Below are 72,089 nucleotides of genomic sequence, written 5' to 3' on the forward strand. Positions count from 1 at the left end.
TCACTCACAGCCAGGCAGCCTGCCTTAGCAGGCGTCCTGAAGGATGAATCATAGTTTAATTGTCTTTGGGCACTTGCACATCTGCTTAGGATCGTCAACAGGGCAGGAGCTGAGCTGCATGAATAAATGTGAAGAAGCCTTTAGTTTACACGGTTCCATGCTGTCAACAGCAGAACGAGAAGTCCGTTCAGAAGGATGGGCTGAGCCAGCTCGCCTGCCCACACAGAAGGAAGGCTTCCCAGTGTGCTACTTGGAATGTAGGGAGAACAGCATTTCTCTACAATTTGGGGCTTCTCCAGGGATTTCAGAGTAAGGATTTCCAAATCATCTCATGAGACCTGAGTATCTGAGTTCTTAGGTGGAAAACAGGAGAGGGAATTGGAAGTTATTGCACAATTGCAGGTGGGTTTTAAGAATTTTGGTAGTTTTAAAAATTACTACAAACTTCTGTGGACAATTACTGTTGAATCCAATTCCTTTATTTTCTTCCATTTCCAAAGTATACTCTTATTTTTATCTCATAGGATTTCATTTGTTCCCCAAAGCAATAAAGAACAGACAAGAGTGAGTAGTATTCTGGGTGTCATCTATAGGGAGAAAATTGGTTACATAAACTTGATTTAACAGTTGAAGAGGCTTTAGAACTTTGCAAGGCCTCTGGACTGAGGTTGGCTTATTTCTCAGTCAATGCTTCGTGGCTTTGAGGTTGAGATTTGAGGCCTGACCACAGTCTTCCTACTACTCTTAACTAGAAGTTTGTAGTATGCATTTTCATGCAAGCAAGAGCTGACTCTACTGCATAAAGTGAAAATTGTTGGTTACATCCAAACCCTTGGATCATTTTTCTGATAGATAATGGGCCTTACCTGCTCACTGCAAGAATTCCTACAGCAGTGGGTCACGGCTTGCCACATTTTAGAATCAGAGAGCAGTAAAGAGGCAGGAATGCCTTTGCCTGCCACCAGAACTTCCAATTCTATTGGTCTGGGATGGCTCACAGGCAGGAAATAATGTTTAATGCTCCCACGTGATTCTATTGTAAAGCTAGGGTTGAGGATCTGTGTTCTGTGTTAGGTGACTGCCCAGAGCAGAGAGATAAAACAACGCCCCATCCTCTCCATATTTTCTGATTTGTTTCCTATTTTGGCAAAGAGTGAAGATGGCAGAGGAGAGAAAATATTGTCATGATCTGTGGCCTGAGAGTTCATTTTTTTCCCCAAACAATAATTTTGGGGAAAAAAATTTCCCCCAAAAATAATTTTGTGTGCCTGTTCCTAGCCCTATGAAGATAACAAAAAAATACAAAAATTAATAAGGAAGCAGTGTTTGCTGAGTGAAATAAGTCGGGGCATTTAGAGACCTGGGTTAAGAATCTTGACTCTTAAACTCTCAAACTTTGTGATATAGGGCCAGGAATTTGACTTTTCTTCAACCTTGGTTTATTCCTCTTATAAAAAGTGAATAATGATGTATATCTCGTAGTGTTATTATGAGAGTTAAAATGATGATAAATATAACATCTAGCACCTATGCACTCAATAACAACTATTCTAATATGGTTGAGTTGGCAACAAAAACTGTTACTGAGAATCCATGAAATTTTATTAAGAAGTGAATTTTATGGTTCAGTAATAATTTCCAAAATAATTCATTCAGTAATTTATTTACAAAATCTTTATTGAGTCAGTATTATGTACTAGCAAATGTGCTGGGGATATGGGACCAGGCACAGTCTCTAGACTGATGGGGCTTACAGTCTAGTGGGTAAGTTAGAATAGAGAAGAAGGAAAGGGAAATAATGGTGTCAAGACTTTTACCTGAAAAGGTTGAATTCTTTTCTATTTGACTAAGAAACGCATCTACTGAGAACACCTATTTTGTAGGCAAGCTGAACGGTTAGATACCCAAGTTATGTTATTACTGTGTAACTAACCATCCCAAAACTTAGTGGCTTATAACAAACATTTTGCATTATCTCTCATGGTTCTAGGGGTTGATGGGGACTCACTCAGCTGGGCTGTCCTCAGGATTTCTCACACACTTGCAGGCAAGTGGTGGCTGGGGCTAGAGTCATTGGAAGTCTCTGCTGGGTTCACTGACATGGCTTGCATGTGCTGCTTGCTGCTGGCTGGGAGCATGGGTGGGGCTGTCAACCAAGATGCCCGCATGAATCTTGGGCTTCTCACAACACAATGAGTGTTCCAAGAATGGGCGCATTCAGAGAGACCTAGGTGGAAGCATCATGGATTATTATGACCTTCAGCTTTGGAAACCACAGCATCTCACTTCTATCACTTAACACATTAACAGATGGCCCCAGATTGAAGGGGTAAGGGATACCCAGGGCATGGATTCAAAGAGGGGTAGTTCACTGGGGAGGGAGCGGTAGGTATCCTTGGATCTGTGGAGATGAGCTACCACAGAAATCCTGCAGATAGCTGGAATAGTGGCTGTGGAGTAGGGATGAGTGATTGTGAGACAGGATTCAGATTTGGAAGACATCAGGGTAGAGGTTACAGTTAGAGCAAATGGAAGACCAGTTTTAGAGGAGTGGAGACTCTTAAAGTTATTCAATGGAAGAAAAAACTGAACCAAAAATAGGTCTCGTAGGGGAAGAATGAAGAAAGTCTAAACTCAGGGGTGTTAATGTAGGGAAGTGTTTCATCAAGAAGCATGCTATCAAATTTAAATATCTCAGAGTCTGAGAAGAAAGAGATCTAGAAATGTATGTGATTTAACAAAAAGGAGATCAATGAGTCAGAGCATAGTATAATATGTGCTAGGAGTTTGAGTTTATAGTATAAGATTATGAGTTAGATTGTTCCAGAAGGACTTCATGAATGGAAGGAGGCCTTAGCTGGCATTTGAAGGGTGTATCTGGGAATACATCCCGGAAAATACATTGTGGTTGTGTGTTTGGGCTGGTTGCATAGGGAGCCAACCGTTCACCAAACCCGTCCTCATCTTGCTGGATATCCCACTGGACTACATTAGATGTTATATGACTCTGAGCTCTGATATGTGCCTATAACAACCGTCCACGTGTGATTCTCCATGTTCTCTCTCCTTTTGAAGTGACCCTAGAAGTCATATGTTAAGGATGGCAGAGCTGAAAGATGGAAGAATCCTGAATCCCTGAACCACCCATTGTAGGAGAGCCACCTGCCAAGTAGGAACACCTGTTTTGGGTTTTAAGTAAGCAATAAATAAACTTTTGTATTAAGCCACTGACAGTTTGGTTAATCTGTTCCAATGACTAGCAATAGCTAGAAGTGACAGACTCCTTTAAAGGGCAAGAAACAGACTGATGAGGCTAGGGAGGAGGGCTGGGAATGGGAATAATTGGAGAAAAAATGGAAAAAGTTGGTGGTGGCCAGATTATGGAGGACTTCTTACAACATTACCTCTTACATTTGTATTTTCAAATTTGAAAAACATGTCATATTATCTTTTTCTTACATAGCCTTATGAGGCAGATATTAATATTACATTTTAAAGATGATGAAATTTAGGCTTAAAGCCAGTGATTGTATCCTAAAGTTATGCAAGCACAGAGCTAAGGTTTGAATGTGGGTTGACAGAGTTGGAGGCTACTACTCTCTCCAGTAAATGACAACTAACTCGTATGGCCAATTGAAAGTTGGAAAGTACTACAAACAGTCTATGTGTTCAAGGCAGAGTCTAAGGATTATTATTTTGGTAGCAGCTTTTAGGATGAATGAGCACTGATTCTAATTAATGGGCTTTGGAGGCAGCAAGGAGCAAAGTGATAAGCTTGAATTAAGGTGGTGGCAGATGAGAAGGAAAGGAAGGGTCAAAGTAAAGTTTTATGAAGAAAAAATTTACAGGGACTGGATCCTGGGTGTGAGATACAAGAGTGAGGCAGGATTAGATGCTACCTACTGTTAAGGTTCAAGTATGTCTGGGCATGTTTAGCAAAATGGTAGGGAAGGCCCCAGAAGAGTTAATTTGCATGGGGACTTCATTTATCTTGAAAAGAGGACTTTTGTACCTGTCTGGGGGAATGGAAGAGAGGTGCTTATTCAATTCCCAGGGCCCTGGTCTAGATCTGAGACAGGCAGAGAGAGGCACAGAAGGCAAAAGCAGATGAAAATGGTTTCATAAAAGATTTTGTGAAATGTGGGGCAAAAGACTGTTTCGGAGCTCAAGGAACAAACATGTTATGACATGGTGCTGGAATAACAGGCCCTCTAGCCTTTTTCTCATAGGACCTGCATGGCTCTGACCCAATGCGCCTTGAAGGGGATGTGCATTTTTTTTTGGAATCGAGTGCACTCTGCACATTTGGGAGCCTGGGGATAGCACAGGGGCAAGAATGGCATTTGGGAATTGTATCCCTCAGAAGGTGCCAGTGGGGCAGCAGCACCTGTGCTCCTATGGAGTAAGCAGGCAAGGGCTTCTCATCTGCATAAGTGGGACACTCACAGGGGGCTCAGGAACACCTGGTTGGGGTGAGGGGCCTTGCAGCACGTGGGGACAATGGGTGAGCAAAATTTGAATTATTGCTATTGATGTAGTTATTTGCCTCTAACAATTGGTGAGCCCTGGGGAAATTCTGGATCCCACTGGGACCCATGCTGAGAATATTAATGTATAATTTAATGAGGAGACACCTTCCACACACAAGATGGGATCATTTAAGGATTGAGACCTGAACAACAAAAACCGGCTTATTTATACAAATGTAACCTAATCCTAACCCTTTTTAAGCTTCTTATTGTGCTCTTTTACTTGATGGGACTTGGTCTGGCAGCATCCTTGGTGTTTAAGAGGTTATATTTTCAGAAAAAAAGAATTTTTTTTTTACTTGAATGTTTCAAAATGCTTTCATGGTATGTGAAGAAAGCCACTTGATTAAAGTGTCTGTAGTTTACATTAAATCCCTTCTTTCCAAAGAATGTAAAGTTCTGGCACAAACTAAAAGGGTTAAACTACACCTGGCCCTTTCACTGTGTCATTGCGAATATTGTGAGTAAAGTCCAAAATATGAGTCTTCATGTGAATATTTGGTAATTTCTCCCTGTCCCGCCCCTGCACCCGGCACCCCGCCCCATGCATCTCACGCTGTAAATATGTTACTCATTTATCAAGTACTGTGTGGTGGGCAAGCAAATTGGCACTTTTGACACCCCCTCCAGTAGTAGAGGGAGAAAACCTGTAGAGACTAAACCTTTGCTCATTCATCTGTTCATTGTACCACCCTTCTCTTACAAAACCCACTAACTAGAAGCCTCCTGGTATTGGTTCTGCGTCTGTTTGCTCCTTCTTCCGTGTTTTTGAGATGCAGAGCTGCCTGTTTAAACACACAAAACCCATCCACACGTTGAGTTTAGATGAGACCATCCTAAGCCACAGGCTATTATTTTTCCTGCTTTGAGTATCACTACCTCACTCGCATTTGTTATCCTTAAAGAAATGGCTCCCAAGGGCGAGGGAGCAGCACTGTATCTTCCTTCCCCCCTTCTCAGCAGCCCTGCTTATTTGATAGATTGCTCCATTAAAACAAATCTATTTACTTAAAGACGGACTGCCAGACTTCCATAAACACTTGTGAGAGAAAGACAGTCCGGTTCGTTGTTCTCTGCCCAGCCATTATCCACGGTGTTTCAAGCCTTCTGTATTTTGGCCTGGAGGACAGAGACTTGGAGGTCGGTGTGGCCACATTTTCTGCAGGAGCTGTTTCTGGCACTTCGGGTGTTGCTCATTCCCTTAGCTGCAGCAGGGGAGCCAGTGTCACTTGTAGGCAAGAATACAAAGCAAACTGAAATGCTAAAGAAATAAGTTGGCAGAGCTTGTTCCACAGGCCCAATCCAACAACAACCTAGTAACCATTTAACTTTTGCCCATTTGTTTTATTTGTTGCATCATATGCTTTAAGGCAAAGTTAGCACAAACAACTCATTCATCCAGTATTTATTGAATGTCTATGATGTGCCAGGTACATCATAGGCATTGAGGCAATGAGGATATAGCATCGAACTAAATCAGACAATAATCACTGCTCTTCTGAAGCAAACATTCTAGTGGGAAAAGAAAACAATTATTAATATTGTATATTAAGTGAAAATTATGCAGTTAAACATAAAATTATAGGGCTTCACGTATTTCATAAATCTATTTGAAATAACATACAGTGTCATATCACTTTACAGTTTGTAAATAGTTTTTTATATATCAGGTGAAATGAAGGAGGTACTTTCATATGTTTCAACTTTGTTATCATTTCAGTAGCTCTGTGAGGTGGGCATTGTTTACCTTGTTTACTAATGGTGAAGCTAAGCTCAGAGTTGGTTGTATAAGCCCAGCTTTGCAGAGTCACCTCAAGCTCAGACACTCTGCCAGAGAAACTAGAACAAAACCTCAAACCATGGGTCCAATGAGCTGTATGTTTTTGAAATAATACTGGTAAAAATGTAAAGACTTTTACAAGGTTAATAGCGGTCTGACAGTCATGTGGAGGGAGACTCAAGGAGATTCATAAATTATGCTACTGTCACTTGCATCCGTCCATACTTTGCCTCTTAGGGTGTTACATACTCAAGAAATCTCCGGGAGGGGTGTGTGGTACAAGCAGTGGGAAACTAAGCGCCACACTCTGCTGCTTTGCAGTGAGATGCTGGAAAAAGACTACTGCATTTAGAGTTTCCATACCTGAGTCTCAGTTGAATCTGTGATGTGGGCTGGAGATTCCAATTATTGGGAATGTATCTGGGGCATTCTGGGGCCCATGAACTCCAGAAACAAAAAACCCCAAACTCCCTTCAGAGGCAAAGTCCTGCACTGAGGAGAAACTGCTGGGAATAGAATCCAACCTGACAATAGGAATAACAACACCAACAGAATGAGAAATTCCGGTGAGAATGGGAGAGGGAGCAGAGAAGGAACATCTCAGAAAGCCAGGATGTATTTATCTCCTTAAAAACAACAAAAGAGGTAATTCTAGAGCTATGGGCCTAGAAAAGTGATCTAGACACATCCTTCTCTCCTAAAAGTGGAGAAAAACTCATCTTTCTGAAAAATGAGCAACAGAAAAAGGATCGTGGGTGAATCGCATACAAAGTTATGCAAAAAGGAAAATAAAAAGCAGAAAATGTCTCTATTCAATGAAGAATTTAGAGAAATATGCCGAAATAGAAGACAATTATAACCAGATGTTTCAAAATAAGCTAAAAAATTTAAGAAAGTGATAGAAACTATGAAAGAACAACAGAAATAAGAATTAGAAAAAACTCGGAAATGAGAATTGGGCAAAAGGATCATTTCAATGACAACAGAATTTATAAAAAAAAAAAAACTTTTTAAAAAATTAGAAACGATAAAACTGGGAAGAAAGTAAAAGTTAATTAACACAATGAATATTGTCTTAAATAGAAGAGGGAAAAAAGAAAAAAATTTTAAAAATCAAGAAATGAAGGAAAGAAAGTGTTTGAGAGAAAGTGATACATAAAAGAACAAAGAACATCCAATATACATGCTATAGGAACCCCCAAAGGAGAAAAGCAAATAAATGAAGCACAAGAAATACTAAAATCTGTAATATGAGGAAACTTTCCTGAAATAAAAAAATGAAGTCAGGTCTCATATTAAAAGGAATGACTTGGGAAAACTGTTCCCCAGAAAACCAACACCAAGACATATTCTAGTAAACATTGGACCTAAAAGAGACAGAGAAAAAAGACACTTTGGGTATCCAGGCAAGAGGACAATTCACGTGTTAGGGAAAATAAATAAAATTTTCATCAGACCATCCAAGAGCAGTATGTTAGCCCGAGAACAACAGAATAATAATTACAATACTTAAGAAAATGTCAGCTAAGGAGTTTATATCCAGCCAAACTTACCTTCACATACACAGTTCAGACATGCTTTATGACCATGCCCAAACTTAGGAAGTGGCAATCCTATGAGTTCTTCCTGAGAAATCTACAAGAGCCTGTGACTTAGACAACCCTGATTACTGTCAAGGTGTTGGTGGAAGGGCTGGTGGGCCTTGCTGGTGGAAATGCTCCACTAAAAGGAGGAAGCAAACTAGGAGAAGGAAGGATGGTATTCAGGATGTATGGGATCCAATGCAAAACAGGTGAAAGCAAGAATAATCTGAAAGATGCCTCTATAGAAAACTGTCTTCAATAGAAGCATGTTGGAGGGTATGGGAAACTTAGTCAGATGTTTAAACAAAGCATATGAAAAAAATAAGACAATTATTAATTCCAGGACAGACAAAAAGTTGTATAAGAAATTAAATATAATCATAGTATATTACCTGACTTAATGAATAATATGTACATAGTCAAAATACAGAAACTGAATATAGATATGACTCCAGATATATTAATAAGACAAATTATGTTTAGAGAATATTGAAGGGGAAAAGATAGTATAATTGAACTGTTATCCTAATCCACTGTAGTAAAAATCAATAGCTAATGAATCAAGTAATAGGATTATATTGTATATATTATTCAGGAATATGGAGGCAAAAAATGGAGGAAAAACAGTAAAAGAGTTTGAAGACATTGTTTCTGGGGGAAAAAGATAAGGAATGTAAGAGGGATAAGGGACTGTTGTTTTGGTTATAAGACTTTTAGTCCAATCTGATTTTTTTAGACAGGGTCTAGCTCTGTCGCCCAGGCTGGAGTGCAGTGGCATGATCTTGGCTCACTGCAACCCCCGCCTCCCGGGTTCAAGTGATTCTCCTGCCTCAGCCTCCTGAGTAGCTGGGATTACAGGCACACACCACCACGCCTGGCTAATTTTTGTACTTTTAGTAGAGATGTGGTTTCACCATGTTGGCCAGGCTGGTCTCAAATTTCTGGCCTCAAGTGATCCACCCGCCTCGTCCTCCCAAAGTGCTGTTATTACGGGCGTGAGCCACCGCACCGGGCCCCTCCCTATCTGACTTTTTGTCCGAAGTGCACGTATTCTTTGATAACAAATGAAAATGATAATTAAAATAGAAAAGCCTCCACTGAGCCCTGACTTTCAAACAAAACCAACTCCCTGCCCATCACATTCCCAAAGGCCTCACCCTGGCAGGTGACCAGCCGTCTCTCCATGGTCTCTTCCAGATTCCTCGAGGTCTGAACAAGAACCACTGACGCAGAACGTGAAAACTAGAAGCGTTCATTAGCGACCACCCTTTGTTTGACTGATGAGGAAATCAAGGCTGATGGTGAGTGGCTGGCCCCAATGTACTGCTCTCTTGTTGTGTTTGACTTAGATCTTTGGTCTCCTGCCCGGGATTGGTGTTCTTTCTGCTGTCACAAAGTGCTCCCTCCAGTGAGTGTATTCGATCCATGTGAACATCTCCCTTCAGGCCGCTGGTGGTCTCAGCGCCTGCTTTTCCCCTGTCCTCTTAGGCATGCTCTGATGTGAACTATTTTGGAGCTGCCTTTGGGCTGAGTTTGGCCGGATCCAGTGCACTTTAACCTGCCCTCTGCTGCCCTCTGCTGGCGACATCTGGGCTTTGCTGTTCACCCTTTTGGGCGTGGCCCCACCACTTCCTTTCTGTGAAGAACATTCTTTGCGTCTGGGCATGATTGTGCCCTCTGACCTGTGCCAATCCATGTTGACTAGTCCCGTCTGTTACCTGGGAGCTTGTTAGGAATGCAGAACCCTAGGCCCCACTCTATATTTATTGAATCAGAATCTGCATTTTAACTAGATCCCAAGTGATTCATATGCACATTAAAGTTTGAGAAGCACTGTTCTGGGTCAAACTCAGCTACATTCAGGAAACAGTCGAGATCAATCTTTTCTACTCAGTAATTATCTTGGATCACTCTAATACCTGTTCCAGTTCTGTCACTTGGTAATGATGATTTCTGGTCCAGATGCTTTTTTCTGCCTGGACGGCTGTCTGCAATAACAGAGAACAGGAAGTGCCATACTTGGAATTCTAAATTTTAAAAATCCACTAAATTAAAAGCTGAGATGGCAGGAAGGCATAGCACGTGTATTGTGCTACAATATTTCAATCCTCCTGCATCTTTTCCCCTTTACCTCCCACAATTAATAGGAATGTCATTTTGGCTTTGAAGATAGACTAAACTTATCCTATAAGTTTAAAAAAGATCTATTTTGGTTTTGGAGGGTCTTATTTTGTTGTGACATGGTCTTGCTCTGTCACCCAGGCATGTGCCACCACATCCAGATAAATTTTAAATTTTTAGTAGAGATGTGGTCTCCTCTCCCAATGTTGCTCAGGCTGACCTTGAACCCCTGCGCTCAAGTGATCCTCCCGCTTCAGCCTCCCAAAGTGTTGGGATTCCAGGCATGAGCCACAGCACCCAGTCTCTATTTTGTTTATAAATTATAAAATCTTTTTATATAACTGCACTGGGTATTTGGGAGACATTAGTCTGCAGGGTTTTCAGAATGCTAGAAACACAACATGTTACTTAATGAAGTATTCCCCCATGTTCTCTTGCACAACTTCATTCATTCTCAGGCATTTGACTGTCAAAGGTTTACTAAACACCCACCATAGACCAGACATGTGTTTGGTTCTGAGAATTCAGGGTAGACGTGGTTCCTACTTTCATTGATATTCCAGTCTAATGTGTAAGACAGCGATTAAGCAAATTATGATTTCATAACAACTGTATCAAGAGAAACTGATGAAAGTTTAAATTGGCTTCCATGAAAAAATGACATTTAAATGGAGACTTAAAGGATATTGGAGTTGGTGAGGGGTGAGTGGGAAAGAGCAATTTAAGTCAAGAAAGTCCTGAGAGGAGCAGGAGCTGAGTGGGAGCACCAGAAAAAGGAGTGTGGCCGAGCGCAAGCTGGAGACAGTCTGTGAGGGACATTGAGGCCAAATGGGGCAGGGTTTAGTGGCACCTGGAAGTTAGCTGGTGGTTGATCTTATTGTAAGAACAATGGGAGCCACTGGAGAGTTAAACACAGGGAAAATGATGTGATAGAATTTTTTCATTCTCACCAAACTTGCTATTGTTCATGCAGGTTGAAGCTGACCCTAAGTCTCTGGGCCATGGTATCACTTATGGGCATGCCAGACTTTGGGTTGAGTGTAGGCTCTGAAACCATATCCCCCTGTTCCCAGCCGACCAGAAAAGACAACTAATTCTCTTCCTTCTGCATGCCCCAAGAACACAGAACTGTAGACTGTGGCTACCCATGTTCCATCTACTTCCTGAAAGAGGTCCTCCCCTCCACTCTCTGCCATCCAGCCCCCTCTTGCTCCAAAACTTTAGTAAATGGGTTTAATGTAGTCTGAAGTTTTTCTACAGAGTATATTTATCACCATAGCAAATGATGCTCATTCTTTGAAAACAAGCCTCTGGTGTATAAACTATAAGGATAGTTTTATCCAGGCATAAAGCAGAGAGAGTGATACCAGTTCATGCCTGGATAGAATTATTGGAAAGGGGAGTTCAAAGACAGAATTCTGCTTTGACAAGAAGAATTTCAAAATATGACTTTGCCCCCCAAAAATTTTACTTCAGAAGGGGGAACTCACACTATTTGAGAAGGAGTAGGCAGGTTGTTTAGAAACTCTGAAAATGGATTAAGTGGGCATGTTTGCTTTTATGGCTTACAGCAGAGTAGAAGAAAAATAACACTAATCTATTATTAGAAATGCAATTTGCTTTTAAATCAATTATGCAGAGACTGTGAGAAAGAGGAGTCAAAATAAACTTAGTATAAGTCAGGAAGATTTTACTCTGTAACTAGGTTTTGTTTTTTTGGGTTCTATATTTGGCTATTACTGAAAAATTGTTTATTTAGTGAAATACATTAAAGTTTTCTTAACACGCATAACTACTTTTTACATAATTAGCCCTTCTGTAGCAGTATTTCACATCTGTCTTTGCTATAAGTCCCAAGGGCAGCTGAACCCAGGCTGCAATGGGACACATTGACTGGCCACCTGAGCTTGTGGCTTGGTCTAGCAAACAGGGTCCCCAGAGATATCCCAAGAAGTCTAGAGGACCAGTCTCAGAAAACAAACCAGTGTTGGTGTGTGTTTTGTAAAAAAGTTTCTCCAAACTTACATTTAGCACTTCTCTGATCACAGCACTACCTATTGCTTCGGATTGAAGCCAAGAATCTGCTTTTGCAATTTTAGTCTGCTTCCAATATGTCAAAAGATGCTGTAAAATTCTCAGACCTGGCTGATCATATACTGATTTATACATTTCTATTTCCACCTACATAAGCACATGCCATATAACTCACCAGAGGCTTCAGGAATAAAATCACACAATGACAGGTAGTAACTCTAAGAATCCTGCACAATCAGTGAGTGTCCGAGCTCTTCTAGAACTCTCGGTGAGCCATCAATAGAGCAGGTGCAGTTGGAGGATGATTTATTCTTCAACTGAAGTCGATTCAAGTCACTTTCTAGGGAAAAAAAGTGTTGCTTCTTAGGGAGCTGTCATTTCTCTCTACATTTCCTTTTCACTCACCAATCTTGCTTGAACCAGGCTCCCTTTTAACAGTGAATGTGGAAGTAAGAATGCAGAACCCCATTCTGAGGAACAAACAGCATTTAACAGGTGAACTTGTAGAAGGAAGACCAGTATCTGGGCACCATCAAACTTAGTAGGGCATTTCTAGTGGAACAGAAATGTTTTCTTTGCGGACAGATATCTAAGGGCTCTCACACTTTCATTTCTTGGGAAGATAATAAATGCAGTAAAATATGTTGTTTGCTTTAGATATTCTGGATGCCTTTTCCTGTGGGATTTCTTCATGTGCCTTTTTTGTGCTGTTTTGTGTTTCTGTGAACAAGAAAGAAATGTGTTTCTCTTATGGCTAGTGGCAAAAGTAAGCCAGGCTGGAGGTTTTTTCATTTACTGTAAACTGTAACTTCCTTACAGCAAGGTGCTTAGTATTGGGGGATGGAGTTTACAGAATGAATACAGTTGAGTGAGGTTAGAAAGAAAATCAGAGACAAAGAAAGTGGCTATATTGAGGATGTTTAAAATGTTCTATTTTCTGCAGAGCCACGTATAACAAACTGACCTCTGAGAGCCATATTCACAAGCTCATTAAAAGCCCAGAGCTAGAAAAAACCTCCAGATGTATGGCCTATTTCTCACTCCATCCTTGCCATGGTTGGGCTTAGGAACTTTGACTACCCTGGTGAAGAAGGAGAGAAAAAGAAGTGGGAGGGAGAGAATCATTTCAAATGAAAGGTTTAAATTTGAAGTGACTGGGTAAACTTAAGTGAAAATAAAGACTCTAAAGCTAAGCTAACATCGGTTTTGGAAACATAAAGCAGTGTAAATTTTTGCACATCCCACTCTCAGTACAGAATCTCTGAAACTTAAATCTGTTCAGGCACCAAGCAGAGCCCAGAGCAGTATTGTACGGTAGTTCTTCCCAAGAGCACTTCCGTGCATAGAACTTACAAGCCATCCTACTGAGTTTCCCAAAACGAAATCATCACTGGATGTTCCTTTGATACAAAAAAAAAATAATAATAATAATAAAAAAAAGAAGAAAGAGGAGGAGGAGGAGAAGGAGGAGGAGGAAGAGAAGAAGAAGTCATCATTCTTTTTCTGGCATTGGCCAGTTTTGTAATGTTAAAATTTGATATTTTTAAATGTATACAACATGCCTGGTCCTGTGTGCCTCTGGGGTAAAGATAAAAATATGGTACAGTCTTGCCCATGAAGACCTGACATTCTAGTCAGAGACATTAGATATATGCATGATGAATACATGATTAAGGAATAGGACAGCGTATCATGAAGTGATCATTGGGTAAAACTGAATAACAATGACATTTATTGCACACTTGCTATGCAACAGCTTCTGTATTAGTCACTCTATGTCTATTAACTCTTTTACCGTGACAACAATCCTGTGGGGTAGGGGTGATTATTATCCCCATTTTACAGAAGAGAAAGTGGAGACACGGAAAGTGAGTGCCATCTTGGGGCACTATGTCTTTGAACTAGTGTTCAAACCTGGCCTGAGATTTGCTGCCTCCCAGAGTTAAAAGGAGAGAGGAGAGCATGGGTCAAAGTTATTCGAGTGGCTTCTTAGGAGAAGCAGAGTTGGGCTGGGTCCAGAAATAAGAGTAGGCAGTTGTGAATTGCTAGAAGTGGAGGTTGGAAGGCCTTCCAGGTAGGAGAACAGCATGAACACAGGAGGGCTCCAGGCAGGATGAGTGGAAGGCTACTAAAGAGAAACTCTGACATGGAGGCCAGTGTGTTCCAGTGGAAAGAGAATAGGCTCCAGGGTTATGCCCATCTTAAGTTCCAGCCCAGTCACTTACTTGCTTCAACTTCCCTGAGCTTAAGTTTCTTCATCTATATATTGGAAGCAAATTAATAACCTCATCACAGAGTTGTGAGTAGTCAAGATATGATTCATATCATCTCTTAGCACAGAAACTATGACAATGTCGGTGCCCAATAAAAGGAAGCTATTATATTATTCTAAAAGATATGTTAGGAGAAGTGGGAAACTCATGCTGAACAGGGAGATGTGACCAGATTGTGGAAGGTCTTGTAAATCAGGTGGCAGTGAATAGGCATGTCATGGTAGCCACTTGGGAAGAGAAGTCACAAACTTCAGGCCTTTTATGACTTATAAATGAACAATGATCAATATGGTGGGCTGTGACAAGGGTTTTTTTTTTTTGAATAAAATAGAGCTAGAATTGAAATTTCACAGTGCTTCAGGGATAATACATTATTGTTTTATGATTCTCTTGATTCAGTTTGTATGTATTTTTGTAGGTGTATTTTATACATGTATGTGCAGGGTAACTATAAAAATTACTTCTTACTGTAGGTTGAGGTGAAAAAAGTTTAAAAACCACTAATTTAGATGGTGTCCTCCTCTACCAATTCCAGATGTCCTGATAAATAACAACTTGCCTACAAGAGCCAGAGAAATTTTGAAATGCATGACATTGTAGTAAGCACAGATTTTAAACCACAGTAAAGTGAGACTGCATAGAAAGTTTTTCTTGACTTTATCCTGTGGGGCTGCAGTGGCACAAAATGGTGCCCTGACATAGTTTTGATGTTTGTCCCCCCACCAAATCTCATGTTGAGATGTGATTCCCAATGTTGGAGGTAGGGCCCAGTGGAAGATGTTTGGGTCATGGGAGCGGTTACCTCATGAATGGCTTGGTGCCCTCCCCATGGTAATGAGTTCACACAAGAGCTGGTTGTTAAAAAAAAAAAAAAAAAAAAAGAGACTGGGACCTGCCTCCTCTCTCTCTTGCTTGTTCTCTTGCCATGTGACACAACTGCTCCCCTTTTGCCTTCTGCTATGAGTAAAAGCTCCCTGACACTTCACCAGAAGCCGAGGGTATGCTGGTGCTATGCTTGTGCAGCCTGCAGAACTGTGAGCCAAATAAACTTCCTTTCTTTAGAAATTAGCCAGTCTCAGGTTTTCCTTTATAGCAATGCAAAATAGACTAATACATGCTCCATACCAAACAACCTGAGGCAAGTGGAGTTCCTTTCGAAGAGGCATTCTTTACTGCTTTTGATCTCCAGAAGCCATGTAGTGAAAGTTGTTCCAGATCTGGCTAATAGCTTTTATAAATCTTCCAGAAAATTTGTGTCAGTTCCCCTCCCTAAAGAAAATAAACAAACATATAGAAAATAATCATTGTTAAAGAAACACTATTTTAAATTTTGCTAAATGAACGGAATTTCCCCCAGTCAAATTGCCCTTTTTCCCCCAGAGCAACAATACCCTCTCAGCTAATCATTTGATATGTTGGGTCTGTAGAATTTCCTCATTCTTAGGAGGCAAGAGCTGGTTCTTCTTGAATTGTTACCAATGGCAATGATTAAAAAAAGGTACAACGTGGGAAGTTGGAAGGGGGCACATAAAAGGTGTTTAGTAATTACTGGTTAACTATGTCAAACCTAAAAATAATCCTGTCCAAAATTGTTCCATAAGTAAGATTCCTCCTTGTTCCCAACCAGAGAGAATATAATTCTGTGCCCTCGGTCCCCAGTATCCTCCAAGCCCCTCTTTCTCACTCCGTATGGAAGCAGGCACAATTCATAACTGATCTCTCTAAGGAATGCAGTAATTTTGACCCAGTTTCTTACTGGTGCATCCCCAAAGTTGTATTTCTATTCCTAAAGGCTGTCTTCTAACTCGTCTTTCCCTCCAGGAAGATGTTGTGATGTTTTTTTCCTCATTTCATATTCTTACCTTCCTGCTCTCCTTATTCATTGAAAACCATCCACTCTTTCCTTCGGTGCAGTGATTTGAGAAATTGCCCCCATACAATCTGTTTTTGTTTCATAACATGTTCTTCCCCAAGCTTTCTGGTAATTATTTTGACCTTGGATCTTTCTGGAGGAGTATGGATTCCTATATTTCCCATGCCTCACTTCCACCTACCAAGTTGATTCTGTTCTTCTTTTGCTGCAGGCCAGGAAATTATCTCTTGACAATCTTTCTTCTTTGCATTACAACCTATGTAAAGCATCCCTACTTCTAGAAAACCTTTCTACTTTCTGAATGCCAAATCTTGTTTCCCTTTCTTTTGAGATATTTTTCAATGCTATTTTTCAATACAGACAAAATATGGACTGGATTCCCAAGACCCCAACTACACCCAACAGTAGAAGGAGAGAAAAGGACAATAGGACATGAGATGCTAAATTCAGTACTGACCTGGATCCCAAGAACTTTGAACATTTTCAACTATTCTATTTAGCTATTTGACAGTACTTGTGAGTTTCTTTTTTTAAAATTTTTTTATTATTATTACACTTTTAAGTTTTAGGGTACATGTGCATAATGTGCAGGTTTGTTACATATGTATACATGTGCCATGTTGGTGTGCTGCACCCATTAACTCGTCATTTAACATTAGGTATATCTCCTAATGCTATCCCTCCCCCCCCCCCCACCCCACAACAGGCCCCAGACTGTGATGTTCCCCTTCCTGTGTCCATGTGTTCTCATTGTTCAATTCCCACCTATGAGTGAGAACATGTGGTGTTTGGTTTTTTGTCCTTGCGATAGTTTGCTGAGAATGATGGTTTCCAGTTTCATCCATGTCCCTACAAAGGACATGAACTCAACATTTTTTATGGCTGCATAGTATTCCATGGTGTATATGTGCCACATTTTCTTAACCCAGTCTATCGTTGTGTGAGTTTCTTGATTATGAAATTATTTTGTGTGAGTGCTGGTATAAGGTGAAATGTTATTTGGTGAACTAATCTTCTAACTTCTCTACACATTGATTTGTTGCATATTCAAAATATGTTTTATTAACAAATTTTATTTTTAGAGCAGTTTTCAGAGGAAAACAGAGTTTTCTATAATATCCCCCCTCACTTTCCTCATTATTAACATCCTGCAAAACAGTAAGATGTTTGTTATAATCTATGAACCTACATCAACACATCCTTATCATCTCAAATCTCTAGTTTACATTAGGGCCCACTCTTGGGTTGCACTTTCTATGGGTTTTGACAAATATATAATGACATCTATCCACCATTGTAGTATTGTACAGAATAGCTTCACTGCCCTGAAAATCTTTTGTGCTCCACTTACTCATCCCCTGCCCCACCTGCCTAGCAACCACTAATCTTTTTCCTTCTCCATAGTTTTGTTTTTCCCAGAATGTTATAATAGTTAAAATTGTACCGTATGTAGTCTTTTCAGATTGGCTTCTTTAGCTTAGCAACATGCATTTAAGTTTCTTCTTTGTCTTTTCATGGCTTGGTAGCTCATTTTTTTAACACTGAATAATATTCCTTTGTCTTGATGTACCACAATTTATTTATCCGTTCACCCACTGAAAAACATCTTGGTTGCTTCCAAGTTTTAGCAATTATGAATATAGCTGCTATAAACATCCATATGCATTTTTTGTTTGTGTGTATGGATGAAAGTTTTCAATTTATTTGAGAAAATACCAGGGAGTGTGATTGCTGGATCATGTGCTAAAAGTATGCTTAGTTTTGTAAGAAACTGCCAAGTTATCTTTCAAAGTAGCTGTACCATTTTGTATCCTCACCAGTAATGAATAAGAGTTTCTGTTTTTCCACATGATTGCCAGCATTTTGTGTTGTCAGTGTTTTGGATTTTGGCAGTTATAACAGGTGCACAGTGGTACCTCATTGTTGTTTTAATTTGCAATTCCTTAATAATATATGATGTTGAGCATCTTTTCATTTGCTTACTAACCATTTGTGTATCTTCTTTGGTGAATTGGCTGTAAAAGTCTTTTGTCCATTTTTAAATTGAGTTGTTCATTTTGTTATTGGTGAGTTTTAAGAGTTCTTTGTATATTTTGGATAACACTCCTTTATCAAATGTGTCTTTTGCAAATATTTTCTCTCAGCCTGTGGCTTGTTTTATCATTCTCTTGACAGTGTCTTTTGCAGAGTGGAATTTTTAATTTTAATGAATTCTAGCTATCAATTATTTATTTCATGGGTTGTGCCTTTGGTATTGCATCTAAAATGACATCTCCATACACAAAGGTCATCTAGATTTTCTCCTATGTTATCTTCCAGAAGTGCTATAATTTTGCATTTTGCATGTGAATGTCCAGTTGTCCGAGCCATTTGTTGAAAATGCTATCTTTGCTCTATTGTATTGCCTTTGCTCTTTTCTCAAAGATCAGTTGACAAACTGATCTTTATGTGGGCCAATTTCTTGGCTTTTGGGGTCATTTTCTTGGCTTTATGTGGGCCTATATGCCAGCTTTCTATTCTGTTCCACTCATCTACCTGTATATTATTTCATTGGTAACACATTGTCATGATTACTGTAGTAATATAAACATGAAATATAAAGATATTAAGTCTGATGTTGGGCAGTGTCAATCCTCTTACTTTGTTCTCCTTCAATATTGAGTTGGTTATTGTGGGTCTTTCTCCTTTTCATACAAACTTTAGAATTAGTGTGTTAATATCCACAAAATAATTTGCTGAAATTTTGATTGGGATTGTGTTGAATTTATGGGTCAAGTTGAGAAGAACTAAAATTTTGACAATATGGAGTCTTCTTATACTTGAAGATAAAATATCTCTCTATTTTAAATTTTGTCTTGGGTATCTTTCATCAGAGTTTTTTGGTTTTCCTCACATAGATTTTGTATATATTTTGTTATATTTATACCTAAATATTTCATTTTTGGGGGTGCTAATGTGAATGGTAATGTATTTTTAATGTCAAATTCCACTCGTTTATTGCTGGTATATTGGAAAGTGATTGACTTTTGTATATTAATCTTGTATCCTACCATTTTGCTATAATCACTTATTCTAGGATTTTTTGTCAATTCATTAGATTTTCTACATAGAAAATTATATCATCTATAAATAAAGCCAGTTTATTTCTTCCTTCCTAAATTTGTATACCATTTTTTTCCTTTTCTCGTTTTATTGAATTATCCAGAACTTTCAACACAATGTTGAAAAGCAGTGGTGAGAAGGGACATTTTTGCTTGTTCTTGATCTTAGTGGGAAAGCTTTGAATTTCTTACTACTAGGTGTGATGATATCTATAGACATTTTGTAGATGCTCTTAATCAAGTTGAGAAAATTCGTCTCTATTCCAAGTTTGCTGACAGTTTTTATCATGAATGTTTGATTTTGTCAAATTATTTTTCTGTATCTAATAATATGATCATGTGATTTTTATTTTTTAGACTATTGATGTGCTAGATTATATTAAATGATTTTTGAATGTTGAACCAATCTTGTGTACCTAGGATAAAACTTATGTGGTTGTGGTATAGAAGTATTTTTATACATTATTGGATTTCATTTGCAAATATTTTGTTGAGGATTGTTGCTTTTATATTCATCAGTGATATTGGTCTATAGTTTTCTTTGCTTGTAATGTCTTTGTTTGGTTTTGGTGTTAGGGTAATTCTGGCCCCATCAAATGAGTTAGAAGGTAGTCCCTCTGCTTCTATCTTTTGAAAGAGTTTTTTTTTCTTCCGTTGGAGCTGGTATTTATGTTTGTTTTTCCCCCACTCCCAAATCTCTCCTGGATATCCGGTTTTATGTTGATTTTTTTTTTTTTGAGATTTTAAAGAATTTGTGTAATTTCTTCCTTAAATTTTTGTTAGAATTTACCAGTGAACCCACCTGGGCCTGGTGCTCTCTGTGTTGAAAGGTTATTAATTATTTATACAATTTCTTTAATAGATATAGACTTATTCAGATGCTCTATTTCTTCTTTTGTGAATTTTAACAGATTGCATTTTTCAATAAATTGGTCCATTTTATTTAGGTTGTAACATTTATGGGCATAGTAATTATTTTATTATCCTTTTAATGTCCATGGGATATTTACTGAGGTCCCTAATTTCATTTTCATTTATTGATTTGTGTGTTCTCTCTCTTTCTTTTTTTTGCTTAGCCTGGCTAGAGGCTTATTGATTTTTATTGATCTTTTCAAAGAACCAGCTTTTGGTTTTACTGATATTTTTCTATTGATTTCCTGCTTTCAATTTTATTGATTTCTAGTAATAATAATAATAATAATTTTCTTCTGCTTATTTTGGATTTAGTTTGTTTTTCTTTTTCTAGTTTTCTTATGTGGAGACTTAGATCATTGACTTTACATATTTCTTCTTTTCTAATGTAATCATTCAATGCTAATATAATCATTCAATGCTACAAATTTCTCTCTACACAGTGCTTTCACTGAATCCCCCCAGTTTTTTAAATTGTATTTTCTATTTTATTTAGCTTAAAATATTTTGTTTATTTTTTCTTTTTTTGACAGAGTCTCACTCTGTTGTCCAGGCTGGAGTGCAGTGGCATGATCTTGGCTCACTGCAACCTTTACCTCCTGGGGTTAAGCAATTCTCCTGCCTCAGCCTCCTGAGTAGCTGGGACTACAGGCACGCACCACTACACCTGGCTAATTTTTGTATTTTTGGTAGAGACAGGGTTTCATCATGTTCGCCAGGCTGGTCTTGAACTTCTGGCCTCAAGTAATCCACCTGCCTTGGCCTCCCAAAGTGTTGGGATTACAGGTGTGAGCCACTGTGCCCAGCCAAAATATTTTAAAATTTTTATTAAGATTTTTTCTTTGACCCATATTATTTAGAAGTGTGTTGTTTAATCTTCAAGTATTTTTAGATTTTCTAGACATTCTTCTGTTATTGATTTCTAGTTTAATTCCATTGTGGTTTGAGGTATTATATGATTCTATTATATTAAATTTGCTAAGGTTTGTTTTATGGCCCCAAATGTAATCTATCTTTTGGATGCTTCTCGTGAACTTGAAGAATGTATATTCTGCTACTGTTGGATGAAATAGTCTATAGATGTCTGCTATATCCAGTTAATTGATGATGCTAGTGAGTTCAACTATGTTCTTACTGGCTTTCTGCCTGTTGGACCTATCCATTTTTGATAGAGGGATATTAAAGTCTGCAACTATAATAGTGGATTAATCTATTTATCCTTGCAGTTCTGTCAGTTTTTGCCTCATGTATTTTGATGCTTTGTTGTTGGGTGCATACACATTAAAGATTGTTATGTCTTCTTGAGAGTATTGACCCTTTTTTTAAATCATTATATAATGTTCTTCTTTATTCCTGATAACTTGTTTGCTCTGAAATCTGCTCTGTCTGAAATAAATATCGTTACTACATTTTTCTTTTGATTAGTAAGATCATGGTATATCTTTTTCCATTCGTTTAATCTATATGTGTCTTTATATTTAAAGGGGATTTCAGCTGGACAACAAATAGTTCATATAGTTGGTCCTTGTTTTTTGATTCCTCTGACAATTTTCTTTCTTTCTTTCTTTCTTTTTTTTTAAGAGTCTATTTCTGCCTCTCAGGCTGGAGTGCAGTAGTATAATCACAGCTCACTGTAACCTCTAATTCCTGGGCTCAAGCCATCCTCCTGCCTCAACCTCCCAAGTAGCTAGGACTCCAGGCATGTACTACTATGCTCAGCCAATTTTTAAAGTTTTTTTGTAGAGACAGGGCTTTGGTATGTTACCCAGGCTAGTCTTGAGCTCCTGGTTTCAAGTGATTCTCCCACCACAGCCTCCCAAAGTGCTGGAATTACTGGCATGAGCCATTGCACCTGGCCAACAATCTGTATCTTTTAATTTGTGCATTAGGCCACTGACGTTTATGGTGATGATTGATATAGTTCAATTAACACCTGCTACATTTGTTACTGTTTTCTATTTGTTGCCCTTATTCTTTCTTCCCATTTTTTCCACTTCTTTTATGCATTTTGTGGTTTTAAAGGAGCATTTTATATGATTCAATCTTCTCTCCTTTCTTATCAATTATACTCATTTTTTAAAAGCTTTTTTTTTTTTAAAGTGGGTGCTCTAGAGTTTGCAATACATGTTTACAACTAATTCTACTTCACTTTCAGATAACACTATAACACTTCATGGGTACTGTGAGTACCTTACGATAACAAAGTATTCCTAATTCCTTCCTCAGCCCTGTTTCTTGTGTCTTCACTGCCATTCACTTACACACACACGCGCGCGCGCGCACGCACACACAGACATATATAATCAAATACATTGTTACTGTTATTTTGAACATGTTATTATCTGTTAGATCTATTAAGAATAAAAAAAGTAAATGTTTTTATTTTACCTTTATTTCTTCAGGTACTGGTTGCTGTGAAGGTTTCTGCTCTGCTAAGTTGTGATTCTCTGTATCTGCCTGTCTGTCTCCAGTTTTTGGGGTGGTGGTTTTCCCTGTGACCTCCCTTCTCTGATAGATCTAAGAAGAGTTGTTGATGTTCCTGTTTGTTTAGCTCTTCACTTTTTGGGTTGCAGTGAAGACTTGTTAGCTGCTTACATGCCAGATTAGAAACTGGAAGTCTGTGTATTTTCATAAAAGGGATACAATACATAAAGAGATACAATCTATTGGAATATTATACTGTAAAGTTAGAAAAAAGCTAGAATGAAGCTACCGCTTTCTCTTCTATTTTTGTGATTTTAAGCCAGGAAAAATGAGAGGATCTAATTCCCTTCAGAGAGATTTCTTACTCTCACTGTGGGTAGCTCTGGAGCCCTTCTATATGAATATGTTATCAGTATATTGTAATGTATTCAGTGTCCTCTGGGGGCCTGGCAGTGTGCTGGTACTCTGCACACATTCATGCCAACAAACTTGAAAGGTAGAGATTATTTATCAACATTTTTTTCTGATGGGGAGAGGCTCAGGTTAAATGGCCTCTCTAGTGCCAAAAAAACTGTAACCAAGGAGTAAAAATATAAGCTAGATAGCTTAATCTACAAAGTCAGAACCTTTTCTATTATTTATAGATAATTCACTACTTCTGTATTTTCAGTATTTAAAGTCTGCACTGTCCAATATTGTAGCCACCAGACACATGTGGCTACTGAGCACTAGAAATATGGCTAGTCCAAATTGAGATGTCGATTTCAAAGACTTAAAATGGATATATCTTGTTAATAATTTTATATATTGACTAAGTGTTGAAATGATGATAGTTTAGATATATTGGGTTAAAGAAAGTATATTATTAAAATTAATTTTACTTGTTTCTTTTTATGTTTTTAATGTGTCTACTACAAAATTTAAAATTACATTTTTAGCTTGCACTATATTTCTGACAGCTCAAATCTCAAGAGAAGGTGAGAGAATTGGTGAATTTTATTGTCCTGCACATGCCCTAATTAACAAGGGTGACTTTGTTAATTTGTGCTCTGTGTCCTAGGCTGCTGAATGTGGCATGGACCACTCCCTTGCAGTTGTATGTAATGTTCACTCTCTGCTTAGAGAATCTGAGCTTTTTAATTGTGCCTGCCAGAGGCTCATCCCTTCAGCTCAAGGTCAGCGAGATATTTTGGCTCACACCCAGATGTCCCACTTTCTTAGCTGGCTGTGTGCCAGGCTGTCTGTCTGCTGCTGTGTTGCACTGTCTCTAAGCCACCAAAGTCAGTGTTACCTTGTTCCCCTGCAGATCTTGTGAGACAGTCCATGGGGAGCTTTGGCCCTGAAAGACTTGGCTAAAGGCCTGTGAGTCTTTAGAAATGGTGCCAGAAGCCCTGTGGAGAGCAGCGTGATTCTGGCGAAAATGCAAATATCTTCTATATACAGACGTCTCATACACCTTACCCCACATTCCAACACCTCGTTGGCTTTACTTAAAGGGCACATCATAATTCTTGTTGTCTTACAAATTTTGAGTAAACTTTTCAGATGCCCAACCAAATCCTGGGTTATGAGCTCCTTTGAATGATGAATGAAGCAGAAAAGTAAAAATAATAGGTTATTTTACTTTCCATATTGGTTGTCTGTTTCAAATCTGTTTTTACTAAGCTGAAACCAAATGAAATTCTCATCATATGTACTTAATACACTTTCATTCATTCATTAATAAAGCATCATCTGGGCAATAGGCACTGCAGGTGACCCAAATAATACATACTCCCTTCCCTCAAAGTACTTTTGAAAGCCACATATGTAAATGGACACAATATAAGCTAAATGCCAAATTGCATTTAAGGGTCTCAACAGAGTGCTTTTTGTAGGTAAGAGGGGAAAGAACCTTTGACCAGGATGATCAGGGCAAACCATCAAGGAGAAGGTATAATTTGGGCTGAACGTTGAGGGATTAAGAGAGCCTACTCCAACAAAAGAAAGGATGTTAGGGTAATGGAAAGGGGTCAACAGTTAGGTGAGAATATGATGTTCTTGTTTGGGAGGAGCAGGAGATGAGGTCAGGAAGGTGGGAGATCACACTGAATATAATTATTCAATGCCAGGCTGAGGATTGTCAATCTATTTTTCTCCCTATAATAACGTTAGGGTAAACAAAATAAAATTATTTCAAGAAACATATACAATGAAATAATAAAACATAAATGAAAACTACCAGACAAGGGGAAATACAAATTAAAATAAGAAGACAAGAACAGATGACATTGCTAAGGAAAAACTATTTATAAGCCTCCTAGTGGCCAAAGCAAAAAGGAACATAAGATTGATAAAATTATTACTGTCCATGAGAAAAAAACTAATTCTATGAGAAAAGTGACACCAAATTTAAAAGAAATTTCTTATGTGGGTTTAATAATGTATAGAAAATTCTTTAATCATATAGATTTATTTAAATGTCCTTTTATAAAATAAGAGAGAAAATACTGTGTATAGTGGTGCTTTCTAAGTAGAATGTGCATACAGTCACCTGGGATCTCATTAAAATACAGATCCTCTTTTGATTACTATAGCCTTATAGTATGTATCAAGTTGGGTAATGTGATGTCTCCAGCTTTGTTCTTTTTGCTTAGGATTGCTTTGGCAATTCAAGCTCTTTTTTAGTTCCATATGAATTTTAAAGTAGTGATACGGTTTGGCTGTGTACCCACCCAAATCTCATCTTGAGTTGTAGCTCCCATAATCCGCATGTTTTGTGGGAGGGACCCAGTGGGTGATAATTGAATCATGGGGGCAGTTTTCCCCATACTGTTCTCATGGTAGTGAATAAGATCTGATGGTTTAATAAGGTGAAACCCCTTTCACTTCACTTTCATTCTTTCTTGTCTGCCACCATATAAGACATGCCTTTGCTTCTCCTTCACTTCTTCCATGATTGTGAAGCCTCCCTGCAATGTGGAACTGTGAGTTCATCAAACCTTTTTTTCTTTATAAATTACCCAGTCTTGGGTATGTTTTAACAGCAGCATGAAATTGGACTAATACAGTAAATTGGTACTACTGGAATGGGTTGCTGCTGTAAAGATACCCAAAAATGTGGAAGCAACTTTGGAACGGGGTAACAGGCAGAGGTTGGAACAGTTTGGAGGTCTCAAAAGAAGACAGGAAGATGTGGGAACATTTGGAACTTCCTAAAGACTTGTTGAATGGCTTTGATGAAAATGCTGATAATAATATGGACAATGAAATCCAGGCTGAGGTGGTCTCAGATGGAGATGAGGAACTTGTTGGGAACTAGAGTAAAGGTGACTTTTGCTATGTTTTAACAAAGAGACTGGCAGCATTTTGCCTCTGCCCTAGAGATTTGTGGAACTTTGAACTTCAGGGAGATTATTTAAGGTATCAGGCAGAAGAAATTTCTAAGCAGCAAAGCATTCAAGAGGTGATTTGGGTGTTGTTAAAAGCCTTCAGTTTTAAAAAGGGAACAGCATAAAAATTTGGGAAATTGCAGCCTGACAGTGAGATAGAAGAGAAAAACCAATTTTCTGAGGAGAAATTCAAGCCAGCTGCAGAAATTTGCATAAGTAACAAGAAGCCATATGTCAGTCAGCAAGAAAATGGGAAAAATGTCTCCAGGGCAAGTCAGAGACCTTTGTGGCAGCCCCACCCATTACAGGCCCAGAGGTCTAGGAGGGAAAAATGGTTTTATGGGCCAGGCCCAGGGCCCCCTGCTGTGTGCAGCCTAGGAACTTGGTGCCGTGTGTCCCAGCTGCTGAAGTCATGGCTAAAAGAGGCCAAGGTACAGCTTGGGCCATGGCTTCAGAAGGTGCAAGCCCCAAGCCTTGGCAGCTTCCATGTAGTGTTGAGCCTGTGGGTGCACAGAAGTCAAGAATTGAGGTTTGGGAACCTCCGCCTAGATTTCAGAGGATGTATGGAAATGCTTGGATGTCCAGTCAGAAGTTTGGTGAAGGGGTAGCGCCCTTATGGAGAACCTCTGCTAGGGGATTGTGGAAGGGAAATGTGGGGTTGAAGGCTTCACACAGTCTTCACTGGGGCACTGCCTAGCCGAGCTGTGATAAGAGGGCCATCATCCTCCAGACACCAGAATGGTAGATCCACTGACAGCTTGCACCATGCTCCTGGAAAAGCCGCAGACACTCAACACTAGCTCAGGAAAGCAGGTGGGAGGGAGGATGTACCATGCAAAGCCACAGGGGAAGAGCTGCCCAAGACCATGGGAACCCACCTCTTCTATCAGTGTGACCTGGATGTGAGACATGGAGTCAAAGGAGATCACTTTGGAACTTTAAGATTTGAATGGCCCGTTGGATTTTGGACTTGCCTGGGGCCTTTAGCCGCTTTGTTTTGGCCAATTTTTCCCATTTGGAAGGGTGTATTTACCCAATGCCTGTAACTCCGTTGTATCTAGGAAGTAACTAACTTGCTTTTGATTTTACAGGCTCATAGGTGGAAGGGACTTGCTTTGTCTAGGATGAGACTTTGGACTGCAGACTTCTGAGTTAATGCTGAAATGAGTTAAGCCTTTGGGGGACTGTTGGGAAGGCATGATTGGTTTTGAAATGTGAGGACATGAGATTTGGGAGGGGCCAGGGTGGAATGATATGATTTGGCTGTGTTCTCACCCAAATCTCATCTTGAATTGCAGCTCCCACAATTCCCACGTTTTGTGGGAGCGACCTGGTAGGAGATAATTGAATCTTGGCGGCAGTTTCCCCCATACTGTTCTCATGGTAGTAAAGAAGTCTCAGTGCACTTCCAGAGGGACTATCTGTTAACTAGCATGTTGGGTAAGTAGAGATCAGTTAGTGTGACTCCAAGAGAACCAAGGCCAGAATTAGGCTTTCAGAGAATTAGGCTGTATAGAATATATGAAGGTCTGGGTGGGCAGTGTTCCTGCAACAGTATTCCTTAACTGTCTTATCTTGGCTTTTGATGAAAGCTGGACAACAGCTAATTCTCCACTGTGTTATCTTGCCAGGCTTTAGAGGAAGCACAGCCCTGGGAATCTCCTGGGAATCTTCTTTATTCTGAGTAGGGTTCAGTGCATAGTAGCTGTAGACTGGGATAGTTCTGCATGGTCCAGCTCATTTGGAACAAGACAGTTTGAGGTGATGTTAAATCCATAAAACTTCTGGTCGTCACCAAGGAGCAAGGCTCACTGAGGATCAGCCTGAACTTCTATGCCTAACCAGTGACACGCAAGTGACAGAATAGGACAAAATATTTTCAGCATGTGAGATACAAAAGAATCAGTGCCCTGAACATATAAAGAATTCTTACAAATAGTTAAGAAGAAAACAAACCCAATTGCCAAAGGGATAAGGTATCTGGACAGGTAATTTACTCAAGAGGTTCTCAGGGAATGAAATACTGGATTAACAAAAAAATTAACGGACTTATAATATTCAAGGTTAACAAGGATCCAGGTCAACAGGCACACACACACTATGTGATTATGTAAACTGATAGTCTTTTTAAGGGTAATCTCACAAAAAATGTGTCTCAAGTACCCCCAGGTGCCAGCATTGCTTTATGGGCCGGGAATGTAGGAGTAAAAAAAATTCTTATTCTCATAAAGCTTAGCTTTTAGTGGAGGGAGATAGACAATAAACAGGTATGCTCTGGTTGATAAAAGCTGAGAATAAAATAAAGCAAGGTAAGAGATGAGAATGGGTGGGGTGCTATTTTATATAGAATGGTCAGGGGCAGCCTCAGATAAGGTAATATTTGACTATTTGCATCTGTTAGAAGAAAGATTTATATCTATATGCATAGGCATTAAAAGAGCTTCAACCTATTGTTTATTGAAAATAGCAAGTTACAGAAATGTGTCGGGTATGATCCCTTTATATTAAAAAGGTATGTGTGTATGTATTTAAAAAAATATACATATAATGCATTAAGGCAATACAATAAATTCATAGTGAGGCATGCACACACACACATATGCACACTCAACCCTGGTTGTCTCTGGGATTAAGTTTGCACAGGTAGTGGTAGGAAGGAGAGAGATAATGTACTTTGTGGGTAATTTCTTTTTTAAAGAAAGTAAAATAAGATACTGAAAAGGCACAGTAACATTTGGAAAATATTACAAAAATAGAATATGATGACGATAAAACATATTAAAACTTTTTTTAAAAAAACAAGGATTTGGAGGCCATGACCTTAAATAAAAAATATCAGCAGGCTTAAAAACAAGAGAGAGAATCAAGTAAATGGTGGCTTGTTACGGTGGAGGAAGGCACAGTTGGGAGCCACAATTTACATTGCAGTACCCCCGACCCTTGTGTGATGAGACCTTGGACCGCTTAACCATTCCGTGCTGTTTGCCTCACCTGTAAAATGGAGACAATTACTTCTGGGAGCAGTTGTGTGTAATAGATGAGTTGATTCATATGCAATGCAGTACATTGCTTGGCACATAGTTAACAGCTTACTAAATGTTAGCTGTTAAAAGCATTCTCAGTTCCACTAAGTGAGGGGCTCCAATGGCTCCACACAAGAAAAGCAGCCCACCTGCAGAAGGTGGGACCTCTTGACCTTTTCTTTAGCATCTCAACACTTCACAGATATCTGTCATGGTTGAAAAATGTATGTTGGGTAATTAGAGTACAAACTGACTGACTGGTGTGTGGTATAGAAGTCAGGGAACAAGTGTGGGACACAATGAAGCTCAGGTCCTGACTCAGCTACTTAATTGCTGTCACCTTTGTTAGTTAAAAAATAAATGGCTCTCCCGACTCCTGCTAGGGTGCTATTTGCACTTATGGAGAGAGGAAAAACAACAGTCAGACCCCCTTTGCTTTGCTGACATTTATTTGCCTTAAGCTGTGCAACTGATCCTCAGGAAGTCAAGGGGTTTAGTTGTTTTCCTGGATTTCTAGGAAAAGTAAGTTTGCACATCTCAAACTGAGTAATCAACTTTAAAACAAATGACTAGATATGTATTAGTTGCCACAAAGCAACTTTCAAATTCTGCCCATTGTACAACTTCCATTGTACCTGGCGAAGTGGGTGACACATTTAATTTTGCTGAGGACAAATGTTAAGGGACGCTACCTGAACTACCATTGAGGGAAAAGGAACGCAGAATTTCCTGGTATTCCACTGGATACCCCTTTTTCTTGCTGCTTCCTTAATACAGCCTCTCCCTTTTCCTTCCACAATGGTGTTGCCAAGTAAGCCAAAGTATGGAATGAGTTGTCCCAGGGCAGGTGATCATGCCAGGGTCACCGTGCATTAATAGCTTTGGGACAAAGCCAGGTATGTTCACAGGAAACCTAGGCAACCACTCTAAGTCCTGACCTACCAAAATTTTCTCATGGATTATGTAAATGATCATATACCACTTGTCAAGCCAGACTCGGCAGGGTTTCTCTTGCCCTTTAAACTTTCTCTTCATTTCTGTCTTCTTTCTGTTCATTTTTCCTCTCTCCTTTTTATTTAATTATTGCTTTCATTCTCTATGTCCTGTTCTGTGCATTTCCTATATTATTTCCCATCTTGTTTGCTATATAACACACTCACTAACATTGCGTTCATAATTTTCCGTTTATTTTCATATCACACATGTGTTCAAAATAGACATTGTCTCAGATGAAAAAAGTTGTCATATACCAAGCTAGAGCAGGCTTAGCTAGACTGCCATTTCTCCATGAAATCTTATTGACCATTCTTTTTAAACGCTTCATAGCTTTTTTGAGAAATAACCATCTTTGGGGAATGAACTGTAATTTATTGGGAGACGTTAGCTTTAGTAAATACTTAAGTACTCTCATGATAAAGGGACCAAGCAACATTTGTCTCTGTTCCTGCATGTTTAAGAATTTAAGCATAAAAGCCGTAGCAATGTTCCTGGTGGATTGTTGCCCCAAAGTTAATATGCTTCTGAAGATTCAGGACAGTTTCTGTGGAGTATATTGCCTAATAACTGTTGTGACCGGTGCTTATATATTTTGTTCTTGGCTCTTAAACTTGTGCTTGGGGTGTAGTGTTCAGTTTATTGAAGAAGGAACAAAAAAGCAGTGGCTTTATGAAACTCATTTATTCACTTTATCAGGATTGCTTCATTGTTTGTCAACTCAAAATATTAGTGGGGATTTAGGGAAATAATCTTGCTCTCTAATTAGATGAAATGGGAGGCTTATTGCTGCAGCCATAAATGATCTTTTAGGTGTTACTAATTCAACTAAATCTCAGATGTCCAATTTGTGCAGCCTGTTGATGATATTATTCAGTGAAAAATGGTTGGGGAGATTGGGAATGATTAAGAAAATTAGTCTTGCTCACAACTTAATGATAACACTTGAGGATAATGTAAAAACAATAGCAACTTTGAAAGTCAAGATGGGTCATCCAGCAATGAACTATTACCCAACTCAGTCGCCAAGATTTGGATCATTAAGTGCTCAGCTACATAAGGAAGAAATGAATTACTAATTTGTGTTGTTAAGGCTAATGTTCTTGTTTAGTGTTTAGACTGACCTATAAGTTCCTGCGCTGTCCTGAATGAAGCCTTGCAGGATGGAAATATGGCAAGGTTGCCAGCTGGGCTATACTCACAGGGGTCCCAGATTATCTCTGTCCGGGAAGCAGTGGTGGGAAACGGGTAAAAATATTCTCCACATGGGGTCTCCACTTCTCTGGCATCAATAATCCAAGCTACAAGTTCTTGCTATTCTTTATCTTTGTCCTTACTGTGCCTAAATTTATCTTTATCCATTCTCAGCCTTTTTTCAAGGAAAAGAAGTATTGTGAGGGCAATGAGGATCCACGTCTTTACATCCATTTCTTTGCTTTGCATAAAGTCCTCAGTATTTATTTTCCTTTAGGGATGCTGGCTTTCTTAGGTAGGGGATCTATTATAATAATTGATTTCAAGTCCACTAGGCTGAGATGGCTCCAGTGCCTTTGTAAGCAAACCAAAACCTAACTCAACCTAAATACTAAAATAAAACTTTAGTTTAACCAATCAGAAATTGCTAACCAACCTGTAACTAGAGATTTTCAGCCTAAATCAATCAGATATTTTCTTTGTCTTGCTTCCACAAACACCTTATACAAGTTTTCCCCTTGCACCCTCTCAGTGGAGTGCTGAACCACTTGTAGTCTGAGACTGCTGGGTTCATGAATTGCTGAATGCTCAAATAAACTTGTTAAAATTTTAATGTGCCTAAGTTTATCTATTAACAGGTCATTCTTATCAGGGGATTGAAAAGGAACTGAAAAATACAAAAGTGATGTACTTTTATAGAAGATAATGAAGATCAGAAATCTTAAGGCTGCCATACAGATCAGAGGTTTCACACGTTCCTTTGATTAGGCAAACTCACTCAAGGCAATTAACAAAAGAGTTCAGGCTAACACTTTGGGGTCCATTTAATCAGAGACTAGCCTAATGGGTCAATTCTGAGGCTCTACTAAGGCTCTAAGAGCCAAAGCAGCCTTTGGCTTTCTAATAGTGAAAAGGACAAAGTTTTAAAGCAGACATGTGTCTGCTAATAACCAGGGCTCAATCCTTAAAATTAATTCTGAAGCCTCCAGTTTTATACTTGGCAACTCCAAAATACTGAATTATTATTAAGCTATTATGATACTTTATGTATGCTTATTATTTTAGTGTCCATCAAAAGAAATATTTCATGTAGTGGCTTTAATAAAATTTATTTTCTTAATAAAAACATTGGCCATATCATGTGCTGGATAGTAGAGAAACTTCACCTACATTTTGAAGAAGATCGATCATGGATAATTAAACTTAAGCAAAAAGGGCCGCTTAGTTTTAACTGGCCAAATAGTGGCATCGAATCTCAGAGAGGACCAAAACAGGGTTTAAGAAGGCAGGTCTTATAGATTGAATCTTATTCAAATGACCTAAATGTCAAAAGTAGTATGATTATAAACCTACGAAAAAGTGAGAAAAATCCATTTCTAGGTTATATTGTTAAGTTAAAAAAAGAAAGGTACAACAAGTATATATAATATGCTACATTTTGTGTATGGCCAGCACAGAAAATGAGAATATATATTTGATTTGCATGTATTTGCATAAAGAAACCTTGGAAGGATAAACAATAAACTAATAAAAGTGGAGGAATGAAGTGGATGGAGACTTGGGTGGTAGCATGACTTCCCCGAGTATACCTTTACATTGCTTTGAGTTTGAAACAAGTAAATGTATTACTTACTCAAGAACAAAAATGAAAAGACAAAAACATGATGAGATATTTTGTTGGAAAAGTTAAACCTAGAGGGAATATTTGCAGAAGATGTAAAGTGTGACATTTCAACATAAGTACAACATTGTGATGTAGCAGAAAGGTCAATAAGCTGAGAGAGAGGAGACATGGGCCCAGTTTTACCACAAACTACTTTAGCATCATTTAACACTGGATTGACAAATGGGTTTAATGTTTGATGTCATTTATGTTTATGATTAAATATGAAAAGTCTGCCTGAAGCGTTCTGTCCAGAAGGATTTTAAGGCCACACCTGTGTGCAGTAGAAAAGATTGCTTTAATTGATTAGTGATCTCTGCTGTGGGTAGAGGATAGGAGAGTGATGGTGTGCATGCATTCTATTTGTCCTTGTGATTTTTTTTAGTCATGTACAAGATTAGGGGCTTAGAACAGATTATCTTTAAGTCTCATAGTTTAAAAATGTTAATAATAAACAGAATATGTTCCAAAAAGATAAAGCAAAGAAGGAGGGGAGGGTATGGTCAATTGTGGTCCTGTAGCTTCAGACAAGTTCCACCTCTTGGTGGGTGAACAGGCTGGAATGGTCTAGCATTGAGTATTCCTTAGTCATTCTGTTGGAAGGTGTTCAGGGCAAGGATGCAACACTTTCTCAGGGAATGTGCTGGAGACAATTTTTGGAGTACAGAAAACTTGATAGCTTCCATTCCCACTTCAGTTTCTGGAACATTATAACAACTAAAGAGTCTGCTACAGGAAACTTGGAAGAGCCTCCAAGGCGGCCAGTTGTCTGTGGTGTTGGGGAAGAGCTGAGTGACTGATGGAAATGGAGACGGCTCATCTCTCCTGAAAGCCTAGTGGAAGGACAGATTTTTGTGGCTTCTTCAGAGCCTAGGCAGGAGAAGTCTGTGGGTCTTCTTGAAAAAGAATTGCCCTGTCCATGTGGCATTTGTGCTTCCTGATGAACTGCTTGATCATACTTTCCCTGAAATTTGAGAGCCATGGTTCTAGTCTAAGGCCAGGTGACTGTGCAAGAAGCCAGTTTGCAAGAGGAAGGGGGCTGGCTTTCCATCATCTGAGCAGGACATCATGTAGAGATCCCCTAAGGCATGAAGGGGATTGCTAGTGTTGTAAGGACCTTCAGAGTCTTGGAGATGAGACAATTCAAAGCTCCTGATGCCATAAGTCTGCAGAGAGATAAAAGACATGTAGAGAGCTGACCAGAGCCCATCTGGGATGGCAGTTCCCTTTTCCTCTTAGCTGCTTGGAACCTCTTGTGCCCTGGAGCTCCCGGCAAAGCAGGCTGCACTCTGCCATGTCAGCCCCAGACTCCCAGCCTCTGCTTACCAGATGGGGCCCTTCCCATATGGTGTCCCAGCCAGACAAAAGCTTCTAGGCTGTCCTGTCCAATACAGTAGTCCCTGGCCAGCTGTGGCCATTTAAATTAAAATCAATTAAGATAAAATAAAAATTCCAGTTCCTCAGTTGCACTAGCCACATTTCAAGTGCCCGGTAGCCATTCGTGGCAAGTGGCTATCGAATTGGATTGCACAGGTCTAGCTCATTCCCACCATCACAGAATGTTCTGTTGGACAGTGCTGCTCTAGAATGTGTATGTAGAAGTCACCACAGACAGATGGATTCACCAGTGAAAAGCTTCCAGCAGGGAAAACACAGGTAAGAGCCCCTGGGATTTATCTTTTACCAAAGCTCCCCAGGTGGTGACAATCTTTCCAGTCTCACTCTAACCCTCAAAGGAGGAAAACCAGAGTTTCCTTCCAGCCTCCAGCAATGCCTTCTAGGTCACTATTATTTGAAGTCCGATCTGTGGACCAATAGTGGTCTGTGAACTGTTTGTATTGAGGTTGAGAGTAGGCATTTAGAAACTTACAGAATTTTTTTTTGTCATTGCCATGACATCCAAGCATGTGGTCAGGTGACTTGTCTCCCTGAAGAGTATCTAGACCAATTCAGGGTTTGGAATTCGGCAGGCACAGTAGAACCAAGTTATTTACAGCAGGTGATATTTTAAAATTAATTGGTAAACTCAAATCTAAAAGTGTATAAAATCCAAAATCCACTGCTTTCATTAAAATAACACAAATTTAACTACAACTTTACAGGATAAATTGTTGTGAGTTGCTACTGATAAGGATAAAAGAATAAGGATTCTTTTATTGAATAAGGACAAAAGATTAACAAGGATAGAAGTTAAGTTTTGCAAATGTAGTGTCACTTGCTTCATTTTAGATAAAAGTTGACAATGAATATTCTGATCTTGCTCAGATGCCTTTAAAATATCTTATTCTGTCCTTGCCAACATACCTCTGGTTAAGACTTGTTTCTCTACTATCAGTTTTATTAAAAGAAAACATAGAAACTAGATACCTGTCATGCCCTGTAAGCAGTATTGTTGCCAATTCAATTTGATTTAGATAAGTTAATAAGCAAGAAACAAGTTCCTTTGTAACATTAGAAACCTTAAATGTTGATATGTATAGTGTTTGTACAAAGTATCTACACAGTACTTACCACAGAGACCATTATTTCTTTCATAACTTTTTGTTTTCATTGCACAATGAGTAAAAGCGGCTAGTATAATAAGCATTTTCTATATTAATCTGTAAACATACTTTCAATGAATCATTCATATGGTTTTGGGATTCTTTTATTTTATCCCATGCTGTTTGTTTTGATTGTATGTATTAAAATTTATTTCTATGTGTATTGAATCTAATAACAAAAGATTGGGGCTTATATTTCATATGTTTTTACTTTTGTATTTCTTTTTTTCTAGTAATTCATTTATATAATGTTTTACCAAAAATGTCTGCAAAAGATTAAATTAAAAAAATAGTCATTCAACCACAGATGATTTGAACAGCATGTCTACACTGGACCAGGTTGCTTTGCTGTTCTTTCCTGGGAGCAGCTCGCAGGAGATGCCTGGAAGCGGGCTGGCTGTGTCCTCAGGGCTGAGTTTGCAGACTGCCGGTTTAAAATGGAGATCTGCTGAGCCATTGTGGAAGAAAGTTCTCAGGACAATTCCTAGTTCAGCAAAACTGTGGGCTTAGAAGGGAGCATGGCAGGGAAGGGAGTGATAAAGCAAAATATTCAGGTGGCAGGGCATAATTATATTATTTTAATTTAGACACATTAATAGAGCAATACAGATCCAATTATCAGCAAGATTAATAAACACAGCTTAAGTTTCCAATTAGTGGAGGTAGAGATGGAGGTGGAGGGGTGATGAAGGCAAGGGAATGAAAAAAATGTGACCAAGTCAGCCAACGTAAGAAAATAGAAAAGAGGAAATAACAATAAAGAATAAGGAATAGTAAACCTAAAATCAGATGAAATGGCAAGGCATGTGCATCTCTTTTCATGTAAGATATGAATGGTCTAAAATCATCAATCAAATAACAGAAAACTTCAGATTGAGTTCAGAAAATATTACACTATCTGTTGCTTATAGATATTTCACACACCACAAAGTGGCCAAGAAAGTTTGAAAAGTTCTTGTAGATGTGTGACAGTCATGCAGTATGCACTTCATATAGCTGTTTATTATTTAATTTTATGAGGGATGTTGACCAGCTGTGGTTTTAGAGAATTAAACTGGGCTTGGATTCATGCTAAAGGAAATAAACAAACTTATGGAGAAAAAGACATCACTATCTTTTCATGATTCTCACTGGGAACATTGTTCTGCTAGAAGTGGAGAAAACAGGAGAGACAGAAGGAGAATCAGTCTCTTTAGGATATGTCTTGCCAAGAGGGCATGTTTCCTACCAGTTGGATGGAACCCTGTGGTGGTGGCGGTGGCTAGGCAGCTTCCTGGGAGCACTTCTTCCTGCCGTTCTCCTTACAACCCACCAGGAGCCTGTCCTGGCGGGCGCTTTAGAAGGCAGGACTGCCTTGGGATGCATTGGGTTTTTCCACCCACACTAGTTCCCGCCCTTTGGGGACAGGAAAAGGCAGTTGGGATCCAAATAGACTGATTACTCTCTTTTATGGAATTCCTCCAGATACAACAGTAATTCAGTTCACATTGCTCATCAACGTGCAGGCCACATGTCTCTGGATGGTCCCTGTATATTTGAACATTCTTCACTTGCTCTGATGTTTTCCCCAGCTTCCAGATGTTCTTGGGAGATTACAAAACAGACAAGAATAGAAATTGAAAATTTTGAAAGCATATTTTAGTCTCTATATAATATAAATTTAGCGTAAGTCAAGCTAAGAGATTAAACCTGATGTGCATAAGAGTATTTTCTTTGGATGCAAATGTAGAGGAAAAACACACATTTGATGTTGGAAACTAAGTATGCTTATTTTCTGTTGGCCTTTGCCTTGAACCTAGTTCTGTAATGGGCACATAGCAGATATTCAATACATCGTGTTAAATTAATGTCATTTAGCAAAGTGAATTTTATCCACAAACTTTTGTCATAATAAAAACATGATTCGGAGTTGTTATGTGGTCTGATCCACGAAGAAGAGCTAAAATTACAATGCTGAGCTAAAAGTTGAAGTGAAATGTACCCAGTTAGAATCATGTAAGCAAACAGGGTTATTAGTACTAGTAGTACTTGAAAATGTGAGTGGAAGACTAAATGACAGAGATGTTTTGCATTGACTTTCATGTTTTCTCCTCAAGTCCAAGATACATTGCACTAAAGGTTGGAGTTCCAGTCATGTAGAGTGAAGACAGGTCTTCATATTAAACACAGCTAGAGCCTAAATGAGAAATAAGTTCCCTTTTCATTGAAACAACTGAACATTTTCTTTCTGAGTTTGCCAATTGTAGATGGTTGGTGGGCAAGAGAATGTATGCTTTGAACATTATTGGAGTTGTTGTGTGAGCATGAGAGAGACTCAACCTTGTCAATAGAATCAGTTTGTCCCCACTATCCTAGCCCGGATTATTACCTACTCTATTCTCAAGATGTAATCAAAAGAGAAGATACCTCTAGCACAAAGCCACGACCATCTGTAGACAGATGATGCAGTGGCCTTTGAACTGGTGGTGACCAGAACAGTAGCCTCATGGGAATGAAAGTGTTTTTATAACACTGTGCCATATTACCTCTGTTTTTTGAAAGACTTCAAGAATATATGTAAGACAGTTCTTATAAATTTTCATCATTTATGGGTGGTGTCCAAACATTTAGACATTTGGAGTTTATCTTGTTGGTATGCATGCATTAATACCCAGGGACCTGCAGGAACCAAATTCTAGATGTGCATTTTTCACTCTTACGCTACTCTTAGAAATATTTTGAGCTTGTCATTGTCTGGCAGATGCAGGGAACATGGGCATGGAGAGTTCCGAATACTGATGCTGTGTTGGAACTTAGTAATTCCCTCAGGAAATGTTGGGTCCCTCCCAATCTCCTGCCATCTCTTTTACTGCCCTTAGCTAAGTCCATCACACCCCTTGCTATAATCCTGGGCAATCTCTATGCTGAGAAAACTCTTCTGACGCCATTCGCGGGCTTTCGTCTGTGTTCTTCCTCGATCATACACTTGGCTGTAAAATAATATTTTACCATGAGGTGTCGCTGTCTAACACATAATGTAAGCAATAAAGTAAAATAATTTCAATTTATTTTTAAAAATCACCTGATTGATACTGTAACACATTAAATATGTAGATTTTGAATTTTTTGCTTTAGATAAGAAATTCAGACAGAAAAAACTGGCAAATCTTCAGTTGGAATTTTTTAAGTAAATAAAATGTCGAAGTTTATTTTATTTACTGGAAAGATTGCTAAGGAAAATCCAAGTCTTTTAGGTTGTCATTCTGAGCAATCTCTGACTTATTTCAAATCTACATTTCCGAAACTGTTTCTTTTGATAAAGAAGAAATCTGTCTTTAAGTACACCACACACCTTAGTCATATTGTGCTGTTTGTCACTGTTTGGATATTTGTATACTTTTCCATGCTATCTCATTTATTAGGAATATTCTTCCTTCACCCTCCAATGTTATCTGTTTAAAACCTACTTACTTTTACAAAGAAGCTTGGATACTAAGTTCTCTTAGTCCTCTATGAAAACTTTCTTAGTATTTTCAAATGGAAGCACTTATCCCTACTTTTAGGTCTGTATGCCTTTTCTTTACCTTTTTTTTTTTTTTTTTTTTTTGAGGCAGGGTCGTACTCTGTCCCCCAGGTTGGAGTGCAGTGGCGTGATCTCAGCTCACTGCAATCTCCACCTGCCAGGTTCAAGTGATTCTCGTGCCTCAGGCTCCCAAGTAGCTGGGACTACAGGTGTGCGCCACCACACCTGGCAACTTATTTTTTTTTATTTTTATTTTGTTGGTAGAGATGGGGTTTCATTATGTTGCCCAGGCTGGTCTAGAACTCCTGGGCTTAAGCATTTCACCAGCCTCAGCCTCCCAGTGTAGATCTCTATGCCATTTTATTGTGCTTTTTATGCAGCATTTAGTAAAACACTAGCTCAAACAATATTCGTTCCTATTTTATCATGAAAGTGATGATGAATGATTATGATGTAATGACCACAAAGCCTAGAACAGTGCTTAAAGGTTAGTAAATGTTAGTGATGTTAGTTAAGTAAGTGAATTAATAATTTAAAACAACAGACAGAGGAAGATTGAATTCTAGTTGACTTTCGAAGCATTGCTAATTTACTGGGTGCTGGAGACTGGCCATACAATACTAATTAAAGAGTAATGATCAATGACAGTATCTAAATATATAAAGAAATGCATTCTATGCCGTGCTGTAGGAAACCAATCAGAACAATTGATTTACTGTCCATGATAATTGATGACATGAGAAAGTAAACAGGTCATCAAAGTGTTAGCAACTCTCTTTTGGGCTTCTAGCTTTTTAGCCCTGCTCTTCTGCACAAGTAAGAACACAGTTAGAAACATGATATATACCCTGTCTGTATTCAAGTCAGGAAAAGTGTTCCCTTTATCCATCATATTGGTGATAAAAATAATGTGGTACCGACAATACTGAAAGGGGAGAACAGAAAGTCTATCAAGGTAAAAATTAAGGAGATTGGAGTTTGAACTCACTCTTTAGTAACTCAGTCTATTAAAGAGAGATGAAGATCAGACTTATTGGAGTTTGAACTCACTCTTTAGTAACTCAGTCTATTAAAGAGAGATGAAGATCAGACTTATTGGAGTTCAAACTCATTCTTTAGTAACTCAGTCTATTAAAGAGAGATGAAGATTAGACTTACTTTTTTCTATCACTATTGGTCTTTGTGATTATTACTGGTAAGCTTGTTTGCCACCCTACTTAGCGCTCGAATGGAAATGGGCTATTTCAGTTACAACCCTCAGAAAAATCCCCTCCAAAGGTTGGTAAGCTGTCCCAGCAAGCAGAGATTCTACAAATCCTGATAGTCCCAAACACTCCATCCAGAACTAGCTGCCTATACTCATTGAAACCTATCCCCAAAATTCTGGTGCAGTATTGAGTCAACTGGCTATTATTTTAATTTTTAAAGTTATAGGAAATCATTTATAGAAATTAGAGCAGCTATACATTTTGTTTGATCAAATTACCCAGGACAGACCAAAATTTATGCATACTTTTGATGTATTTTCATCTTCTTTTAATGCTCTTCCACATTAAAGATTCTACTAAAAATAACTTAAAACAACCTTACAAAATCTAAAACACATACAAAGATTTCTAATGTGTGGTGATGACCAACCAGTGACATCTGATTCACCCTCTAACCTTTGCATTAAGATACTCACAAAAGTACATGGAGTTGCAGAGGCATAGTGTCATGGAAAATGTAAAAATACTTTTTTGACTTAGCAACATCTTGGGGAATTGCTTCTAACTGTCATGTGGTTGATCAGGAACCTTGATCTACGTATTACCAACAAGGAAATAGTGGGAAAAGGTAACCACCCATCCCTTTTGCTGTGTCCTATCTTAACTAACTGCTAGAATTTAGAAAAGTCTTCCCCATACTGCCCCACGATCACTTTCTAATGTGTTGAAAGCTATTCCTTTTCCCTAGTCAGAACCTGGAGAAAATCTATAGAATGCATGTAAACTATTAGCTTGGGGCGCTTTTTGTGCCTCAGTGTTTGAGTACCAGTATGCCAGATAGGAAGAGTGAGAGGCAGGTTTACAAGGCAAATGGAACCAAGAAGGTGTTTCAAGCTTCTGGGCTCCTCAGAGAGGATTTTGCAAAGAAGTTAGTGAGGAGTTTTCTCTGAATTGGACTGTGAGACAGGTATAAGTTCCTTTCCCATTTGGGGTGGGTCGCGGGGGGTGGGGGCTGTCACCTTCTAACCCTGCATCTAGAGAGGGAGGTTCAAGGGAACTGCACAAGGTGTTTGAAATGTGTTCTTTGTAGCTGGAAGACAGGGAGGACTGTGTCACAGGCATATCTGAGGAAGCTAAAGTGATTGCAAACCAAGATATCAGAGAGTAATATGAGTTTATGATTTTAAATATATGTGTACACACAGTTGGACAGATACAGAAATAAATTTAGATGTGTGAGTACACACACACACACACACACACACATTATTTAGCTATGTATTTAGTGAGGGCCTAGAGCCAATTATTCCCTAGTAGCAATGAGCACAGCAAGGACCTAGATCTTGGTTTCTAAGTACCATTATCCATTACAAATGGAACAGGGCTCTTTGGAGAAATCATTGTGTTCAGGTCTAGAGCAGGAAAAATACAGAAAGCATGAAACATCTTATGGCACTAAAAGCAAATGAAGCATGAAAAAGACAAGGATATGCCACAAGGATCTCCCAATGGACAAATCTAAGGGACTTTAACCAACAAAATATATAATGAGAATAATGGATTATAACCCATATAGAATAAGATAAAAACTCATGCATCCATACTTATATAAAGAAATAAATGAGGTAGAGGAGACTGCTCTTTATTGCTGTAGAAATGTAATTAGTAAGAGAATGGAAAGGTAAGCCATAGAGTAGAAGAAGGTATTTTGCAATACATATATCTGATGACGGATTAATGCCCATAATATATAAAGAACTTCTACAAATCAATGAGAAAAAGACAAACAACCTAATAAAAAATAGGAAAGTCCTTGAACAGACACTTCACAGAAGAGGATATTTAAAAGGCCAATAAGCACGTGAAACAGGAAAATATCACTAGACACCTACAAGAATGGATACATTTTAAAAAATTGACAATACTAAAAGTTCGGATTTGGAGCAAGTGAAGCTTTCATGCACTGCTTAGAAAACTGTTTGGCAAAAGCTGCCAGAGTTGTATATAAACATACTTTAAAACTCAGTATATATGCGCCAAAAGACACGTTTATAGCTCCAAACTGAACACAAACCAAATGTATACCAACAGGAAGAAAGGTAAATAAATTGTGACATATTCATAGAGTGAAATACTATAGAGCAATGAGAATGAACATTTCTGGCCGTTTATAACATGAACGGATCTCAAAAACATAATCTGGAACAAAGGAAGCTAGACACAAAAGGATACATAAAATATAATTCCATTTATATAACGTTCAAAAATAGGTAAAACTAATCTGTGGTGATATAAGGCAGAGTAGTAATTACTTTTGAGAACAATAAATTATTGGAAAGAGGCACAAAGAGGGTGGCTGAAGTGCTGATAATGTTTTAGTTTTCATCTTATTGTTGGGTACAAGGATACTACGTAAAAATTCAAGGTGCATATTTAAGATTTGTAAACTTTTCTCTGTATATTATATTTCAATTTAAAAGTTTACATTAAATAGGAAAAAACAAAACACCAAACCAAAGGAATAGTGTGGGACTGTTGTCTTTTTAGTACATCATAAATCATGCTTGTTCAATATACAGGTTTTTTATACTTACACATAGATGCACAGACACACAGATAGATCTAGATTCTATCTGTCACATATCTATCTACCTAGATCTATAGATATACCAATATTAATATAGCTATATTGATATACAGAACTATCTATAGATCTATCTATTTATCTATCTAGAGAAATACTCTGGGTGCACATAAAAAGACGTGTATAGGATCGTTATCTAGAGATCAATGCAATTTCTAGTAACGGTCTGACATTAAGACCAGGTCTCATGAAGTCTCTCAGACAAACATCTAGAGGGGCTATGTTCATCCATATTCAGTCAAAGGCTTGAGACAGGGACACTGGGTAGGAGTAAAGGGATGACTGCTTTTCCTATCTGGCAATCACCAGATGTGGTTAAAATTTCTCCTTGTTCAAAGATGCATAAACAAGGAAAAAAACACCAAATGAAATCCTTTAAAAAGCTCCATATAACATAAAAGTAGGGACCCACTGCTACAAAGTACTGTTAAAAAATATGCGTGAAAGTTCATCATGGTAAAAGAAGGAAATTAAGAATGCACCTGCTTTGAGTTATTAAAAGATAAAAAGGTTATCTGTAAAAGAGTATTTAAAAAGGAAGCTGATAAAGATAAAAAAAACTGCCAATATTAAGAAAAGAAGTCATAGAAATTAAACTCCATTGCGGAATGAAGATCCACACTGGGGACAGTTAGGGCAGAATGTTTTATATAATGAAGGAAAAAATATAAGAAATAAGATGATAGATATGGGAAATAGAATATGAAGCTATGAATAATTGGCAGCCTTGAGAATGAAACTGAATGAATAGACTAGAAATTATAATTAAATTAATAATTAAAGACATATAAAGAAAAGTTTCTGAAATCTGAAAAAATACCCGACTACAGACTGAGGAAAATGTTCCAGGCAAAATGAATAAAATGAGGAGCAGCATATGCTGGTGAAAATGTGATTTTCCAGTATAAAAACAATTGAAAGTTTTCAAGCAAGAAGGAAAAAAAAAGCAGCTTACTTGTAAGGGCATAAAATTTAGATTGGTCCTAAAGGACCACAGAACACTGATGCCAGACTTGTGTGTAGTGTGAAGCCCAAGTAATTGTTATAAATTGGTACCCAAATGAAGTAGAAGAATAAAAAATAAAAGAGAGGACAGGATGAGAAACAATTCAATTATATTTTAGGTGCATATTCTCAGGTTGTACTGGCAAGGATTGGAAAGTAAAAGGATGTTAAACAAATGCTTATACTACTATTGGGCTTTATAATTAATGTAAGTTCAAATTTGAAAAAAGATTATATCTATTAAAAACTAGCTCTACACTGTCCAAATCACTGAAAAAAATAAGTATATATAATATGACTGAACTTATTGGATATATATTATAGACTGAAAATTCAGCAAAATGCTGAATTTGAAAGTTTACATAATAGGAAAATATTTATTTTCCTTTTTAGAAAAAAATAAGCAAATATGATTTTGAAAAAGCTTGATTATATTCATTAAAAACTAGTCATACACTGTCCAAATCACTGAATACAATGAGTATATAGATGTGACTGAACTTATTTTATACATATTATAGACTGAAAATCAATTCAGCAAAAATGATATAGAGGTTACCTCTAGTTACTGAGACCATGGTTGATTTAATATTCTTCCTATGTTTTTATATTTAATAAACAGGAAAAAGATTAAAGATGCAAATCTATGAAAATAAAAATTTAAGCAATGTTTTCTGTTCATAAAGGAAAAAGGCAGAATCAGGCTACTGTTTAAATATTCACCTAGGTCTGTTTTCTTATTGCATCTGTGAATAATTATGGACATCAAATAGGAACAAGGCAGGAGAATATCTGAATCTATTTCAAGGTCCTAACAATATTGACAGTGCTTCAATTTTGTCTCTTCTTTATGAAGCCATAAAGCCTTTTTAGGGCTACTAGAGCTGCCACATGTAATCCTAAAGGATGTATCATTCTCCACCTTTACAAAGCTGGGCCCATTATCTCAAGTAGAGGATCGTTAGTGATCAGTCTCTTAACTGCATTGGATTGCAAGGGTGATATGTAAGAGATTCAAGTAAAGATAGACTATAGTAGCCAGAGTTTTAATTCCAAACTTAAATTTAGTCACCCTGTGAGCTGAGCTGTATACCACAGTATGTCACCCAGTATTTTTGGTCTACAGTAGCCAGACCTAAGTGGTTGAAACAAACAATAACAAACACTAACAACCACAATGACCACTACAAAACAGCCATAGAGTCTTCTTTGGTGTCTGCTCCTAAGCCCTCACACTAGTATCAGCTGTCTGGATTTCACCAGTCTGTGGTGAGAAGAGGAAAGACAACCCAAGTAGACTGTACCAAAGTCAGAGAAGAGAACAGTTTGCTACAAGGCCTAGAGAAATGCTAGTCTAAGGCACCCACATCTGGGCCTTCCCAGGATGGGGACCTCCCCATTGGGAGGCAGCCCAAGGTCCATTTTGTTGCAGCAGTTGCAACATGAGAAAAAACAAAAATGATACATAATAACTTCAAGATAACAAATGCAAAACAATGTCTCCATGATCTGGAAGCCAGAGTTTTAACTTTCCATCTTCACCAAGAACTCAATTGTGGCTCAGTATTGCTTTAGACTTGACCTGTTCTTTAAATATGCTACCCTCTGAAGTATAGGAATTACATAAAAATAAAGAACCCAGATGAATAAGTTATTTGAATGATAAACAACTGGTAGACAGGGTAACTCAGTGCTAATGCCAGCCCGAGATTTGGCAATGTTGGGAGTCTGCACATGATCACTTTGCTTATTTCAAGTTAAATGAAGATATAATTTAGCCTTCCTAGTTAAACAGCTTACTTTTCACATACATCCCACTTTAAGACAACTTCCAACCTCAGGTCCCCCCACCTTTCTACCCCATGGCTGCACACAACGTGGCTAACAAGCCGCAGTTTCAGTGGGCCTCAGACAACATAGATGTAAGGAGAATTTGAAGTTATACCTGGTGGAGCATTCTGAAAGATGGTGATTTCCTTTTCTTTCACTCTCAACTCCAACCTATTTGCCTTTGCTGAGCCATATGGTTGGTGGGACTGATGGGTAGCTAAATCCGAGTGTGGCCCTAGGCAAGGTGGGAATTCTGGTGAGGAGGGCTGGTGGAGACTTTCTTCTCTGTGCGCTGGGTAAGAACTTGGCAAGCAGCACTAGAGACCCTTGGGGTGAAGACAGAGGTTCTTGGAAAGAGCTTGTTTTATACAGATGTATGCTCACTACACCTTGCAGGGATCGACAGTGACTTTATATAAATATATTAGATTTTCTAACCCCTATAGGCCAAAAATCAGCTGAATATGTGTGGATTGAGTCCTTCTCATAAGGGGCAGAGAGACTGTCAGATGTTATCTTCAATGAGTCAACAACAATAACAATAATAAAAAGACAACTTACCTAAAAGACTCAGTAGAAGAAAGGTGAGTAGTCAGTACAAATAGGACACATACTTGGTAAAATAGGGTTGCAGGAGGAGATGGAATACAACTGAAGCAAAAGACATAATCAGAGCATTTAAGGAGATTTAAATATAACCAAATAAGAGTTTCTGTAATCAAAGATTATCCTAGTGATTTCGCTGGCTGATTTGGAAAGGAAGGTCACTTTTGAAATAGAAATTTGTGAAAACATATCAAAAGATGGAAGTCATTATGGAGAAGATAAGATTAGCTCCATAAGACTCACTATACTCATTGTAGGAATTCCAAAAATAGAGAGGAACGGGAGAAGGAATGTCAGTAATTAAACAATAGCAAGAAATGTCTGTGATTTGAAGGAAGCTCTGAAGATCTAAATCTACACACAGAAAGGGCTCACAGATTCCAGTAGGGTGCATTAATAGAGACATACTGAGGCAGGTAAAAACTCTTGAGCTCTGTCAGGACAAAAATTATCCAAAAGTTTGAAATTGATAAAAGAGATTGTTCAGTGCTATTTCCCATGCAGGTCTGGGCTTGACTTTTTATTGACTGAATTGTTTAAAGTGTGTGGTGGCAGAAGCCTGCAGTGGTAGAGGTTAATGTCTAGATTTTTGTGCTCTAGAGATGAAAATAATTTCTGTTTAGTGGAACAAAAGGATACAGCTCATGGCCCTAAGACACTAAAAAGTTTTGTATTTAACCTAGTGATTTTATCTTATCATTCCTTTATCAAATTACCTGTATATACTTACCTTCTTTAATCGTCTTTGAACCTTTTGTTAACATTTTACTGGTTTCCTCATTTTTTAATGAGGTAAAATTATTGGCAAACATTCATTTTATATTGAATGAGAATCATGGTGTTGTCTTTTTGAAAATGACTTTTTTAAGTTTTGGAGAGAAATCACTAGAACACCCAAGCGCACTCAAGAGGGTGCTGTATTTCTGGATAAGTGTAGCTCGTGGGCTGTGTATGCTCAAGTTCGTCTTTTCTTGCCCCTTAAAGTAGATCCTCAGCAGCAACTAAAGTTTGCCAATGCTCTGTTCCTCTATTATTTTTTTCCTCTCTCTTTATATTGATTTTGTGCTTTTGCTTTTTCTGGTTCCTGAATGGGCAGTAGTCATTCCCCATTGGTGGCAGCAATGATTGGGAATTGTGTTTTATGGTCTGACCACTGGTGATCTCTGTCCAATGGATGATGGAGATCTAGTCTCTGAAGGGTGAGAGATGACAGGATTTGATTTGTTAATCTTTTTCTGTTTGCCTATTTGTGAACTCTAATCGATTGAAAAATACTCTGTGACCATTATGGAAGGGCAACAGCTCTTGCGATCTAGACTAGTGAGTTTTTATGTTTCTGGTCTTACTTTGGACCTGCAGCTGAAGTTGTATACTTGGGCTAAAAATTATTTGTTTGTAATTCCAAAAAGCCTTTACCTCTTGTGTATGAATGGGCAGCATTTTCTTACTTCTGGAGAGTATTTAAAAATTAGGTCTAATGTCCATTAAATTAAAGGAGATCTGTTCTGATTGCTTTTTCAAGATAAACAAGTCCTTATATAAATCAAGTATTCCAAGAATTCACAAAAACCCCGAATCTTTAATACTTTAAATGTGTGAAAGCAATTCTTCTTACAGAAACTTGTATCACAGAAATATTTTAAGAATCCAGGCTCACAAAATTAAGGGAATGTTTGGATGAATTAGACTGCTTCTATAATTTTCTGTGATTTACTAGCGTTCAGTATAGCATAGCCATCTTTTTAGTTTCCTTTGTAAACATGATTTAAGTATGTTTCTCATAAGGAGATTAGTTAATATATGAACATTCTAAACTTCTTACATTGTCTTACAGATCAAATAAACATTATAGTTATATAACGCTCAAGATGATAAAACTGTAAATTTGTCTTCATAATTCTGACATTTTTACAGCAGTAGTTATGTTCTGTAGTGTGTCAATTTGAACATAATTTTCAAAATTCTTAGGTAACTTAAAACTTTGGAATTTTATAAATTATGTTAATTAAAGTATAATCAGTAGATACCAAGATAATTCATATATAGTATTGGTACTGAAATGTTGATTACTATACATAATTTCAAGTTCATATAATTTCGCATCTAACTGTGATACACTATATAGTGGGTATATCTTTGGGCTATGATATGGTTTGGATGTTTTGTCTCCTTCAAATCTCATGTTGAAATGTGATCCCCACTGTTGGAGGTGGGGCCTGGTGGGAGGTGTTAGAATCATGAGGGTGGATCCTTTATGAATGGCTTGGTGCCATCCTCCTGGTAATGAGTTCTTGTTCTATGACTTTATGTGAGAACTGGTTGTTTAGAAGAGCCTGGCACCTCCCACTCCCTGTCTTCTTCCTTTCTTGTTTGCTCCCCCTCTCTCTTGCTCCCTGTCTCACCATGTGACATGCTGGTTCCCCTTCGCCTTCCGCCATGATTGGAAACTTCCTGAGGCTTTCACCAGAAGCAGATGCTGGCACCACACTTCCTGTACAGCCTGCAGAACCATGAGCCAAAATACCTCTTTTCTTTATAAATTACCCAGCCTCAGGTATTCTGTTATAGCAACACAAACAGACTAAACAGGATATTCAGAATAATACAGAAATGAATATTTTATTTTTGCTACTTTGTGAGGGCGTAAAGTGATATGTGTAGCAGGAGAAATTTTTGTTATCAGTATTCATTAGTTTTATTGTACTGGTAAAATTCCTAATTATGATGTATTTGTCAACTTTCTAGTTTCTAGTTTGTGCTGTGAAATAGAAATTATAGTTTTAGTTAAAAGTTGAATTAATGTGACTGGTTGAGACTATACTAGGAGCCATAGAGAGGAAATACAAGTGGGTATGTGCTTTTGTTTTTCAAGGAAAAAGGGGAATGATTTTCTCCTATATTAGTGTCAGTTTGTTCCAGAAAATGAGAGCACAGTGAAGGACAAAATCTGATTCTGTATAGCAAGTTATAGAGGGTTTGAAGGATATGAATTTTATTTGCCTTGAATTATAATAACTGAAATGGAAAAGAAGCTATAAAATATATTAAAATTTTGGCAGTTTGGTTTTGATAGGTTTATTCACCAGATAATGTAAGGAATGAAAAAGGGCTTGTGAATCTTTTACTGCCAAATATATTAATTAAAAACTAGAATTCATCTTTCTCTCTGTTAAAAATGATAATCTTAGAACTTTTAGTAAGGTATATAAAATGTTATTCTGCACCCTCTGTGAAATCTATTCCTATAGCAGAGACTCCATATCTCATCAGAATAATTTTCTCTGCTTTATGTTGGGTTTTATAATGTCCTTAATTATTATTATTATTATTATTTTGAGATGGAATCTTGCTCTGTCGCCCAGGCTGGAGTGCAGTGGCGCAATCTCGGCTCACTGCAAGCTCCGCCTTCCGGGTTCACGCCTTTCTCCTGCCTCAGCCTCCTGAGTAGCTGGGACTACAGGCGCCCGCCACCACGCCCAGCTAATTTTTTGTATTTTTAGTAGAGATGGGGTTTCACCATGTTAGCCAGGATGGTCTCAATCTCCTGACCTCCTGATCCGCCCATCTTGGCCTCCCAAAGTGCTGGGATTACAGGCGTGAGCCACCGCACCCGGCCCTTATTATTTTTTAAAAGAGCAAAAATAAAGAACAAATGTTCCTGACTTGTGAAAGAACTAGTTTCTTACAATAATTTAACTTGTTTGCTGTTATTTTAAAATATTTTATTGTCACTTTGATTAAATAAACAACCAAGTACTATTTCTCAGGATTCATCATGCTATCTTAGTCAAGTAACCAAATCTCCAACAACTTTTGATTTTGCCTTCTCAAATTCAGATCCTAAAATTAGAAAACTAGGTTGTCTTTTATTCTAAATCTATTCTTGTGAGTTGCCCAAGGGACCCTGGAAAATCACAAAGATTTATTATTTTACCTTATGAAGAGAAATGCTGGAAATAAATGTTCAGTATGTTCCATATTTTACAATTACCTTGACACTATTGTAAGAGCTATATAGGAAAAATTGTCAAATCAGAAGACATGCATGTTCAATCTTTCTTTGTTAAGTTTGCATAGGTAAAATGTTATTAATATAAATATTTTAGAAACTGCATGTTTTATGGGAGGCCTCTGAGATTTATCAGTACTCTTTATTCTTATCCTCAGGAAAAACATTGATCAAACCCTTATGAAATAGTTATGTACTGTATCCCAAAAGAGAATATGACTTTCCTTCATTCTGATATTCTTAGTCACTATAATAAATTGACCACTGTCATTGTTTTATTATTAAACAACTGTCAGCCTCCCTTAGATATTTGCCTGAAGGCTATTCTATAAGCTACAGATGAGTTTAATTTTTTTTTTTTTTTTTTTACACAAAGAAAGGCAGTTTCAGGGCCTCATGGGATGAATGCTACCAGGTACTCTAAAGTGTTTACACTTTAAAGAATAGATACTTGGATATATGCTTCAGAACTCTCTTTGCTTAGACAAGTTTTAGATTTTTACCAGTGGACTGAGTTAGGAATTCCAGGACTTTTGTTAGCCCTATAGCAGATACGCTTGATGAAAGCAAAAGGTAGACTATTTGGCCCAACATGTAGTGGAACAAGAATGATCTACATAGGACTAAATTAATTGATAGGGAAAGTTAAATTATGGTTATTTATTTGAAATATTGTTGATGTTATTTTTAATGTTTCATTTTTAATGGGTATATGAGGAAACTCTTAAGCTTTCACTAGCTTTCAATTTAGGAAACTTTGCTTCTTAAACAGAAATAAAATATTTTAATGATATCTGATTCACATTGACTTCAGAATTCAGAAATAATTCTACTGAGTGTTATTTGTTCAATAGTAATAAAACTGTTTGTATAGGCTCAGTAAGAATCTGTCCTTCTTTTAACCAGGATACAATTGGACAAACTGATTGTGCAACTGACTCCACACAAATCTCATTTAATCAGGTATGACATACCCCCATTAAGAAGCATCATTTGGCTTTATATAAGGAGCCTATGCTATTTGCAATATGTTTATTCTCAGAAAACATCTTGTTGAAAGGTTATAATCAAACAAGAAATGAACCATATCAGAAACTAAAATACAGGAAATTGAAGAAGACAGAAAACAGTGAGAATCAGTTTAAATTATCTATTATACAGAAAATAAATTATCTGGAAATATATTACACAAGTGCCAAATTGGGATTTCTAAGACAGAAGGAACCTACCACAAGAAATCTTCTAGTAGTCTAGGACAAAAAGTATTAAAATCTAGTAAATATCTCAGCAAAGACAAGAATTGGACTGGAAGGGGCAGAGTAAAAATATTCCAAAGGTCTCATAGCAGTGGGCCAGGACAGAGCACAGGAAGTGGTCCAAAAATATCATTTTATTGGGATGAGAGGGAAGAAGGGAGAAAAATGGAACATGTTTATAAGTTTATTTCAAATATCAGTAAAGACAAATGTATCTGATTTAGAACAGACAAATGAAAGGTGTTTCTAACAGGAAAATATGGAAGAAATTCCAAATTAATAAGAGAAAAAGTGGAAGAAACAGCAATTCGATTTTACCAGAGAAAAAGGAATGGGAAAAAGTGGCAACTTTAATGGAAATTAATATTAAGCATAAGGAAAGTTGGAAGAAATAAGATCAAATATATGTTATTTTACTAAATATAAATGCACTATGTTCTGTCATTGAAAGAGAGACTATCAGGTTGTGTTAAAAATTACAACTTAGTCACATGATTTATATAAGAAACACCCTTAAAATAACTGGTTGAATATAAAAGAATTAACAAAAAAAGACCAGACAAATGCAAACAAAAAGAAGCCAAACTGGAATATTAATTTTAAAAAGGTAGAATTTAATGTTAATGGCACTAAACCTAGAAAATAAGACATTACATGATAAAAGGCACAATTTTTGAGGAAGATTTAGCTATCAAAACCTTCTATACACCAAGTAATACAGGAGACGAATAAATATATAAGAACAATTGGAAATTCAAGTAGAAGATGAAAACATAAACACTGTTTTAGTGGGAGACTTCAATATACCCATTTTAGAAATAAGAATATAGATAAAGAATACAATTAATATCATCCTTATTTCAGAGAAAATACTTTTTTATCTATGCAAAAATTATAAAAATTGTTAATATATTTAGCCACAAAGAAAATTTTAAAATTCAAAAAAGTAGAGATTTAGCAGACATCTTAAAAGTGTTCTCTGATTTTAATCTTATAAAATTAGAAAAAAATTTAATAAAATCTTAGAAATGCAGAAATAAAAAATTATATTTATAGATAATCTCACTGGTTGATGAGAAAATAAAAAGGAAGCAATAGATATCACTTTATTCCCAAATCGAATAGAACACAATCTAAGTTGTGCTTCATTATTAAAGACCAGATAATAGCTAAACATAAGGGTATAAAATTTGTCTAGGTACAGTTAAAGAGATCAATAGAACAGAATAGAAAGTCTAGTGACAGACACAAATGCATGTAAGAATTTAGTAAAGTAAAAGCACCATTTAATTGCCATGGTGACAGGAAAAATTATTCAATATTTTTTTTAGAGGGGGCCAACCAGTTATTTACTTGGAAGCAAAATAATTAGGTCTAATAAAACTTTCATTACACATTAAAACAATTTCTTGAGAAATTAAAAACTTAAATGTACCGAGATAAATGATATAAATTTTAAAGAAAATATAAGTGAAAGTTTAAAAACTGGGCTATGCAAAGATTTTCTAAGCAGAAGGTAGAATACAGAAGTAAAAATGACTAAAGTTTAATAGATTTCAAATCCTAAACGTTTGAAACTTTCATAGTTCTAAACTCCATGAACAGAAGTGAGAGGTAGATAACAAAGCAGGAAAAGTGTGTTAGCTGGAGAGTCAGTGGGCAAGGACTTAAATTCTTCAATATGTAATTACACTTAGAAATCAATAAAAGAGAGGCAATGATTGGATAAGGAATATGGACAAGAAATTCTCAAAAGAAGAAATGGAAATGATAAATAAACATAAAACTATATAGTCTCACTAGTGATCAAAAAAATATATATATTTCAAGGAAATGTATATATATGTATGTATCCACACAAACACACACATATATACATACACAAAAAATAATTGGACATCATTTTTTACCTATTAAATTTCTAAAGATTAAAATTATGTTAATACTCAATGTAGATGAGGATATTTGGAAAAAAGCACTTTCATATTCTGCTGCTGGGTATGTGCAGCATTTCTGGAGTATAATTTAGAAATGCTTTTTGGTTTCTGAAATATTTCATTGAGAAAATAATAACTCAAGATATTCATCATAGAATTCTATATCAAATAATTGAATACTCATGTATTAAACTATGCATATAATTATTTACAATAACATTGTGGGATGAAATTTAATAAGATGGACAATAAATATTTAATAAATGATAGCACAATAAAGTATAAAGTAATTTAAAAAATACATTTAATTTTTAGAAACAAGAGTAGAAGGATAATTTTTTAAACATTAACGATTTACTCTGGGTCATGAGATTTGTAGGTAATTTTAGTTTTCTTCATTTTGTTAATGTATGTTATTAGAGTTACAAAGAACATTAATTTCTGGTAAAAATAAAGCCATTTATAAGAAAATGACAATACCCTTAGATTCTGTTATCCATATACCCTTTAAGTATAGAACTAGCTTATATATCCAACTTCAACTTAATTTCCAAATATCTTTGGCTTGAAAAAGATAAATCCTTTGAGTATGAGATTAGAAGGCTGATATCTCTGTGTTTATTTTTTAAAGCAGAGTTAGATTTTGGGAGAAAAATAACTCTGTCTGATTCCCTGGATTTTTGCCAACAATTTTTGGGTATGTATGTGTGTGTGTTTTGCACGTAAAATTTTAAAAATGCTTAGCTGGACAAGATGTGTTTTATTAATGACATGTAGCATAGCCAAAGTTTAATTTTTTTTTCTTTTATTTTGAGACGGAGTTTGCTCTGTCACCAGGCTGGAGCACAGTGGCGCGATCTCGGCTCACTGCAACCTTCAACTCCCTGGTTCAAGCGGTTCTCCTGCCTCAGGCTCCCAAGTAGGTGGGATTACAGGCACGAACCACCACGCCCAGCTAATTTTTGTATTTTTAGTAGAGACGGGGTTTCACCATGTTGGCCAGGATGGTCTCCATCTCCTGACCTTGTGATCTGCCTGCCTCGGCCTCCCAAAGTGGTGGGATTACAGGCGGGAGCCACCGCACCTGGCCCAAAGTTTAATTTTAAATTCATTCAGAAGTGTATTCCTGAGATACTTAAACACTAATACCAGGTTCCTAAAATATCTGCCCAGAAACTTTCAGAAATTTTAATTAATATTCCAAAGAAAAATTATTTCAAATTATTTAACCTCTCATTAAAACTCATTTTCTTTTTTATTTTATTTTATTATTATTATACTTTAAGTTTTAGGGTACATGTGCAAAATGTGCAGGTTTGTTACATGTGTATACATGTGCCATGTTGGTGTACTGCACCCATTAACTCGTCATTTAGCATTAGGTATATCTCCTAATGCTATCCCTCCCCCCTCCCCCCACCCCACAACAGTCCCTGGAGTGTGATGTTCCCCTTCCTGTGTCCATGTGTTCTCGTTGTTCAATTCCCACCTATGAGTGAGAACATGCAGTGTTTGGTTTTTTGTCCTTGCGATGGTTTGCTGAGAATGATGATTTCCAGTTTCATCCATGTCCCCACAAAGGACATAAACTCATCATTTTTTTATGGCTGCATAGTATTCCATGGTGTGTATGTGCCACATTTTTTTAATCCAGTCTATCATTGTTGGACATTTGGGTTGGTTCCAAGTCTTTGCTATTATGAATAGTGCCGCAATAAACCACGTGTGCATGTGTCTTTATAGCAGCATGATTTATAGTCCTTTGGGTATATACCCAGTAATGGGATGGCTGGGTCAAATGGTATTTCTAATTCTAGATCCCTGAGGAATTGCCACACTGTCTTCCACAATGGTTGAACTAGTTTACAGTCCCACCAACAGTGTAAAAGTGTTCCTATTTCTCCACATCCTCTCCAGCACCTGTTGTTTCCTGACTTTTTAATGATTGCCATTCTAACTGGTGTGAGATGGTATCTCATTGTGGTTTTGATTTGCGTTTCTCTGATGGCCAGTGATGGTGAGCATTTTTTCATGTGTTTTTTGGCTGCATAAATGTCTTCTTTTGAGAAGTGTCTGTTCATATCCTTTGCCCACTTTTTGATGGGGTTGTTTGTTTTTTTCTTGTAAATTTGTTTGAGTTCATTGTAGATTCTGGATATTAGCCCTTTGTCAGATGAGTAGGTTGTGAAAATTTTCTCCCATTTTGTATGTTGCCTGTTCCCAATATCCTTGATGAACATTGATGCAAAAATCCTCAATAAAATACTGGCAAACTGAATCCAGCAGCACATCAAAAACTTATCCACTATGATCAAGTGGGCTTCATCCCTTGGATGCAAGACTGGTTCAACATACACAAATCAATAAATGTAATCCAACATATAAACAGAACCAAAGACAAAAACCACATGATTATCTCAATAGATGCAGAAAAGAGCCTTTGACAAAATTCAACAACCCTTCATGCTAAAAGCTCTCAATAAATTAGGTATTGATGGGACGTATCTCAAAATAATAAGAGCTATCTATGACAACCCCACAGCCAATATCATACTGAATGGGCAAAAACTGGAAGCATTCCCTTTGAAAACTGGCACAAGACAGGGATGCCCTCTCTCACCACTCCTATTCAACATAATGTTGGAAGTTCTGGCCAGGGCAATTAGGCAAGAGAAAGAAATAAAGGGTATTCGATTAGGAAAAGAGGAAGTCAAATTGTCCCTGTTTGCAGATGACATGATTGTATATCTAGAAAACCCCATTGTCTCAGCCCAAAATCTCCTTAAGCTGATAAGCAACTTCAGCAAAGTCTCAGGATACAAAATCAATGTACAAAAATCACAAGCATTCTTATACAGCAATAACAGACAAACAGAGAGCCAAATCATGAGTGAACTCCCATTCACAATTGCTTCAAAGAGAATAAAATACCTAGGAATCCAACTTACAAGGGATGTGAAGGACCTCTTTAAGGAGAACTACAAACCACTGCTCAATGAAATAAAAGAGGATACAAACAAATGGAAGAACATTCCATGCTCATGGGTTGGAAGAATCAATATTGTGAAAATGACCATACTGCCCAAGGTAATTTATAGATTCAATGCCATCCCCATCAAGCTACCAATGACTTTCTTCACAGAATTGGAAAAAACTACTTTAAAGTTCATATGGAACCAAAAAAGAGCCCTCATTGCCAAGTCAATCCTAAGCCAAAAGAACACAGCTGGAGGCATCATGCTACCTGACTTCAAACTATACTACAAGGCTACAGTAACCAAAACAGCATGGTACTGGTACCAAAACAGAGATATAGATCAATGGAACAGAACAGAGCCCTCAGAAATAATGCCGCATATCTACAACTATCTGATCTTTGACAAACCTGAGAAAAACAAGCAATGGGGAAAGGATTCCCTATTTAATAAATGGTGCTGGGAAAACTGGCTAGCCATATGTAGAAAGCTGAAACTGGATCCCTTCCTTACACCTTATACAAAAATTAATTCAAGATGGATTAAAGACTTACATGTTAGACCTAAAACCATAAAAACCCTAGAAGAAAACCTAGGCAATACCATTCAGGACATAGGCATGGGCAAGGACTTCTTGTCTAAAACACCAAAAGCAATGGCAACAAAAGCCAAAATTGACAAATGGGATCTAATTAAACTAAAGAGCTTCTGCACAGTAAAACTCATTTTCTAAAGGTCAAAAATATGAAAACATGAAACATGAAAACAAATTTCTAGCTTCTCCAAGTTACTCTTTGTGTACCTACACAACCATGTGCCAATTCTTAGGGTCAGCCCTAGGAAAGGCTGTGAAGTACGGGACATGGTAAGAAGATGTTAGGGTCCAAAAAATTGTTCTTAGTGCCATATGTTCATAAGTGGAGAGTGACTCAGAGGGATTTCAACTCACTGTATAGCTGAGTAAGAACCTTTGGAATCAGGAAATCTGTCATCCTACTTTGGAAACTCTACCCTAAATGGATCAGGTTTAACCATGACCAAAGTCTATTGAGGCAATTCAAGACCACCCATCCCACCTAATCCTACACCACCCTACAAAAATTTCTACATTTAGGATCTTCAAGATACTTAATATATTGCAGAAAGTCAGCTTTTAAGGAGCAAATAAAGAAGGGAACACCTGTCTAAACAGGAAGCAAATGGTGGCCACTTAGTCTCATTTCAGGATCCAGTTTCGCCCCCAGATCTGCAAGTCTTTGGCTCGGCTCCCTGAGTCACTCCGGCTCCTGACTTCTGAAACACACTCCTGGTCTTGGTTGTTTTTGTTAGTGCAAGAAGCTCTGTCATTGGAAACAGATTGGAATGTAAAAGTTGTACTAGTAATATTAATTAGAAAACCAGGCCGGGCGCGGTGGCTCACGCCTGTAATCCCAGCACTTTGGGAGGCCAAGGCAGGCGGATCACGAGGTCAGGAGATCGAGACCATCCCGGCTAAAACGGTGAAACCCCGTCTCTACTAAAAATACAAAAAATTAGCTGGGCGTAGTGGCGGGCGCCTGTAGTCCCAGCTACTTGGGAGGCTGAGGCAGGAGAATGGCGTGAACCCGGGAGGCGGAGCTTGCAGTGAGCCGAGATCCCGCCACGGCACTCCAGCCTGGGCGACAGAGCGAGACTCCGTCTCAAAAAAAAAAAAGAAAAAAAAAAAAAAAGAAAACCAAAATCGTAGTAAATAAAGGAAATACAAAACCATGGTGATCCAGTGTATGCAATTTTTAACCCAAAAAGCAAAATCAACCTTTGCTTCCTCTTTGCCATATTTCCTCTTACCTTCTCCCTGTATCTTTGCTGTTCTGAGGTGGAGAAAGGGCTTAAATGGAAACTTATTAGATTCTCTGTTTTCAGTGGATGCTGAATGGTAAGTAAGTGGATGGGTTATTCCTGGACTGTAAAGTATTTCTCTCTTCTCTGGGAGTATACTGATTTAAGGAATAGGTGACAACAGCCAGGAGAGCCATGTAACTCTGTCTGTCTGTCTTACTTTCTTTTTGTTGTAAGGTGTTGAATTATTGGAATGAGATCTATGTTTAACTCTGGGGGAATTTGATTGATAAAGGCCTTAACATTCAGACAATTATTATGCCTATAACTCTCCTTGAGTTTCACAACAGAATAAAGCAAGTACTCTTTTACTGTGTAAGTTTTAAAATAAATACTACTGAGATCCCTGAGTGGGTAGTCATTTGTAGTGTTGTTCTTGACATGGACTTCAGTTTTCTAATTGAGAAAAAGTCAGAGAGATGAGAAAACGGAGAACGCTTGGTATTGATTGGTAGAATTTTATAAAATTGCTGATCATGAAGGGATCTTGGGGTAAATAACATCAGCCCCTCAAACTTACAGAAAAAGGAATAGAAGGTCAAAGTCACACCTGTAATGTCACATTATGAATGGTAGAATTAGGGCCAGAGAGTGCAAGTGAGTTTCATGTTACCAGAAGTTACAGACTCCAAAGTTATTTTGGTTTTTGGAAATAGTGACTGATGTGATATTGGTATTTAAATGTATATTCTTAAACTCTTTTTCATTTCCCTCTTCCTGTCTCTCTAGAGCTCTGCCTTCATGCTTCTCTTTTTTTTTCTGTTTGTTCTATTGTCTTTGAAGAATGTGCAATCTCATAAACAAAAGGAACAACTTTTAGAAATGAAGATAACTTCAGGTTTTTTCCTCTTTTTTCAAGGATCATTTGCGAGCAATTGAGAATCCATGTTAGAGTCAAACATGAATTTCCGTGTATAGAAATTCCATGTATAGAGATCCATTTAAGTCATAAATTAAGGTAATGGGGCATGAGATTTCTTTAAAACACATTTTCAGAACTGGCTTCCAAAAGGTGATACCCACCATATATCAGTTTCTAAGAGAGTCTGGAAAGATGCAACCCACTGAATTAGTTTACACTTCCTATCCAATGGTCTTCGAAAGTATTTAGCTGTATTTTCCCTGTGAGTATACTCTGCCTGGAAATTACTTTCGGAATTAGCTACCATACCTCTTTCTGGTCACTAGGGTGTCATTGAACAAATTGCTCCTAAGTGTTCTTTAGTGGCTGGAAAGAATTAAGTTGAGAATCTCAATATAATTTTTAAAAAGAAGACAACTCCATATTGCAAACATTTCTGAAAAGTAATTCCATTGTTAGGTTTGTTCATTCATTCAGCAAACATATACTGAAACATATACCTATCATAGGGTAGGTTCTTTATTAGGCACTGGAGAAACAAGATTAAAGTAATCCCTGACTCCCAAAAGGTAAGTCTAGCAAGACAGTAGCAAGTCACATTTAAATATAATGTAAAATTGCCTAGAAAGAGGCATCCACAGGGTTGCCTAAGTAGATTGGGCTGTAGTGCTAGAAGTGGTGTCATGGTAGAATGATGGTGATGGGGTGGTTGGATGGTAGGGAAAGAGAGGGAGATGGTGGTAGCAGTAGTAGAGTGGTGGAGGTTGGTGTTGATGGCTGGGGTGGGGATCTGAGAAAGCTTCTTGAAGAAGGTAATTTTTCAATTGAACACTGAAGGATAAATAGCAATTAGTCAAATGGAAGAGTAGCATGTTTCCTTATTCTTGCCCCTGAGTGCCCCAAACATATATGCAATGTATTTCATTTCAAATTCCAACTTATGTGACATGAGAACAACTCTGAGAGATTCTTCAAGTTCTCATCCTAAAACTTGGCTTGGCTCTTCTGATGTGTGGTATGCATCGTCACAACTCTCTGTACATTTGTAACCTATTCCACTGGAGAATGTATTATACACCACAATTTTTGCCCTCCTGTCAGTGTTTGATTCAAAGCATTATCTTCTCCATCGCCTTTGCTCTAGCAAAAAGTATACCATGCATCATCAGACCACCTAGTAACACTGACAGTTTTATATATCCCTGAGAAATCACTTTTGTAGCTGAAAGGCCCAAAAAGTTGTAGAGCAGAATTTTGGAGAAATAAGCAAAATAAAGACAACCTGTTAAATTCTCTAGTGGTGATGCACTTTACAAAAGTAGCATTCAGGGGACTAAGGTCACTGAGGTGAGAAAAATGATGCATGAGGCTGTCACAGAAATCTCATCTGTGTACTACAACTTTTAATCTGTTCCAGGTCAGTAGGGATTTAAAACGCCTGGAAAACAGGAATGGGGCAGTCAGGACATTCCTCAAGGGATCCTCAAAAGAAATATAGACTTTTTATGTCTTTCTTGCCATAGAGACCATGAAACCATGAAGTTCTTGACACCTGGACACATACTGGTCTCTGCTTAACACACCAACACATCTGCTTCTGATCTTCTAGCAGTTGTTTTCATTTTAGTTTCCATCAACATGTTCTCTGTTTTACTAATAAGTATTATTCTCTTCAACAGCTTTCCTAATCACCTATCTCTCTATCTACCTATCTATTTCTTGATCATCCGCAAAATTGATTGGCGATAGAAGACACTACCTATCTGTAGTACTGACTTGAATTGAAATGAAAAATCAGGCAAGTAGTGGTGAGTGTTTTCTAATATTGATAGCTATTATTTAGTGAGTGCTTATTCTGTGCCAGGCATTGTCTAGTTGATTAAAGGATAATTTCCCATGTATAATACACCTTCCAGGTGTGTGTTATTATCATTTCACAAATAATACATATGTATAAAGGTAAAAGGATTTCAAAGACCATGTATTAGAAAGTAGGAAAAGCAGAATTTCAACCCGAGCCAATGTTCTTTCCGCCACATCCAATCAATTTTAATCTTTCATAGATGTACATGACTTAGAAATGTTCTAATTAGCCTTCACTACACTTGAACTACAGATGCTTTCTAAATGTGAAGCAGATAAATCGGATCATTTCAAGAAATTTAGATATATGACCCTTAGACTGAAAAGTTTAAAAGTAGTAATGCAGGAGACTTTGTAGTGGAGAAGAAGAAAATTTCACAGATAAATGGAATCTGAACTAAAAACTGTAAAGATATATGAGAGATATAGAATAGAGAGGGGAAGATATTTTAGGAAGAGGGATATTATTTTGAGGAAATGTCACAGATAAGTATATTCATGAAAAGTGATGATAATCTGATTTTCCACTGATTGTATTGATAGTTTAAAACCTGAGCAGTACCAGGATGGGAAGTCAGGACCAAACAGCTGTGAAGGACTTATTGGTAAATGTAGGGTCCTCAAATTTCTCCCTGCCTTTTCTTTCTGTGTCCTGACCAGAAAAATCACAGAGTGACTTGACTGCTCTGTGATCCAGCCAGCTGCAGGTTTTTCCCCACAGGCTTGAACTCAAACCAGGGCCTTGAACCTTCCCAGATACTGATAAAAGTATCGAGGTTGTTGCCCCAAACACTGAAAGTAACAGGTCCCATCCCTGAGCCAAATTCCTTTAACTCCCATATAAACTTGATATGCTGACCCATCCACTGCAGGATATAACCTGGGTAGAACACCCCTTTTCTCTTGCTGTCCTTTGCGAGGACTGCTGCAGCCCGCTCTGTGCTTTCCTCTAAGAAATGGTTTGGACTGATCACCCTGGCAATTAGTGCTTCTGTCTTAGGAACCTCAACCTGCCTTATCTCGGGATGGTTTGGGGCACTGTCTTGTGGGAATTCTCCTCACTGCTGCTTTTGGGGTGATTCCAGCTGTGGGTTTGGCAGGATGAAACAGGCATGGAGATTAAGGTTATACTTAACCTTTTGCTGGGGGTGAGCTCTGAGAGAAATGGTTTCTCCTCACTTCAGAAAGAAAAAGAAGCAGAATTTCCTTGCATTTCATAAAAAGTCCCCAAATCTATATTTATGAGAATACCAATGTCAACCAGTGCCTTTGGAAGGCAAAGCTCTGTGGACTATGTCAGAGGACTGAGGTATGAAAAAGTTTATAATTATTAACCCCTCCTCTTGCCTTTACAAAAACATCTGGTGCACCAACTTTCTTCAACCAGAAATCTTTCAAAGCATGAAGTTAATAAATGAGAATGTAATAGGTCTGATAATGGTATGGACTCTATGGGAAATAGCAAATTAGCTAATAATTTTTCTAACTTTTACAGGATTCAAATGGAATTTTCACTTTAAGCCTTCTTTGGAAGTAATATATTTTTGTTTTTCAAGTCCGGAACAAAGAAAGAACAAAGATGATTTGATGTAGTGCAGCAGTTTGAAGATAGGTAAGCTGGGGGAGAGTGAGTAGGGTTAGCAGTGATGCAGACCTGAAGGTGTTCAGGGCATGCCAAGGGATTCCATAATATCACATGCTTCACAGGTGACCATGCCAACGCAGCAGAAAGCAGCAAGGCCAATATTCAGCTGGTATGCTGCAGTCCTACATACCACTTGGCATCAGTTTTTGATGGGTTAGGCATCTGTTCCAATTAGGTGAGGCCCATGCTATACTTGTTGTTAAATATTTTAAATATCCACCCCCAAAACAAGGCCAGCTACATTATTTGTGGGGCATAGCGCAGAAAGAAAATGTGGGGTTCCTTATTCAAACAGCAGGAAAACATTACTGTTAAAGATACTAAAATATGAAGATTTTTCTTTCTTCTGTAGTCTTTATCTCACCTTGTCATGGTATTTTTAATTTACTATGTCATTCTACGTTTAATACATTAACAATTGAATAAATACACTTTATAAAAATTTCAAAATGGTGACGGCAGGGCATTAAGCCAAGTGCATGGCCCATTTGAGTGTGTGTTTCTGCACACAGGTCGAATGCCCATTAAACTAATCTTGTCTGGAAAGTTAGAAAGTCTCAAACTTTAATAGCATCAAGATGAGCATTTGGCAAGAGCAATTCTTTCAGAGTACAGAATGAAAACAAGAAATAAACTAGAGACTTTGTATCTTTTACAACATAAGACATCCAGGAGTGCCGGGTACTATTCTGGGGGTGTAGGACACAAGCAGACAAGGAATATTGATATCAGCAGAGCACATGTTATGGACTTTCACAAACTCCTTGAGAAGGAATCCTGCAGGAGCCTGTGGGCTGGAGGCTGGTACCAACAGGTGAATTCCCAAATGGTTGAATTGACCCTGCCTATCAGCTGCTGATGTGTGAGTTGATCTCAACCCAGAAAGAAGTCTACGGGGTGTGGGGCAGAATTTCAGACTCCATTTTCATCCTTGTTTGGTCAATATTTTTACCCAATGACTTGGGAGAACACTTACATGGAATGAAACTGTGAAGAAGAGGAAATCCATTTAATGACAGAAATGAATAAAAAACCTTGGTCCTTTATTTCAGCCTTCCCAAATTTAAGAAGCACAGCTTGATACAAAAAAATAGTCATGTAAGCAAGGCATAGGAATAGGATCTTGAAAATGTGGATTCATAGTTGTATATGTAAAAAAGACCTAAAGGCGTTGCTGTAACTATAGCAAATTCATGCGAGTCAGCAGCATGAAGTAGCTAGAATAAAATAGCTAATTTGCTATTGAACTACGTAAATAGAAGTATAATATGTAAGACAAGGATGGCGACAATGAAATTCCACTCGGTACACTTCAGATCACACCTGTGGTATTGTATTTAATTTTTTAAAAAGTGATGTGAACAACTGAGACTGTGATTATTGGAACTGAGCAGGTTTTGCTACCCTACCAAGCAGGTAGGGATTTAAAACAATGTAATATCTACCCTACTGAGCAGGTAGGGACTTAAAACAATGGAATTTAAAGCAGAGTAGAAAAGTGGGATTATTTTGTTTTGAAGAAAGGAAAACTTGATAGGGAGGGGTGAAGAGGGGAAGGAAAGAAAGGAAAGGTGTTTCTGAATATCTGAAGAGCTCTCGTGGAAGAAGAATTAGTTTAACTAATTTAACTGAAGGATGAAACTACAGCCAATGGTAACTATGAGGAGAGGGTAGATTTCAGCTCAGTGTTAGAAGGAACTCTGAATTATAAGAGCTTTTAAAAAGAAGAAATGAGCTGCTTTGAAAAGTAATAAATTCCCTGTCGGTAGAGCACTGGTGTGCTGTTATCAAAAGAGGGTAAGTTGTATAGTCAGACAATCAGGGTTCACATTCAGGCGTTGACACTTACTAGTTAGTATAACTTGGTAAACTGCTTACCATCTCCCGGTTTTAGTTTCTGATGGAGGAGGATGTCTAACTTTACTAGAAGTGTTTGGAACATTAGAGAAAATCTATGTAAATCCCTGATACACACCCAAATATTGTGCTCATAAAATATAGAATGTTCATTACAGGCAGTATGTATCATTGGACACAAGTATATGAACATGTTTCTGGTCACAGAGGCTTAGTTAGACCTCAATATCTCTATCTGCAAGCCTTTAAAAAGTAGGAACTTGCTTAACATAGTTCTCATCAAACTTTCCCCTTAACTCAAATCATAAAAGCTATGATGATAAGAATTTGCCTACATGAATATTTTTAGAGCTTTCCTAGTGAATCATCAGTTTTTACATGAGCATATTAAATATGGTAAGGTGAATTTTGATATTCAAAGCAAAAAAAAAAAGTAAATGGAATTTAATGTATTATAAGCTTAAACTAAAATATCTACATTCTCGTCTTGTTTTCCCATCCTGTTTTCTGAAGCATATTTTTAAAACCATGGTATTTTCTAGACTGGGGTGGATGAATTAGGGAGGAATTATAGAGATCAGTACCAGCCAAGTGGGATAAGATAAATTCCATTTTATAGGTGGAATAACTGAGATAATCCCAGTGGTAAATGTATTGGGTGCCTTCTACGTGTTAAGTGCTGGGGCAGATACTTTACATTCTCTGATTCAGGCCTTGCAGCAACCCTGACTGAAGCAAGCCATGTTATCTTTCTTCCAAGGTGAGGGGCAGAGCTCTGTGAGGACTGAGACCGTGCCTCTTTTATTCACCACACTTACTCCCAGGGCCTAGAAAAATAACTGGCATATTAGGTACAGAGGAAATATTTGTTGAATCAGTGGACAAAGGAAAAAAGAAATGAAAACATGGAACCTCAGAAAGAACAAGCAAACTGACTGAGGTTACAAATCTCTCTAAATGGTGAAGGTTGACTCAGACTTGGGTCATTGTGTTGGCCCTCCTCAAAAGAGTTGCAGAATCTACCTATATGCCCTGGGTTTTCATGCGCAGTATAAGGTGCCATGGTTAGTAATATGCATTTTCATGTGGAAAGATCATGGACTATCTGGTAACCGATATTGGGTGCATCTGAGATAAAATATTATTACAGTTTTTTAGCCTCTGCAGTGGCATTTTTTTCGGAAACTTTTTTTTCTTTTTTTTACACAAGTTGATTCCACTATCCTTTCTGTATTAGATATTATTTTGAGTATGTCTTCTTTTCTCCTTCTGATCATGAGAACAATATATGGGAGACAACAAAATTACGTAGACTTAGGTGTGAATATTGACTGCCATATATCAGCTAAGTGACCTTAGGCAAGTTATGTAATGGGGATAATACTTCCTACATAGGTTCTTTTGTTTTCCTTTTTGGTCAGAATTAAATGAAATATGTGCATGTATATTGTAAGCATTCAATACCATGAATGATAAATTACTAACAATATATGCTTATTGTAGAAAATGTAAAAGTATTAAAAAGAAAATAATAAAACACTCCCAATTCCATTTTCAAAGATTAGTAGTTAGTAATTTGTTGTGTTTTCTTCTATCTTTTTCTCCTCTGTTTACATTTTTAAGTAGCTGAGATACCACTGCATATATAATTTTGTAAGCTGCTCTTCTTGTTTTTACCTCAGCAAGAGGCTAATTTGATGAAGAGATAAAAGCTGAAAAATGTCAGGCACGCCTTCCTTACCAGAGAATTTTGATGCTGTGTTCATAGAGCCCAGGTGGGCACTTCTTTGTCCTTTAAATTACTTTTCTATTCAAGGAGTGATGAAGTTGAAGGGTTGTTCCCTAGGACATCTGGAAGGCAGTAATCATTCTATGCTCTAATTGAGGAATAAATGTCCAGTTTTACTCTGTGCTTTTTCCAGGCCTGTGCTAATCAGGATGCTGGATCTTTGGGCTTTCAGATAATTAGTGATGGACGTTTTGCTCTGGTTGTTCAATAACCCTCCCTTTTTCTTTTCAATGCCTTCTCATTAGTAAGCCAAAGAGAAATTGCATCAAAGCAGCTAAATACACATTTATATGGCTCAAATATTATACCATGACCTGTTTGTGAATTACTCAAGGACCTGGAGTATTTAACTTGAAAACCAGGTATGCTTCTAGAGATGAGAGAGGATTGCCTTTAACAAGGGACACACTCAGATGCAAGCACCCAATGGTAGAAAATGTCATGTGGCTGTTTTCTTCCTGGCTAGCTCTGTTCGTCGGAGCGACCAAATTCAGCTAAGGTCAGGGACTGAGGGGTTGATGAGCTGGCACTTTTGGCTCTCACTTCATCTCGGGAAGGCATTGTGTTGTCAGAAATACACTTACTATTCTCAGGAGACAGGGCATTAAAATCCAAAGCAGTTACTGAATGCTCAGAGCAAAGGTTCTAGAAACCGTCACTAGCCTAGAAAGATAAATAAAAAGCAGATGTAAGTAGGAGTTAGGAAGCATTGGCCGTGGGTTTTCTGTATATTCTAACTGCTGAGAGTTTTGTTCCTGGCTGGAGTAGATTTCTAAAATTCTCATCATCACCATCATTTTCCTCCTCCTCATCATCATCATATTTGTTACGTGTGAGTGAGCAGGGACAGAAAGCTGCTTGACTTGTCTTCTGTTAGGCTGGTGGATATAGCATGTTGTGGGTTAAATCGTGTCCCTCCTTAAATATGTTCAAGTCCACACCCTTGGTATCTATGAGTGTGATCTTATTTGGAAACAGTATTTACAGATATAATCAAGTTAAGATGAGGGTCATATTGGATTGCAGGAAGAGGGAGGATCCCTAAATTCAACACTGGTGTCCTTATAACACTGTGTGAAGATACAGAGAGACACACTTGGAAGAACGCCACGTGAAGTTGGAGGCAGAGACTGGGGTGATGCAGCTGCCAACCCACAGACATCAAGGATCGCAGACTACCCTCAGAAGCTAGGAAGAGGCAAGGATGATTCCTTCCCAAGACCCTTCATGGGGAGCATGACCCTGCTAACACCTGGAATTTGGACATCTAGGCTCCAGAGCTATGACAGAATATGTTTATGTTCTTTTAAGCCCCCAAGTTTATGGCTTTTTGTCATGACAACCCTAGGAAACTAATAGATAGCATGCATGAGACTGACCTCCACCTATAAGCGTACTTTTTCAGGAGGACTAGAGTTCTTTTCTGTTTTCAGATCGAGCTTTACACTGCTTCTTATTCACTATTGCCTCCCTGAGGAAAATACAGAAATAGGGTATTCTTACAGTCCTGAGGGACTCATGGGTATACACACCGTCTTAGGTTGGGTTTCATTAGAAGTAGGCACTGACATGAGGATTTGTGTGGAAGCAGTTTCTTCGGAGACAATCCAAGGAAGCACTGATGAGGGAGTAGGGACATCTGATAGGGAAGGGAAGAAACAAATAAAGAGCCCATTACTGATCAGTTTACCATTGTGGGCAACCAGGGCTCAGTTCTACTGGGGAACTCTGGAAGACAATGCAAAACATACTTTAGAATCCCCCTCCACCACCAGAAGAGGGGAGTTGGAGACCTGTTGCCATAAATATGCCTTTTTTTCTTCCAAAAATCTTGTCCTTTTTTATTCCTATAGTGTGTGTGGTCTGCATTTTTAGAATTTGTTTATTTTTAAATAACCTCTGTGAGATCAACCTCTCAATCTGCATATTCAAATTTCAAAGTCATAATGAGCAGGACTTTTCTTGGATAAAAACTGATCAAACTGTATGTATTATCTTACTCCTTTCCATGATAATGCTGGATCCCTCTAGCCTGTCAGTGTGTAGGCATCATTCTGGAGCCTTCCTCCTCGATTTGCCTCTGCATACACATTTCCTGGATTAGAACCCTTAGTCCAGCTCTTGTCTACACTGTATGTTATGCACAATACCTGGAGAAGGTTAAGAGAACAGATCCTCAAAGGGTAGCTTTGAGGTCAAATATCCACATACTCTGAGTCTGCTTAAAGCAACACAGTGTAACTCCTTTGAGGATTTGAATTTGCCAACAGCTTACCAGGTGTGAAAGCCTGTTTACTTGATCTTTAGATTTTTTTTTTTAAGTCTTATTCTTAGTTACTGAGTCAGAATATCTGTTTTAGAAATGTCCTTTTAAGCTTTAGATTTGATTTGGCAAAGAGCATATATGAAAAAGTTAGCAAAGATTATTTAATTGTCTCTTTAACCAAGGAAATGATGAATGGGTCCAGGGATTACATTTGTCATGTATTTACATAGAAAGATTGCCCTACAAGAACATACTGTCCCCAAGTCAGAGAGCCTTTGGGTATTGCAAATTTTGTAAAGAAATTCAAGGCATGCAGGAGAGAAAAGTTTTATGTCACCTCAAACAATAGCAAGTGGCAATGGAACACCTGTCAAATGAACCTGCTTTCACTCCAACAGCAGCAGCATCATTGAAACTTTCAAGGTGTGATGAATTCTTATCCACCATGTTTTACAAAATGTTAATTCTTCTTGAACCAAAATTACAGTCCAGCAAATGAGCTCTTAGCAAAGCAACAAGTCATCATTCATATGAGGCTGTAGAGAGAACTTGAGCCAGAAATTATTAGCACAAATGATTTGCCAGAAACAAAGTGGAATCTTATTACGGACCAGACAAAATGGTGAATTAGACAATGAGAGGCAAAATAAGCAGCCAGCTATAGGAAGAGGGGGAAATAGTGTCTCCAGAGGGTAAACTAGAAAATGGTTTTTATTCTGTGTTATCCTTTAGAAAAAACAATTACTGACCATCTCCATAAACTTTGTCACATGCTCTTTGTCCAGGGTTACCGAAGGTAGAGCCCTAGAGTTGTGAGATGTAGTTTTCTTGGGTTTTTGTTGTCTCCTGTGATTGTAATAGGATCACTGTGTAGAGAGCCTATATCTGTCCTTTCTTTTAAATCTTCCTGAACTCTGCATACCACTGCTTTATTATAAATACATTTAAAAAATGAGGACATGAAATGGAAAGTTGTCTAGGGACTAGACTGTAATAACGTCTCCCTGGATATTAGGATTTGGTTTCTGAAAACCTTTGGGATAGGAAGTTTTAGTTAAATAACTAAAGATCATATACAGGAGAATATAGGAATAGGTCTCAAGTATGACTCTGAAAGCCCTAATAAACATATACTTACACCTAAACCTATGACCATCTGTTTCTATGTTTATGTCTTTACCTTTCTCTATATCCATGTGTATAGCTAATTTTAATATATTTTTAAAATGTTCAGACTTTTTTTATAAATTTTATTTTATTTTAATTTTAAGTTCTGGGATACATGTACAGGACATGCAGGTTTGTTACACAGGTAAATGTGTGCCATGGTGGTTTGCTGCACTTATCAATCTGTCATTTATCCTGATGCTCTCCCTCCCCCAACACCCCCGGATATGCCCATGTGTGTTGTTCCCCTCCCTGTGTCCATGTGTTTTCACTGTTCAGCTCCCACTTACAAGTGAGAACATGCAGTGTTTGGTTTTCTGTTCCTGTGTTAGTTTGCTGAGGATAATGACTTCCAACTTCATCCATGTCCCTGCAAAGGACATGATCTTATTCCTTTTTATGGCTGCATAGTATTCTATGGCATATATGTACCACATTTTCTTTATCCAGTCTATCATTGATGGGCATTTGGGTTGATTCCATGTATTTGCTACTGTGAATAGGGATGCAGTGGACATATGCATGCATGTATATTTATAATAGAATGATTTATATTCCTTGGGGTATATACCCAGTAATGGGATTTCTGGGTCAAATGGTATTTCTGGTTCTAGATCTTTGAGGAATTGCCACACTGTCTTCCACAATAGTTGAACTTGTTTACATTCCCACCAACAGTGTAAATGTGGTCCTATTTTTTCACAGCCTCGCCAGCATCTGTTGTTTCTTGACTTTTTAATAATTGTCATTCTGAGTGGCATGAGATGGTATCTCATTGTGGTTTTGATTTGCATTTCTCTAATGATCAGTGATGTTGAGCTGTTTTTCATATGTTTGTTGGCTGCATAATTGTCTTCTTTTGAGAAGTGTCCTTTGCCCACTTTTTATGGGGTTGTTTGGTTTTTTTTCTTGTAAATTTCAAACATCATTATTTTAATGGTACAGGTTACAGCAACACATAACTATGGATATGTAAAGGCATGTATTTATGTAAAGATATAAACATAGACACAGGTATACTGTAACTATGTAGTTACAGTCATTCAAACAATACTATTTCAATTGGACTCCAAATTATATTTTACATATCTAAAATTTTAAAAACCATAAATTTAATGCAGTTATTTCCAATTTCTTTCATCTTCAGGTGACTTTCTGAGATGCTATTTCTGGCAATTGTGGTGGTAAATCCTTCAACATTTGGATCACTGAGTTCTTCGATTTTCTTCCTTCTCTTCAGAAATTGAAGTTGTAAAATTGTTTGAGAAGTTTTATCAGTTCCTGGATGCATTTGAATAACACTAACCAGAGGACCAAGTAAACTATATAGTTTGGATGCATTTGAAAACTACATATATAGTTTGAAACTACATATATATAGTTGAAAACTACATATATATATATAAAATATATAAATGTATATATGTATATATAATGTATATATATAAATATATAAATACATTATTGTGTGTTTACTGGTCACATTATAACATATAATTTAATTATAGAATGTCTGAGGAAATTAACAAAAGGTCAAAGAAGAAAATAAATCATTCATAATGCTGTCATCTCAAAGCAGCCATTGTTAACATTTTGGTACATGTCCTTCCAAATATATATTTTAAATATTTCCAAACATAATTGTTCTAATGACATAGTGAGGTTAAAGCAAGAGTAATTATCTTAAACTTCCCTGACTTGTGCTCTCTCCAGCCTGATAAAGTGCCTAAGCTCTCCCTTATTACCATACCATGCTATTGTGGCAAGTCCAAAGCCGGTCCTATGGGCTCCTAAACAAGCATGTCTTCTGCACTCCAAGTCTACAGTGCAAAAGCACTCCATGACAGCTCTTCAGCCACCTTGTCTTTATCTTCCTTGAGAATACCTTGTCTGTGACAAGGGAACTTCTTCAGGTTCTCCCTAAACTGCAAATTCTTCAGCTAACAAAATAAACTTAATGCCCTGCAGTCCTCACTGTGGCAGAGCCATACTGTGTTTCATACCACATCTGCCGTGTCACTATCCTGGGGCCCTCAGAAGACGTGCTTGCCCTCAAGCCTAACAAAGTATTCCACAAAAATGCCTCCTTTTACCAGCACCTGCTCATTTTTTAGGACTCAAAAAATGCATAGCAACTGGGGAACAAACACTGTTCTGTTTGCTGCACCCTCTGTTTTTGACACTCCAGGCCCAGCAGAGCACATTTATCTCTGCCTATTAATGTGAGCAAACAGATTCCTTTACTGGCCCCACCAATTTAATCAGATATACTGTCAAACCTAGGCTCAAGCAGAGATCCCTATGATATGTTTGTTTTAGCTTTTTTTTTCTTTACAGCGGGAGGAAACTTAAATAGCTTTCAGTAAAAAAATA

The 72,089-nt window shown here is 37.7% G+C and overlaps 1 long non-coding RNA gene across 1 annotated transcript, besides 2 other annotated features; it reads right to left on the bottom strand.

Moving 5' to 3' along the window:
• Nucleotides 9,510–9,569: a silencer, noted in NCBI's record as "silent region_5683". NCBI's record gives its function as "represses an Ori minimal core promoter by ATAC-STARR-seq in GM12878 lymphoblastoid cells {active_cell/tissue: GM12878}" and the evidence as "EXISTENCE:reporter gene assay evidence [ECO:0000049][PMID:35858748]".
• Nucleotides 28,838–29,668: an enhancer, noted in NCBI's record as "OCT4-NANOG hESC enhancer chr14:38363413-38364243 (GRCh37/hg19 assembly coordinates)". NCBI's record gives its function as "activates a minimal SCP1, AML or CMV promoter by ChIP-STARR-seq in naive H9 embryonic stem cells {active_cell/tissue: H9 hESC(naive)}" and the evidence as "EXISTENCE:reporter gene assay evidence [ECO:0000049][PMID:30033119]".
• LINC00517 (long intergenic non-protein coding RNA 517) lies at nt 30,690–36,754 on the bottom strand. Its single transcript, NR_135286.1, has 2 exons — nt 36,646–36,754; nt 30,690–34,040 (listed from the first exon to the last, which is right to left on the bottom strand). It is a non-coding gene; the product is annotated as a long intergenic non-protein coding RNA 517 (long non-coding RNA).
• Between the last annotated feature and the right edge of the window lie 35,335 nt (nt 36,755–72,089).

This window comes from Homo sapiens, chromosome 14 (genome assembly GCF_000001405.40).
Source record: "Homo sapiens chromosome 14, GRCh38.p14 Primary Assembly".
In the NCBI taxonomy this organism is placed as follows: domain Eukaryota; kingdom Metazoa; phylum Chordata; class Mammalia; order Primates; family Hominidae; genus Homo; species Homo sapiens.